General features: G+C 39.3%; 1 protein-coding gene and 2 long non-coding RNA genes across 3 annotated transcripts; all 3 read right to left on the reverse strand.

Annotated features, from left to right (window-relative positions):
- Positions 1–29,305: 29,305 nt before the first annotated feature.
- Positions 29,306–31,076, reverse strand: LOC142170569 (uncharacterized). The gene is made up of 3 exons (XR_012699825.1): positions 30,878–31,076; positions 30,275–30,331; positions 29,306–29,425 (listed from the first exon to the last, which is right to left on the reverse strand). It is a non-coding gene; the product is annotated as an uncharacterized LOC142170569 (long non-coding RNA).
- A 677-nt stretch (positions 31,077–31,753) lies between these two features.
- LOC142170357 (uncharacterized) lies at positions 31,754–35,949 on the reverse strand. The gene is made up of 5 exons (XM_075232250.1): positions 35,706–35,949; positions 35,061–35,639; positions 34,784–34,910; positions 32,824–33,799; positions 31,754–32,137 (listed from the first exon to the last, which is right to left on the reverse strand). The coding sequence occupies exons 1-5, from the start codon at positions 35,947–35,949 to the stop codon at positions 31,754–31,756; spliced, it is 2,310 nt and encodes a 769-aa protein (XP_075088351.1).
- Positions 35,950–37,010: 1,061 nt separating this feature from the next.
- On the reverse strand, positions 37,011–38,971 carry LOC142170570 (uncharacterized). The gene is made up of 3 exons (XR_012699826.1): positions 38,607–38,971; positions 38,022–38,078; positions 37,011–37,287 (listed from the first exon to the last, which is right to left on the reverse strand). It is a non-coding gene; the product is annotated as an uncharacterized LOC142170570 (long non-coding RNA).
- Between the last annotated feature and the right edge of the window lie 33,118 nt (positions 38,972–72,089).

The following is a 72,089-nucleotide window of genomic DNA, read 5'->3' on the forward strand; positions in this document are numbered from 1 at the left end:
GGTTAATCATGAATAACTAGCTAAATTTAGCTAAGACATGAATTTAAATTAAACATCGTAAATTAGGCATTAACGCATGACTTGAGCTTAAGCAAGATTAGAAGAACGTTTAAGTCTAATAAACTTTCTAATAAGCTTTAGTAATTATGGTTAAATTTAGTTTCAAATGATTGTGAATAATTAATCTCAATAATATTTTTTTTAAAAATAACAATGCTAAGTTTTAATCTAGCTATATTTGTTTATTTTGAATATTAGTTGTTGAATTTTTATTTAATTTATAATTTTCGAAATTAAGAATAAAATTCCTTTTTTATCAATATTTGTATGAATCAAGCAATTAGCGTGTCATGTTTTCTTAAATAATAATAATAAAAAAGCGTAATTAATTAGGATTTTCTTTATTCATTTTAGAGACTAATTTTAAATAGCAAAATGTAGTCGCTTTAAGATTTATCCATTTAGGAAAATAAATGAGATGAGCCTCATTTAATAAAATGTATAGATTGCGGGGCCCTCAATAAATGTACATTTAATTGCTTAGAATTAAGGAGGAGTCGTTTTAGCAAATTTCACGGCCCTACCCCAAAGTAATAAATCGCTAATTGCTTTAGGCGCGATATAATAATAATACATTCTTAAACACGGGTATGCATTTATGCGACCCAAATCCAAATCCCAAAACATTGAATAAAAATACGTTCCGGATCGTGGATGCATTTTATGTGACCCAATCCAAAGACATGTTTTTAAACGATGTTCACATTCTTTAAAAAATATAATAATGAAAGCGGTAAAAAGATAAAACTTGCACATGAGTCCATATTTGTATAAAATCAGATAATCAAGCCAAATATAACAGTTGAGCGACCGTGCTAGAACCACGGAACTCGGGAATGCCTAACACCTTCTCCCGGGTTAACAGAATTCCTTATCCGGATTTCTGGTTCGCGGACTGTAATACAGAGTCATGTTTTTCCTCGGTTCGGGATTAAAATTGGTGACTTGGGACACCCTAAATCTCCCAAGTGGTGACTCTGAAATAAATAAACAAATCCCGTTTCGATTGTCCTCTAATTGGAAAAACTCCCACGCACCCTCGCGGGCGCGGAAAAAGGAGGTGTGACAATCACCCTTATATTTAAACAGTGAACTGCACATCCCGGGTTATATGAAATTATTTTACATCCTCGAAGAAATCCCTTTTATTAAAATGTTCACTCGAAGTTGCGCGAACATAATCAGGTTACGCGAACGCATCCCTAATTACGCGAAATATTCTTAATGGTATTATGTGTTTTCCACGAATTCTTTATTATATCTACACATTTTATATGAAAATCATGAGAAATTCACATTTAAGGGATGCCTTTAAATTCTTTTAAAAGAATTCACAATTTATTAAATGTTGACCATCGATTATAATTTTCGCGTATAAATTATATTCATCCAGACTATTCAAATTCAAAGAAAAAAATACGATTAACGCTATTTTTAGCAAATACAACATATATATATACCAAAGAATGAATTGCATATGAAACTAAAAAAAATGATTTATGAAGGGAAGAAGTATTTTTGAACAATTTTTCATTATTTTTATTTAGTGCAAATTCTATTTCTACTTTCCATTGATATAAAATGTTGCAATTTGTTCTTATACATCCCATCTCATTCTCATATGCTTGTTTTTTAATCCAAAATTATAATTGCCTAGTTAATTTGTTTATAACGATAAATAATCAAATTGATGAGAAAGGGGTTATTATTCGAATTGATTCAATAAAATTGTATTACATGCAACATAGTTGTGAGCCTAAACATTCATGATATTCTAACATCGTAACGAGCTATACCAACTCACCTTACTCATATGATTATATATATACCTGTCATCATGCCATATATGAACATATAACTTATATCAATCTAAACAAAATCATATTTTTACAAGATATACTAATAATGTAACTTCTTGATACTTCCATTCTACTTTACATTTAGCTAAAGACATTACGGGATGTAATCAATGGCCCATTTTTATGCCATATTCCCTATTTTGATAATTCAAATATAACTATACTAATGAGATTTCGAAATGGATAACATTATTACAAACTTTATATGAATTTCAAAATAAGGTAATTAACTTATAGCCATCGTGTTGAATTCACCACTAATTAACCAACACGAAATAAAATCGAAATTTGAACTAAAGGACTTAGATGAGTAGAAAGCAGAATTATAACTCCAAACTTCATTTATTTGCCGTGTTGAAGCTTTTCACAACATGAGTTTAAAAGGTATGTACCTGGAAATGAAGGTAGAAGGAGTAAATTTCAGCAGTAGCAGCAGTAACAAAATCAGCAGAATAGCAGTCTTTCCACAGATTTGAGCAATAATAAGACCCGAGGAAACCAAATGCACAGTAACAATATTCTTTTGAGAAATTTCAGATTTGAACCCAAAAAAATGCCACTAAAAACAGACCCGGACAGATTCAGAAATATGTTTCTGATTTTTCTTTTCTTCTTCTACATATGTTTCAGATTGTGTGTGTATATGTGTGTTCTCTTTTTGTTTCTTTTTCTGTTTCCTTCTTCCTTTTCAGATTTTCATTTCTGATTTTTCTGCTTATGATTTTTCACTCTCAAATTTATCTTTTCCCTCTGTGTATTTCTCCTCAAATCTCCCTAAAAAATCTGATCTTTAAATCAGTCCCAATTCCTCATCTCTTATACAGGTCTGCCCCTCTTTTTAGCCTACTGTCTGGACCCCTTTCTTCTTTTAAAAAAATCAGAAAGTCCCATTAAAATCTGCTTTTAAATACTTTAAGTGATCTTATCCTGATTTTAAGCAGCCCCATTACCCTTTGTTTCCCATTATCCCATTAATTTAAAGCCATTAACATTCCACTTTCAGCCCACTATTATTATCAGATTACTTTCACTGTTTTATCCCAGAAATGCCCTTGAAACCTTGATGTTATTACTGCTTTTAAACTTAAATTCAGAATCTAACAATAGTGATTTTAAAATCTGTTCAAACCTGATTATTAATCTGATTTAAGACAGCTACAACTAATTCTCTTAAGTTCTGGACTGAATCTTAACTGAGAATATACTCTTTCTAATACAATGGTATCTAATCAATACTTGTGAAATTGAGTTTAAACCTAGCATCACAATAACATTACACTGAACTCAGTACAATAATTCAAACTGAACTTCAGCTTTTGAACTAAGATCAAACAAACAGGAGCATTGTCTATATACTGACAATGTCCTGAAACTTAATGTTCAGGACACAATATACATACAACAATTATTCTGGAAGACTTATTGATTTACAAACAAGGGTGATTTAACTGACGAGTATTAACTTAAGCTGATTATCTACAACAATTGTCAACAAACATTCTATAGAAACAGATTATTTCAATCAGTATTATCACAAACGGGAATTCATAATGTAACTAATCGACGAATTTAATCGAGTCGATTACACACATTGTGAACAAACATAACCAACAGAAACAATTCATTTATTTGATCAAACATACGGGTATGAGACAAAATGACAGAATTAATCAAACAAAAATATGAAAAATTAACAGGTTATTGCAACAAACAATTATTCATGTAGGAAACAAAAAGAAATAAGAAAAATACCTCTAAATCTTTAAATTCAACCGGACTCAAACTCAACTTGGATTAAGACTTTTTGAAATCAAACAGACCTTAGTCGAAGTATTTTCCACTGAAAATACTTCGACTAAGGTCGATTAAACCTCAATCCTTCGTTTGAATTGAAAAAGATTCCAAGATTGGAATATTTAGGGTTTCAGATCTTGGATTTAAATCCGAACATTTTCGGGTAGATTCGAAGGGAACCAAAGACGACACAAGGGTGAGGGAAGCCTAGGGGTGATTTGGTGTTAGTTTAGAACAGATCTGGGTGAGTTCATGTTTGGCTCGAATCTTCAAATGAAGATTCGTGAAGCTCTGAGGTGATTCGAGCCAAACAAACACCGGACCCATAACGAGGCAGGCTAGGGGGTGCTATGGTGTTAACCGTGGCTTGGTTGATTTGGATCTGAGTTTGCCTCGAATCTTCAAATGAAGATTCGAGAAACTCCAGGGAGATTCGAACTCAATGGTTATCATATTCGGATAGAGGGTGGTCAGGGGGTTCAGGGGTGTTAATGTGGTGACCGGCGGCGTTGTTGCCGCCGGGTTTCAGGCGGTGGGGAATGAGGGCGGCTAGGGTTAGGGTGTGATTTCGGAGGGGATGATGAACAGTAGAGAGGAGGGGGGTGTTTAGTTAGGGGCCGGGGTAGGGGTTTGGGCCCTTATATAGGGGTGGGGTGGATTGATCTCATCCGTTGGATCAATTAAGATGCACGGTTGAGATCAATTCACTTAACCAAACGACATCGTTTGGTTTAAGTTGGGGGAAAGGGGTCAGCCCGGGGGTGATATGGATCGGGTTTGGGTGAATTACTGAGGCCGTTGGATCAAGATAGAGGAACGGTTCGGATTTGATAACTTAAAACGCCGTCGTTTCATTTAAGCAATGGCTGAACTGGACTGTTTGATTGAAACGAATCAATGGCCTAGATTTGAAGTATCCATACGGCGTCGTTTAGGTTTGTTCGAATCGGACCGGACATGGGGATGTTGGACTGGGCTGTGGGATTCACTTTGTTTGGGCCTGGATTTAGGTCCAGGTCCGATTTTTCTTTTTTACAACTTATTTTTTATTTTCTAATTTTATAAAAATCTTAATTAAAATTATAAAAACAAAAATTACCCTTCCAAAGATATTAATTACCTTTTAACAATTATTTAACTCATAGGCAAAACATTAATCACACAGTGGAATATTTAAAATAGAACAAATGCATATTTTTGCGATTTTATTTTGAATCAATTATTAAATGCATAATTAAATCCTAGATATGCATGAAACATATATTTTTATTTTAATTTTCATTTTGTTATGACAAAGTAAACATTTACGGATATAACACAAATATTTAACAAACACCAAGCAAATTCAAAAATTGCACACTAAAAGAAATTTATTTTTGATTTATTTTGGAGTAGTTTTCGTGAGGCAAAAATCACGTGCTCACAGCTGCCCCTCTTTGTGCGGAAACTCGAAGAGTTTTCGTGCAAAGATAAAGTGAGCGGATACGAGCGATTTTTGCCCGTTCAAATACTCCGTGGGAAGCATTTTTTGAAAGATTTGACCGAACCCCTGCTTCAAAGGTTTCCTACATATCCTTGGCTATAAAGGAATCAGGTCAATGTAGTTCAGGAAGTTTTGGGTAGCTGGGTCTACCATGGGACTGTGAAGTTACTGCTATTTCGTGCTGCTTTTACTGCTTGCTGACCTCCTTATTACACCTCCTTTCAAAGGTAATACAAAAAGCTAAACTAGACTATGGTACATGAATTATAAAATCTTATCTAGATCATGCCTTTGCGTTTCTTGTTGTCTTGATATCTTGGTGACTCTTGGTCATTTGGCTTATTCCGTATTCCTTTTCATTGTGTCTCGTACTTTCTTTATCTGTTTGGGACTCTTGTTGTTTCCTGCTGGGGACTTTGTTGGACTCCTCTGCTTTATTGACTCTAAGTGTGCTCCTTTCTCATATGAGCGGGCTTTTGACTTCAACACTTGAATTGTATTCCCTTGTTCTCCAGGTGGGTGCCTGACTTCAACTTCTTTAATTGTATTCCCTTGTTCTCCAAGTGGGCGCCTGACTGCTTCTTTTCTTTCTTCATCCTCATTCTCTAGGTGGACGCCTGACTTTTTTAATTCTCATCCTCATTCTCCAGGTGGACGCCTGACTTCTTCAACTCTTTGTCCTCATTCTCCAGGTGGACGCCTGACTTCTTTTTAATCCTTCATCCTCATTCTCCAGGTGGACGCCTGATTTCTTCTTTAATTCTTCATCCTCATTCTCCAGGTGGACACCTGACTTCTTTAATTCTCATCCTCATTCTCCAGGTGGACGCCTGACTTCTTCAATTCTCATCCTCATTCTCCAGGTGGACGCCTGATTTCTTTAACTCTCATCCTCATTCTCCAGGTGGACGCCTGACTTCTTCAATTCTTATCCTCATTCTCCAGGTGGACGCCTGATTTCTTTAATTCTCATCCTCATTCTCCAGGTGGACGCCTGATTTCTTTAATTCTTCATCCTCATTCTCCAGGTGGACGCCTGACTTCTTTAATTCTCATCCTCATTCTCCAGGTGGACGCCTGACTTCTTTTTAACTTCTTCATCCTCATTCTCCAGGTGGACGCCTGACTTCTTCAATTCTTATCCTCATTCTCCAGGTGGACGCCTGATTTCTTTAATTCTCATCCTCATTCTCCAGGTGGACGCCTGATTTCTTCAATTCCTCATCCTCATTCTCCAGGTGGACGCCTGATTTCTTCTTTTCATTGTCCTCATTCTCCAGGTGGACACCTGACTTCCTCTTTTCATCATTTACCAGGTGTTTCCTGACACAAATGTTGTTTTTGCCCCTGTTTTAAATCAAAGAAAACTTCGTTAGTTTAAAGCAGGGTGGTTAACTGGGGTATTCTTGCCGATGGTGGGGCTTCTCTTCGTCTTGTTTTATTGCCTTGGAATGGTTGAAAAGACTGTTTTGTCCTTGTAATTGATCTTTGACTATAGGATCACCAACTGTTGTTTTTACTTCAAACCCTTTTATTCGTAATCATGTCTCTCCTGACATTGCTGATCCACTTTTGATTTCACTTTTCTTCCTCCCATATCTTATTATTTTTATCTCCCGCCTTTCATGGCCGTATTTTGCATCATGTAATCTTGAATCTTGGTAGTATACCTTGACATTCCTTCTTATTTGTTTGGAATAAAACTTATTTCAAAGCTTTAGAAAAGTAAGATTATTAGTGACGAAACACGCTGATTTCGAGAATTATAGAATGACAAGAAAAATCCAAATTTGGATGACTGTTGGAGAAGGAATAAAAACTTATCTGATTGGAGTTACTGGCGCCAATGATCAGGGTATGCATTTCGGATTAATCAACCCAGTCTTTTAATCAATCTCCTTTTAATTGTCTCATTTTTGTTTTCCCCAAAATTTCCATAACCCAACTTCATTTTTCATTTTACAGACCTGTTTGACTTGCAATATCTCAAAGAGTTTTCACCGACAAACTTTCCTCATTTGTTCATTTCTTACTTCCTTTTCGCCTTATGGTGCCTGCGAAGGTTTTCACCAATAAGACTCTTTCATTTTACTTTCTCTCAACTTCTGTCATCTTATGGTGCCCGTGTGGGTTTTCACCTATAAGACTCTCTCATTTTTACTTTCTTTTCTTGTTTGTACCAGAGTGTTATGAACCATCTTCACTTGCTTGACTCAGCATTTTTATAAGATTGATCGAAAGGTCTTTTTGGTATGTGGTTGGAAATGGAAAGGTATCAAAAACTAAACAGTTTTGGTATGGGTTTAAAATTACAACTCTTGGAATCTTTTTCTTATTTCCAATACAACTCCTGCCCCAGTTTTCTTGATTGGGGTCTCTTGATGTTTCTTTTGTGCACATTATGCATATTGTGCACCCTATGACCGAGCCGTGAGGCGCCTACGTATCCTTCTTTGAGGAATCAGGTCAAACGTAGTTCACTAAATAATAGTGATTTTTTTTATTTCATATTTGATTTTCATTGATTCTATTTATTTATTGTTATTTCATATTTGATTTTCATTGATTCCAAGAGAGGGTAGGAAAGAAACAAATATGGCTCAAAAGGGGAAGCAAAGGGTATAGTGTTTGGTTAACAGAATAAATTGCCTTTGTCATTCCAATCTTCGAAATAATGCTAAATACAAACATTCAAAAAGTTATGCATAATATCTCTTTACCGCGTCAGAATTGATCGCCATGTCTATGCATTTGCCTTCAATATCTGTTAAGCATAGTGCACCATTTGATAATACTTTGGTCACAATGAATGGTCCTTGCCAATTCGGGGCAAATTTGCCTTTTGCCTCAACCTGATATGGAAGAATACGTTTCAGCACATGTTGACCCACTTCAAACTTCCGTGGACGCACCTTTTTGTTGTATGCTCTTGCTATTCTTCTTTGATATAATTGACCATGACATACTGCGGCCAATCGTTTTTCATCAATCAAGTTTAACTGTTCCAGACGGGTTTTGACCCATTCATCATCATCAATATTTGCTTCGGCGATGATCCGAAGGGAAGGAATCTCAACTTCTGCAGGAATTACTGCTTCAGTGCCATATACCAACAAATAAGGAGTTGCTCCTACTGAAGTGCGAACAGTAGTGCGGTATCCCAATAATGCAAATGGTAGTTTTTCATGCCATTGTCTTGAACCTTCTACCATTTTCCGAAGTATCTTCTTTATGTTTTTGTTGGCTGCCTCGACTGCTCCATTCGCCTTGGGCCGATATGGGGTTGAGTTGCGATGTGTAATCTTAAACTGTTGACATACTTCCTTCATTAAGTTACTGTTAAGATTAGCACCGTTATTTGTGATGATCACATTTGGGATCCCGAATCGACATATGATATTTGAGTGGACAAAATCGATCACAACTTTCTTGGTCACTAATTTGAATGTTTTGGCCTCAACCCATTTGGTAAAATAATCAATGGCTACCAGAATGAACCTGTGCCCATTGGAAGCTGTCGGCTCAATTGGTCCAATCACATCCATGCCCCAGGCAACGAAGGGCCATGGTGCCGACATTGTGTGCAACTCGGATGGTGGAGAATGAATCAAATCTCCGTGTATCTGGCATTGATGACACTTGCGCACAAAATTGATACAATCTCGCTCCATGGTAAGCCAATAGTAACCAGCTCGGAGGATTTTCTTGGACAGTACATATCCGCTCATGTGGGGTCCGCAAACTCCCGAATGTACTTCAGACATGACAACCGTAGCTTGTCTGGCATCTATGCATCTTAATAATCCAAGGTCTGGTGTTCTTTTATACAAAACTCCTCCGCTTAAGAAGAATCCATTTGCCAATCGCCTAATGGTCCTCTTTTGATCTCCTGTAGCTTGTGCGGGATATATCCCCATCCTGATATACTCCTTGATGTCATGGAACCATGGTTCACCATCAAATTCTTCTTCAACCATATTGCAATAAGCGTGCTGATCGTGGACTCGAATATGTAGTGGATCTACATAAGCTTTGTCTGGATGGTGCAACATTGATGCCAAGGTAGCCAATGCATCAGCGACCTCATTATGGATCCTTGGAATATGCCGGAACTCCACTGATTGAAACCGCTGACAAAGATCATGTAGACATTGTCGGTATGGTATGAGCTTCAAATCTCGGGTTTCCCATTCTACTTGAATTTGATGTACCAGAAGATCCGAATCTCCCATGACTAAGATTTCTTGGATACCTTTGTCTGCGGCTAGCCTTAACCCCATAATACAAGCTTCATATTCAGCCATATTATTGGTGCAATAAAATCGCAGTTGAGCCGTAACAGGATAGTGATGCCCTGTTTCAGAGATGATTACAGCTCCTATCCCGACTCCTTTCATGTTAGCAGCCCCATCGAATAAAAGTTTCCAACCAGGTTTTTCAAATTGCTCGATCTCATCGATATGCATTATTTCTTCATCGGGAAAATAGGTTTTCAACGGCTCGTATTCCTCATCGACCGGGTTTTCGGCTAAATGATCGGCCAGTGCTTGGGCTTTCATTGCAGTCCGAGTCGCATAGATGATGTCAAATTCTGTGAGCAATATCTGCCACTTTGCAAGTCTTCCCGTTGGCATAGGCTTTTGAAAAATATATTTCAACGGATCCAAACACGAAATGAGGTAAGTAGTGTAGGACGACAAATAGTGTTTCAACTTCTGAGCTACCCACGTTAGGGTGCAACATGTCTTTTCCAGATGAGTATACTTAATCTCATAAGCTGTGAATTTCTTGCTAAGGTAGTAGATGGCCTGCTCTTTTCTGCCGGTGAGGTCATGTTGCCCCAATACACAACCAAATGAATTTTCCAAGACCGTCAAGTAAAGAATCAAAGGTCTTCCTGGCTCTGGCGGGACCAACACGGGTGGGTTCGACAAGTACCCTTTTATCTTATCGAACGCTTCTTGACACTCATCGGTCCATTTGACCGCAGCATCCTTTTTTAAAAATTTGAAAATTGGCTCACAGGTTGTTGTTAGCTGAGCAATAAACCTGCTGATGTAATTTAACCTTCCCAACAAACTCATTACTTCAGTTTTGTTCTTTGGAGGTGGCAATTCTTGGATGGCTTTGATTTTTGACGGGTCTAGCTCGATGCCTCGTCGACTGACTATGAATCCCAGCAACTTTCCAGATGGAACTCCAAATGCGCATTTGGCAGGGTTATGTTTGAGGTTGTACCGGCGAAGTCTTAAGAAGAATTTCCTCAAATCCCCAACGTGGTTGTCCTGATGCTTTGATTTTATGATCACATCATCCACGTATACCTCAATCTCCTTGTGTATCATATCATGAAACACTGTGGTCATCGCTCTCATGTAGGTTGCTCCGGCGTTCTTCAAACCGAATGGCATTACCCGGTAGCAATAAGTTCCCCATGGTGTGATGAATGTCGTCTTTTCTGCATCTTCTTCATCCATTAGAATTTGATGATACCCGGCATAACAATCCACGAAAGACCCTATATCATGCTTGGCACAATTATCGATCAAAATATGGATATTGGGTAATGGGAAATTATCCTTCGGACTTGCTTTGTTGAGATTGCGGTAGTCTACACATACTCTAATTTTGCCGTCTTTCTTTGGCACATGAACGATATTAGCTAACCAAATAGGATATCGAGTGACTCGAATGACCTTTGCTTCCAACTGTTTGGTGATTTCTTCCTTAATTCTCATACTCATATCAGGTTTGAATTTTCTCAGCCTCTGCTTGACAGGAGGCACCGTTGGATCGGTGGGCAATTTGTGAACCACTAAATCAGTGCTCAGGCCTGGCATGTCGTCATATGACCATGCAAAAACATCTTTGAATTCTATGAGTGCTTTAATTAACTCTTCTCGAATCTTTGGTTCGAGATGGACACTTATTTTAGTTTCCCGAATATTACTTGCGTCCCCTATATTGATGTCCTCAGTATCACTCAGGTTAGGTTTGATTCTTTCCTCAAAGTGAATTAACTCTTTACTAATCTCTTCAAAAACCTCATCTTCATCATATTCTGATTCATAATCACAATATATTTCTTGAACTATTACTTCGGAACCAGACTGATTTTTAAGACTGGGCTGAGGATTCCTCATGCATGCCATATCACTAGAGCCATCGTAAAAAGAACTGTACAGAAAAAGGAAGAAAGGGAAAAAGAAAACTATCAGGAATGATAATGAAAAAAAGAAACTGTATTTTATTGGATGATGAAAGATAACAAGGTTTGCACACTTCAAACAAACTGTAAGATAAGCATTGGGATTACAACTCTGAGGTAACCCAAACAAACTAAAAGAAAATCAAAATAAACTACCAAGACTCCTTTCGAATGGGGAGAGGAATGACTTTCCAATTATTAAGCTTTGTTTCTGGCCCAACGAATTGAACTGTTGCGTTGCTACAACCTTCCCCGCTTTCCACCATATTCACATCATTAAACAATTTCTCGAATCTTTCAATTAATTCCTCCTCAGGATTGACCCGGGATTTAGGAATTGTTGTTATCGGGCGATTTTTAGCACCGGTCTTGACAAAAAACTTTGATAGATGTGGGACTGGTTTTGGAAGATCCCATGCCTTTTGTTTCAGCTTTCTGGCGTTTTTCACGTCGGTGATAGTGGGTATGAATCCCAAACCAAAGGTTCCCCAGTTCTCGGGGAGAGATACTGGTTGTATAATTCCTTGCAAAGATGAGCCCAGACCTTTGTCGGGTATAAAACCATTTTTTAACATTTCATAGGCTACCATGACTGATGCAGAGGATATCTTTGGATTCGGAAGGTACTTCCCCTCTTGAATTTTCTCTACCGACACTGTGTCGGACACTTGGTATACCCATGGTCCCTGGTCATTTTCTGTTCCCTCGACTGGTACAATGGTACTGCTATGAGCATTTAAAATTTCTTCTCCATGCACAACTATTTCTTGATAATCCCATTCAAACTTGACCGCCTGGTGTAGTGTTGACGGGACTGCTTTAGCAGCATAGATCCATGGTCGACCTAACAACAAATTATAAGAAACAATTATGTCCAGTGCTTGAAACTCCATTGTGAATTCAACTGGCCCTATTGTCAGTTCCAACACTATGTCACCAAATGAATCTCTGCTTCCACCGTCAAATCCCTGTACGCAAATGCTATTCTTCTGGATCCTCTCCTCTTTGATTTTCAATTTGCTTAAAGTGGAGAGAGGGTAGATGTTTGCACTTGACCCGTTGTCAACCAATACCCAGGTTACTACGGAGTTTTCACATTTCACGATGAGGTAAAGAGCTCTGTTGTGCTCGGTACCTTCTACAGGCAATTCATCATCAGAAAATATAATTCTGTTTGCCTCAAAGATTCTGTTGGCTATTCTTCCCAAATGATTTACAGAGATTTTTTCAGGAACATGAGCCTCATTCAGGATTTTCATCAAAGCCAGACGGTGCTCCTCTGAATGGATCAGTAATGACAATAATGAAATTTGAGCGGGCGTCTTTTTTAGTTGATCCACAACAGAATAATCATGGAGCTTCATTTTTCTTAAAAACTCTTCCGCTTCTTCTTCCGTCACAGCTTTCTTTGTTGGTGTTGGATTATTTTTAGTTTTTCTTAACTCTTCAGGAGTAAAACATCTTCTCGAACGAGTCAAGCCTTGTACCTCACAGACTTCTTCCTTGACTTCTTTTCCCTTGTACATTACAGTCACCCATTCATAGTTCCATGGAATAGCTTTGTTGTTGATCACTGGTAGCTGGGTTACAGGTTTGATAATAACCCGATCTACACGGGCTCCCTCCACGACTATAATGGGTTTACTAGCAACCCCTGGTACTATCACTTTCAACCTTTCTTGCTTTGTGGCAACCTTGCTCGAAGACCCCTTCTCGTCTACCACAGATGGTTCATCACCATTTCTACTCTCTTTAGGTACCGACTTCTCCTCTGTTAACTGCTTATCTGGCTTGGCTTCATGAGACTTGATCATCATGACAGTTTGTGACGGCTTCTTTGTCTCCCCATCAGCTTGTATGATTTCTATCATATTGGCCTCTTGATGGGCTGGCATTGGATTTCTATTGATATTGGGAGCTTCGGGGGTTTGAACCTCGATTTTATTAGTATCAATCAGCTCTTGTATTGCATTTTTCAAATGCCAGCATTTCTCCGTATCATGGCCTGGTGTACCGGAGCAATACTCACAGCTAATGGTGTAATCCAGATTCTTTGGAGGAGGATTGGGTAGCTTGGATTGTATTGGTCTTAGCATGTCCAGCTGTCTCAGCCTGTGGAACAGACTAGTGTAAGACTCTCCCAATGGAGTGTAGGTTTTCTTTTTCTGTTCCCTTTCTCCCCTGAATGCTGGCCTAGGCCTGAAACCTGGTCCGGGATAGGCTCGTGGGTAAGTACTTAGTATTGCAGGAGCACGCCAATTGGCGTGAACAGGTGGCTGATTGTATGCTTGAGCATGGTTAATGGAAAAATGAGGCTCCGAAGGGTGATAGTAGTGTTGGGATGAATCGTGGTGGTAAGTTTATTGGCGAGGTCGTTGTTGATTATAGTAAGGCGGTGAACCTATGGGTCCTGACCAAATTCCTGAATCAACTACCGCTGCTTCCTCCCTCTTCTTTCTTCCGATTCCTCCTACCCCGCCTTGAATAGCTTGAGTAGTCGCCTTAATCGTTGAATAGCTCATGATTTTATTTGTCTTGAGGCCTTCTTCCACCATACCTCCCATTTTCACCACTTCGTTGAATGATTTCCCAACCGCTGAAACCAAATGGGCATAGTAAGTTGGATCCAAGGCTTGGAGGAAGTAGTCTACCATTTCACTCTCCTTCATAGGAGGATCCACTCTTGCTGCCTGTTCTCTCCACCGAAAGCCATACTCTCTGAAACTTTCATTATGTTTCTTCTCAAACTTTGTCAAAGATAATCGATCTGGGATGATTTCCAGATTGTATTGGAAATGGTATGCGAATGCCTGTGCCAGATCATCCCAGGTGTACCATCTCCCATGGTCCTGGCGTGTATACCACTCCAAAGCTGATCCGCTTAAACTTTGACTGAAGTAAGCCATCAATAATTCATCATTTCCCCCATCTCCTCGCATCTTGCTACAGAAACCCCTTAAGTGGGCTACTGGGTCGCCGTGCCCATTGTATAGGTCAAATTTGGGCATCTTGAAGCCAACTGGTAATTGTACATTTGGGAATAAGCATAGATCTTTGTAGGCCACACTGACCTGTCCTCCTAACCCTCGCATGTCTCGGAATGATTGTTCTAGGCTTTTGACCTTTCTGAACATCTCTTCTTGTTCAGCATTTTTGACTGGTTTGTCGATTTCGGTTGGGAGGTCAAAATGAGGAGCAGTTGAATGGATTTCGGAGGCTTTGAGGGTGGGCTCCGGGGGGTAATATTGGTTGTCCTGGGCCTGGAATGTAGGCTCACTAGGAGATTTGTGAAATGTAGCCGGGGGAGGTGCTACGAAAACAGGAGTCACAAGTGGAGGAAAGTATGGAACTGGTTTCGGAGGTGGAGACTGCGGTGTCTGAGAGGTGGTGCCTTGGTAGTGCTGGTAAACGGGGAAATTTGGGGATAATTCAGTGGTAATATTACCCTGAGTTTGGGTCATTGATGCAGCAGGGTTAGTTGGGTAAGATGGGGGTAACTGTCCTGTAGACCAGGCTTGGTACATCTCAGGCATTTGTTGCTTGAGTTTAAACATCTCTTCTTTCATTTTCCCGACATCTATCTCCTCTAGCTCAATACATGTGTTAACATCTGGGATAGACATACTTTCTGGTATTGGTCCTTTTGATCTCGTGTGATAATGATAATATGCCAGTATACTCTTTAGAGAAACTAACTGCTTGAATTCTGGACATGAAGAAACTTGTTAGTTTTGAGAGTTTAACACATATATAATTACACGTTGAGATGCAATGCTCCTAGACAAATATCCCCTTTCTATTATGCATTTGCTCGGCCGCTTGTGTCGTCCCAGCTTTCTTGAAATTTTTATTGTTACTCACTTTTATTTTATTTATTATATTCCTTATTGTGGTGGTCGAATCTTATAAAGATTGCCTACGTATCATGCCCCCGCATGAATCAGACCTTGCGTAGTTCGGACATAAGGCAAACACTTTTATTCATTATACAAAGATGGAATTACATTTGAAAACTTTAAGAAAATGGTTTGAAACACACACACTTAAATAAAAATAAAGATGCAATTCTTAACATCTCACAACATGCCCCACTTTCCACTTTTGTTGTCAATTATTGGATTATCTGCTCAATGTGGGGCTTGACCTGGATGACCTCCCAGCGTACGATACATTCTTTCCAACTCCATTGCTAGATGGCGGGCAAAAATGGGTGCATTCTCTATAAACCTTTCATAATCCATTCCTTGGCAGTTTACATAACTTTGAGAGGTATAGACCGCCAGGTCGTGAATTTGTGCCCTGAAATCCAGGAGACGTTGGTCTTGGTTCTGCAATTGCTGCTGGCGAGTGGTGGCTATATCTCTGACACGGTTTTCACGATCTAGAGCTGACTCTAATAGAGCTCGGAGTCTGGCCTGCTCTAATCTTGCCTGCGCTCTTTCCTTGTTGATGTCTGCTTGTTGATGTTCTCTGTTGCATCTTTTTGCCTCTTCTAGTTGTGCACGAAGTTGGTCTTCTGATCGTATCCAATGGTTTTTTTCCTTCTTGAATTGTGCCCTGTCTTCTTCGAATTGCCTTACTTGGCATTCCTTATTAGATCTGGCCTCTTCGTTTAATTGTTGGATTCTTTCTTTAGCTTTGCTCAACGCCCTTTCGTTTTCCGCAAGAATGGAATCATAATCTTGCATTCTTTCAAAAAGATTGGCGATGGTTTTTTTATCCTTCCAACTCCTCTGTGGTGTTTCAGAAACTCTTTTCATTTTTTGGAATCGAGCGTGAAGATTTTTATTCTCACAAGCTAGACTCTTCTTCTCGCCTTCAGCTTCTTGTGCTTGCAAATCTTTCTCCAGACTGAGGCTCCTCAGATTTTCCTTTAAGGCATGGATAGTTGCTTTGTACCCTTTTTCCTTTTCTCCCCAAATCAATCGCTCTTGGATTTTATCATTAAAGCTTTGAACATGGGGTCTTTTTGTTGGCCTACTTAGCTCGGTTTCTGGTACATCATCCACGCGAGACCGTTTCTCGAACCACCTTGCATACCCGGGATTTATTTCACCCCTTGTAGTGTCTGGGACTTGAGTATCACTTTTCAAGTATCGACATCCATTCCACATTTGCTGAATTAAAGCCTCGGGAATAGTGGCTTCAGGATGTAATTCGATTACTTGCATACTCAAATCTTCATCATCAGGAACTACTTGGTATCTCCCTAGTTGTCTTAGAACTCTTAGTGGCGCATATGGCTGGATGCTTCTCAATCCCAATAATAGCAAATAACTATTTGAGGTTGACATGTGTATCACTTCCCTCATCGGGAGCCATCCCAAAGTCCACTCAATTTGATTTGACGTTAAAGCCCTTAGATGAGATACCCAGGCTTCTATCCCTTCTGGGGACTTATAATCTTTCATTCTCTCCTCATAACTCTCGATGAAATTATCATTGCTTGGCCCATACTGTATGATCTTGGGTTGTTGTTGGAGATGTTCAATCACCCACATTTGCAACCAAATTTTGCATCCTTCGAAGACTTTTGCTCCTGATTTACATAAAGTCAATGCCCGATAAATGTCTGAGAGAATGATGGGGACAAGGGTGTGATTTTTCTTGGTGGTGAGGACCTGTACAACTTTTGCCGTGCGAATATCAATTGTTAGCTCTTTGTTTGGGAAGACCATGATTCCTAGAAAAGCCACCATGAAGGCGAAGCGACGGTGAATCTGCCAGGTGTCTTTGTTTTGCTTGTTAGTAAGGCCTTTCTCATGAATTTCAAATCCATCTGGCTTTCCAAACCTTGAATACAAGAAGTTGAAAGAACAACATCCATTGATGACATTGCTTTTCCTGATTTGACTGCTGATGTTCAGAAGACCGAAGAATCGATGTACCGAGGGAGCCTTTGTGAATATCAGGCTTTGATTTCTTAGACTTCCGTCAAAACCTGTATATCCAGATATCTCCTCTAATGTAGGAGTAAGCTCGAAGTCAGAGAAACGAAAGACATTGTGAACAGGGTCCCAAAAAGTTACTAACGCCGCAATCAGATCATCATGGGGTTTAACTTTCATAATATCCGTGAGATTTCCCAAATGCTTGACGACCCATTTTTGACCATCTTCGCCTAATTCATACCACCACATTTGAAGCTGAAATAGAAACTCTTCTGTATTCGTGGATGGGGGGTTTTGTGTGGTGCTCATTTTGTATCTGAAATTTAATTTTAATAAAGTCAAAACTCATTTTGAAAATATACACTAAAAAAATCATTTTCAATTTTTTATTCATTAAATACCTTTATTTCAAGATTTAAAACTATTTTTTGGGAATTTTTAAAACAACCCATTTTATTCCTCGGTTCTCACCATGATTTCATTTAAGCTGGTCAACAAGCATGTTCGAGGCAAATGAATGCACAGGTAGCAAGTAGGATGCATCAGGATGGTCTTTTTATTTCGGGTTCACCTGTCCTAGACAGACCCAACCCCTGTGTTGAGTCTCCAAGGCCAAATGTACATGATGCAAATAGACGTTCCTACTAGGGATCCGGTACATGGCTGAGTTATTCTAGGTGAAAAACCTGAGGCATATTGTTCTAAACCTGGCTTACCCAAACGGACAGTTTGAGCCGAAGTGGGGGCAACGTACCGGGAGCACGAAAGTCTACGCTGCCTAGTTACTTGTCCCAACTCCGTCTTATTTGGTATAACTTTAACAGAAAGGTGGGCCACGCGCACGTGTACACCATAAATTCAGAAGACTCAGAAAGAAGGGGGTTTCGTAGCAGTTGTATATATTCACAATTCAAATAATATTAAAGCGGTAAAAAAACATTTAGCATATTAGCATATAAACAGTTGAAAATCATATAGTAAATAAAGCCAATTAACACAGATATTTTAAGCTCGAATTCTTTAAACCCTGAACCAATGTTTCTGGGTCACAAAAACACTGTTGTAAAGTCCCCAGCAGAGTCGCCAGAGCTGTCGCACCTCCTTTTTACCGCACCCGCGAGCGCGTAGGGAGTTTTCTCCAATTGAAGGACAGTCGAAACGGGATTTGTTTATTTGTTTCAGAGTCGCCACCTGGGAATTTTAAGGCATCCCAAGTCACCGGTTTTAATCCCTGAATCGAGGAGAATATGACTCTGTTTGTTATTCTGCGAACCAGAAATCCTGAGTAAGGAATTCTGTTAATCCGGAAGAAGGTATTAGGCATTTCCGAATTTCGTGGTTCTAGCACGGTCGCTCAACTGTTTTTATTATTGGCTTAATTATCTTGATTTTACTAAATACGTTTTTATTGCATGATTTTACTACCGCTTTTACTTATTGTTTACAATTATATAAACGAATTATGCGTACGTATATTCGTATTATATACCTTTCATAATTACGGGGGATCATGCCACACATACGTGTACACAATATAATTGACCATATTATATCCTTTATTACAAATTCATATGTTCGTGATTTAAAATAAAATTAAGAACGTCATCACCCTTATATTTAAACAGTGAACTGCACATCCCGGGTTATATGAAATTATTTTACATCCTCGAAGAAATCCCTTTTATTAAAATGTTCACTCGAAGTTGCGTGAACATAATCAGGTTACGCGAACGCATCCCTAATTACGCGAAATATTCTTAATGGTATTATGGGTTTTCCACGAATTGTTTATTATATCTACACATTTTATATGAAAATCCTGAGAAATTCACATTTAAGGGATGCCTTTAAATTCTTTTAAAAGAATTCACAATTTATTAAATGTTGACTGTCGATTATAATTTCCGCGTATAAATTATATTCATCCAGACTATTCAAATTCAAAGAAAAAAATACGATTAACGCTATTTTTAGCAAATACAACATATATATATACCAAAGAATGAATTGCATATGAAACTAAAAAAAATAATTTATGAAGGGAAGAAGTATTTTTGAACAATTTTTCATTATTTTTATTTAGTGCAAATTCTATTTCTACTTTCCATTGATATAAAATGTTGCAATTTGTGCTTATACATCCCATCTCATTCTCATATGCTTGTTTTTTAATCCAAAATTATAATTGCTTAGTTAATTTGTTTATAACGATAAATAATCAAATTGATGAGAAAGGGGTTATTATTCGAATTGATTCAATAAAATTGTATTACATGCAACATAGTTATGAGCCTAAACATTCATGATATTCTAACATCGTAACAAGCTATACCAACTCACCTTACTCATATGATTATATATATACCTGTCATCATGCCATATATGAACATATAACTTATATCAATCTAAACAAAATAATATTTTTACAAGATATACTAATAATGTAACTTCTTGATACTTCCATTCTACTTTACATTTAGCTAAAGACATTACGGGATGTAATCAATGGCCCATTTTTATGACATATTCCCTATTTTGATAATTCAAATATAACTATACTAATGAGATTTCGAAATGGATAACATTATTACAAACTTTATATGAATTTCAAAATAAGGTAATTAACTTATAGCCATCGTGTTGAATTCACCACTAATTAACCAACACGAAATAAAACCGAAATTTGAACTAAAGGACTTAGATGAGTAGAAAGCAGAATTATAACTCCAAACTTCATTTATTTGCCGTGTTGAAGCTTTTCACAACATGAGTATAAAAGGTATGTACCTGGAAATGAAGGTAGAAGGAGTAAATTTCAGCAGTAGCAGCAGTAACAAAATCAGCAGAATAGCAGTCTTTCCACAGATTTGAGCAATAATAAGACCCGAGGAAACCAAATGCACAGTAACAGTATTCTTTTGAGAAATTTCAGATTTGAACCCAAAAAAATGCCACTAAAAACAGACCCGGACAAATTCAGAAATATGTTTCTGATTTTTCTTTTCTTCTTCTACATATGTTTCAGATTGTGTGTGCATATGTGTGTTCTCTTTTTGTTTCTTTTTCTGTTTCCTTCTTCCTCTTCAGATTTTCATTTCTGATTTTTCTGCTTATGATTTTCCACTCTCAAATTTATCTTTTCCCTCTGTGTATTTCTCCTCAAATCTCCCTCAAAAATCTGATCTTTAAATCAGTCCCAATTCCTCCTCTCTTATACAGGTCTGCCCCTCTTTTTAGCCTACTGTCCGGACCCCTTTCTTCTTTTAAAAAAAATCAGAAAGTCCCATTAAAATCTGCTTTTAAATACTTTTAGTGATCTTATCCTGATTTTAAGCAGCCCCATTACCCTTTGTTTCCCATTATCCTATTAATTTAAAGCCATTAACATTCCACTTTCAGCCCACTATTATTATCAGATTACCTTCACTGTTTTATCCCAGAAATGCCCCTGAAACCTTGATGTTATTACTGCTTTTAAACTTAAATTCAGAATCTAACAATACAGATTTTAAAATCTGTTCAAACCTGATTATTAATCTGATTTAAAACAGCTACAACTAATTCTCTTAAGTTCTAGACTGAATCTTAACTGAGAATATACTCTTTCTAATACAATGGTATCTAATCAATACTTGTGAAATTGAGTTTAAACCTAGCATCACAATAACATTACACTGAACTCAGTACAATAATTCAAACTGAACTTCAGCTTTTGAACTAAGATCAAACAAACAGGAGCATTGTCAATATACTGACAATGCCCTGAAACTTAATGTTCAGGAAACAATATACATACAACAATTATTCTGGCAGACTTATTGATTTACAAACAAGGGTGATTTAACTGACGAGTATTAACTTAAGCTGATTATCTACAACAATTGTCAACAAACAGTCTATAGAAACAGATTATTTCAATCAGTATTATCACAAACAGGAATTCATAATGTAACTAATCGACGAATTTAATCGAGTCGATTACACACATTGTGAACAAACATAACCAATAGAAACAATTCATTTATTTGATCAAACATACGGGTATGAGACAAAATGACAGAATTAATCAAACAAAAATATGAAAAATTAACAGGTTATTGCAACAAACAATTATTCATGTAGGAAACAAAAAGAAATAAGAAAAATACCTCTAAATCTTTAAATTCAACCGGACTCAAACTCAACTTGGATTCGGACTTTTTGAAATCAAACAGACCTTAGTCGAAGTATTTTCCACTGAAAATACTTCGACTAAGGTCGATTAAACCTCAATCCTTCGTTTGAATTGAAAAAGATTCCAAGATTGGAAAATTTAGGGTTTCAGATCTTGGATTTTAAATCCGAACATTTCCGGGTAGATTCGAAGGGAACCAAAGACGACACAAGGGTGAGGGAATCCTAGGGGTGATTTGGTGTTAGTTTAGAACAGATCTGGGTGAGTTCATGTTTGGCTCGAATCTTCAAATGAAGATTCGAGAAGCTCTAAGGTGATTCGAGCCAAACAAACACCGGACCCATAACGAGGCAGGCTAGGGGGTGCTATGGTGTTAACCGTGGCTTGGTTGATTTGGATCTGAGTTTGCCTCGAATCTTCAAATGAAGATTCGAGAAACTCCAGGGAGATTCGAACTCAAAGGTTATCATATTCGGATAGAGGGTGGTCAGGGGGTTTAGGGGTGTTAAGGTGGTGACCGACGACGTTGTTGCCGCCGGGTTTCAGGCGGTGGGGAATGAGGGCGGCTAGGGTTAGGGTGTGATTTCGGAGGGGATGATGAACAGTAGAGAGGAGAGGGGGGTGTTTAGTTAGGGGCCGGGGTAGGGGTTTGGGCCTTATATAGGGGTGGGGTGGATTGATCTCATCCGTTGGATCAATTAAGATGCACGGTTGAGATCAATTCACTTAACCAAACGACATCGTTTGGTTTAAGTTGGGGGAAAGGGGTCAGCCCGGGGGTGATATGGATCGGGTTTGGGTGAATTACTGAGGTCGTTGGATCAAGATAGAGGAACGATTCAGATTTGATAACTTAAAATGCCGTCGTTTCATTTAAGCAATGGCTGAACTGGACCGTTTGATTGAAACGAATCAATGGCCCAGATTTGAAGTATCCATACGGCGTCGTTTAGGTTTGTTCGAATCGGACCGGACATGGGGATGTTGGACTGGGCTGTGGGATTCACTTTGTTTGGGCCTGGATTTAGGTCCAGGTCCGATTTTTCTTTTTTACAACTTATTTTTTATTTTCTAATTTTATAAAAATCTTAATTAAAATTATAAAAACAAAAATTACCCTTCAAAAGATATTAATTACCTTTTAACAATTATTTAACTCATAGGCAAAACATTAATCACACAGTGGAATATTTAAAATAGAACAAATGCATATTTTTGCGATTTTATATTGAATCAATTATTAAATGCATAATTAAATCCTAGATATGCATGAAACATATATTTTTATTTTTATTTTCATTTTGTTATGACAAAGTACACATTTACGGATATAACACAAATATTTAACAAACACCACGCAAATTAAAAAATTGCACACTAAAAGAAATTTATTTTTGATTTATTTTGGAGTAGTTTTCGTGAGGCAAAAATCACGTGCTCACAGTCACTGCTTGAATTGATGTGCAATTCGTAGTTTTGATATTGTTTGGTGTGATTTGAGGTATCGAGTAGGTTCATGTTATGCTTTAGGATTGGTTGGTGTGCTTGGACGGGATCCTGGGGGCTTCGGGTGTGTTTTAGATGGTTACAGGCCATTTCCTCATATTTTGAACTACTGGTTCTGATATCTGATTTTCTTCATCGCGATCATGACTAAAGAGTCGTGTTCGCGTAGCGTAATGTGGTGGTAGGCAATTTTGTACATCACGTTCATGAAGCTTGGGAGTTGTAGCCTTCGTGATCGCGCTCTAGATGCCGCGATCGCGTAGAAGGGGGAGTTGGTAGGGGCATCAGGTTGTTGTTATCCGCGTTCGTGAAGTATGATGGGGATTGGTCATTGCATTCGCGACTGACTTAGCATGTTCGTATAGTAGGTTTTTGGCAGCTCGACATTTTGTTCTACGCGATTGGTGTGATCCCGCGATCGCAATTTGTGTATACGCAAACCTATATAGTACTCTATTTCGAGGGATTTTGCTATTTTATCACATTTTGAGTTAGAGAGCTCGGTTTTGGGCAATTGTTTAGAGGGATTTTCATAATTTGGATTGGGGTAAGTATTTTTTACTCAGATTTGTTTATATTTCATGATTTCAACCTCGATTTTCGTGTTTGACTGATGATTCGAAATTGAGAATTTTAGTAAAACTTTTCTCAAACATAAATTGATGATTTGAAGGCCGACTTGAGGTTGGAATTAGATGATTTTGGTATGGTTGGACTCGTATCAGAATGGGTATTTTTATCAGTTTTGTCGAGTTCCGAGGTGCGGGCTCGGGGTTGACTTTATTTGGTTGACTTTTTCTATATTAGTTATTTTATTATCTAGAATTATTTCCTATGGCTTTTATTTATAATATTAAGTTATTTTAGATAGATTCAAACCTTTCGAAGGTTGTTTCACTCGGGAAGGGCTTAGTAGAGTATTGATTTAACTTCTTTGAGGTAAGTATCTTGCCTGACTTTGTGTGGGGGAACTACCCCGTAGGATTTGGTTTAATTGTATTATTTTAATTATGTTAAAGAAGTATACATTAGGTGATGAGTGTTTACCCAGGCTTATATGTGGAAATTGACTAATTTTCACTCTTAGGTTATTAATATGCTTTTAATTGAAGTTATTGATATGTGAAATATCTTTCATTGTCAGAGTATTTCCCCTTCCATTTCGTTGTTGAAATTATTGCATACATTGTTGTTGAGCCGTGAGCTATACTTTATCGGGATATTGGTAGTTTTGTTTTGGCAATATGGTTTCATATGTGGATATTGTGGGGATTGATTGTTATTGTGCGAAATATAAGGGTGACATTTCATTATTGTTGATTGTGCAGAGCATAAGGGTGGCATTTCACTATTGTTTATTGTGCGGAGCGGTACGGACGGTTATTGTATTGTATGAGCAAAGTGATACGGGTAGCTATTGTGTTATTGTTTGGATGAAGTGATATCGATGCCTATTGTGTTGTTGATGGGGCTAAGCGATCGGGGTGGCTAGTATGATATTGTCAATACGATGAGATATAGGTGGTTTGTTATGTTGTCTCCAATGATGGCTTGAGGGTGTGTTATTGATGAAAAGGGGTATTCTTACTTGTTCTAATGACTTCCTCGTGTGAATCATGCATATTACGTAGTTTGTTATGTTTTCTCCAATGTGCTACTCGATGTTTATGCTATTATGTGATGGTTTGATTTGTGCCAGTACACTTGCACATGCATACACCATAACATATCATTTATACCAGTCCAGGAGGATGAAACTTCATATTCATTGATCATGTGCATATATTCTTGCATATTTATTTTCTCCGCGATATGGTTTGGACTAGTAGCCCATGACCATGCTGGACGGATTGTGATATTGAATCTGTGACCACACCGGACGGTTGAAGTTATTGGCACGTGAGTTTTCCGTGCGATTGATATTATTGGTACATGAGTTTTCTGTGTGTTATATTATGGCACAGGGACTTAGTCGTGCGAGGGTGGTTGATAATGTAGGTGCGAGATGACATGTGTATGATATCCGTGATTCATGACTTGAGATTTGTAGTTATGAGGTGTGGTGCCTCGGGGTGACTCTTGTTTTAAATCCCGTGTTGGAACATTTTTCTGATTAGAACTGTCATTGTTTTTTTAATTGCTTTCACTTGTATTTTATCTTTGCTTTGATTATTTCGTTGTTTTATCACATGATATCTCTTTGTGCCATTTATTTATTTATTTTATTTTTTGTTGTTAGCGTTATATTAATATTCTGCATAGGTTATTTGATTAGTAAGTGTCTTGACTTGAGCTTCGTCACTACTCCATCGAGGTTAGTCTTGATACTTATTAGGTACCGACTATGGTGTACCCAATACTGCACTTCTGCACATTTTTGGGCAAATCTAGGTGTTGGAGGCTATAGACCCAGGAAGTGTTAGCTTCTTGATCGCGAAGATTCAAGGAAAAGCTTCCAATCGTCGAAGTCCCTTGGAGTCTTTTCCTTTTTATTATATTGTTAATTCTCTATCCGAACAGTATTATATTGTATTGTATTTTGAGATATTTCTATGTATTCAAGTAGAGTTCGTGACCCTGTACTACCTAGTCATGGGAGGATTATTGTAATTATTGCCGCGTAGGCTTGTATCACCTTTATTTTGATATTTATATTAAACTCTGTTTAAAAATAATCATGTTAATTAGTTTAACTATTGTAAGTGGCCGGCTTACCTAATTTAGAGCCTAGGTGTCATCACGATCTTTAAGGTGGAATTTTGGATCGTGACGGTAAGAAATGCATGCCACTCACTCTAAGTAAAAGCCGTCGATGCCAAACTGAGAACAAGTTCCCAACATCGTGTAGAAAAAACAAGAAGAATGTAGAATGCTACTTTCAGTAGTATAGCACAAAAAATGAATGAAAGAAAGGAACACTTAACTAAATGCCTATATAGCCTTTCGCTTATACATATTGAGCTCTATGTATCGGTAAACAAAACTATACTAGGATATTGCTCATGATTTATAGACCTGTGAAACCTAGGATCTAGTACCATTTTGTTACGATTCAATATCCGTTAAATTGTAATGGTACCTAATCCAATTTGTAAGGAAACCTACCAATACAAATACAATGTAGCGGAAGATAAACATATAAACTAAGAGACTAAATGCTCGAAAATCCAATACAGCTATTTAAAGAACTAGTGTCACAAATCATGAGTTACTAAGATTACGAATACAATGCTGATATGAAAAATACATCATCTGTTTGACATATAGAAATAAAAGTACAAGACCATAAGCTATCATGAACAAATCATCAGCTCACAATTGAAACGCTCATATATCTTCATTACTCACCCTCAAACTCTGCAACAACACAACTCTGTTATATGCATAGATGGTGCAGATATGTAGTATGACCAACACGTCCTCAAGTATCATTGATTGTCCCCGTTAAAGTGGTGACGAGGATTTATCGAAAATACTTATTTTATAAACATGTGTAGTTATTATATCAGTAATAATAATAATAATAATAATAATAATAATAATAATAATAATAATAATAATAATAATAATAATAAGATGCAAAATGCTATAATAAGATATACACAGCATATAATAATATGCACAATAGAGCATATGATATGATGCACTCTATCTCAGTTAAACAAGTCCAATGCATCAAAATGACATATAAAATGATATGCACCACTCAACATTTATATGAAATGCATTAACATGAGCCTAATATTACTAATGCATGATAAATACCCCAATTTTACATCAATCGATACTCTCCAAGTGCCAAACAACCAGAGACTCATCCGTTTCTCACAAACCTGCGGACACACTATCCGAGGTAAAACATGCGATATAGTGGTTCTAGAGGGACAGATTTATATTTGCACGCTACGCATGGCCAATTGTTACTGCATAATCCGCACGAATAGATCAGCATGCGAAATTGCATGGCCAATTCAAATTCATATTATAATCCGTATGGAAAACTCGACGTGCTAAATGAATGGCCAATTCACATGTATACCATAAACCGCATGAACTATTCAGCATGTGAAAACTATATCAACGTGTGAAACTCATATGCAAATGATAATGCATATGTTTAATGCATGACTAAAAGTTTAAATATGTAATCTGACACATGTATCAACCATAATGTTAAACTAGTATATGAAGAATGCTTATAATGTTATATTAGCATTAGAAAAATTCTTAAACAACCATGAAACAACTATTCATGAAATACAATATCTTGTCATGTTAAGCTAGCATGTGAGATATGTCTATAACGTGATATTGGCATTCGAAGATGCACCAATACTCATGTCACAGAGAATAGCGCAAGCTAAGCATGAATAGCTATATCAATATACCCACTCGAAATCGCATATATACTCGTCGCGTCGTATATACAAAATTCCCCGTATACATAATGTATATTAAAAATAGGTCAATTTGAAAAATATCCCTACTTGAGGTCAAAGTTATAACTTACCTCTGTTCAAGTTATTCTCGGCGTCCGACAATTAACTTTCTCTTTACAAAACTACCCATTGATAGAGGTTAAACAAGTCCATATATAAGAATCAATTCCCTAATTTAAAACTAAAATCAAATCACATTGACCATAACCTCACGAGTCAAACTTAGATTTCTATTCTACAGAAAAAAAAAAATGGGGAATTGATTGCTTGATATTCCCTTAAGCCGTTCGGTTTAAATAACCTTTCCAAGAAATTCAAATAAGAAAAGAATATATTTGCAAGCCTACAGAATCTCCTAATTGCCTAATTACATGGATTTGTGCATCTTTTTATATGTACATAGTATCAATTCTTACTATATTTGGTACTCCCCTCAAGCTGGAGTGTCTATGTCATATGCTCCTACAAATATCGCCAATTCTAGACCCTCGGAGTGAATGTGTAAGAACATATGCAAGGGGGTCTTTTGGGTTGACAAAACTCATAACAATCCACCCGGACTCAATCTTATGTCGAATGAAATGACAATCTACTTCAATAAGCTTCGTTCTATCATAAAAATCTAGATTTTAAAGTGATATGTAACATGACTTTGTTATCACATATAAATTGCATCCGCTCATCCTCTCAATATTTAACTATTGAAGAAGTTGCCTTAGCCATATAAGGTCGCAAGTAGCAAATGCTGCATCCAAATATTCTACCCTCTACACTTGACCTAGCCACTACATCATGCTTTTTACTGTTCCAGGATATTAGATAACCTCAAATGTCATAGCACTGTTGTAATACTCGGGGACGATACTAAATATTCCCTATTTCCTTTTGCATCTCATGAAGAAAGTTCTATTCGTTATGTCTATAACTTTCCAAGTATAGTACTTAGACACCTACTACTTATCACATAGTTGTCTCACTAACTATAACAATTCAACTTGGAATTGCTACCCTCTATTTTCCTATAAGAATGTGGAGGCACCCGCTCAATCCCAACTACCTAACTACGAACAATTAGCTATCATATAACTCATTGTACCATTAATTGCAATTCTAGGGATATATCGGACCAAAAGTCCTAAATTACAATCTCATTCATCAAAGTCTTTCGACCCTAATTTGCATATCTGGATACTTGTCCTCTAGACTAGTCTCTTCCCTCATAACAAAGGAAAACATCTCATAATGCATCTGCAACATCATCACAAGCCGCAGGTCCCAACTGAGGACATGTTCCTAACATCGAGTAGGAAAGATAAGAAGAATGTCATTATACTACATTCAGTCGTATATTATTAAAAGGAATAAAAGAAGGGAATACTTTTCTAAATGTCTATGTAGCCTCTCGCATATGGATATGGAGCTCTGTATATTCATAAACAAGACTCTACTAAAATAATGCCCATGACTCGTATGACTTTTGCATTTTAGATGCATATCAGGTATAAAACAGAATACAAATCCCATTATTCATAGAAATAAATATTTTACTGTCACACCCCAACCTTGGGAGGTGTGGCTGGCACCCGATGCCCGAAGGCCCGAGCGAACCAACCATGAGATATGATCCGAAATATAATAACCTGCAGGCAGAAGAGCCCAACACGACATATATATATAAACTAGGCTAACAAGATATATATATATATATATATATATATATATATAAACTAGGCCAACAAGGCTGTAACAACAGTATAACAGCTATCCAGAAGGCCGATAGGGCGATACGAAAAATATATATATACAATGATCGCTAGTCTGCAAGCCTCTAAGAGTGTAAGACAATCTCAACAGGGCGGGACAAAGCCCCCGACATGCCCAGAACCACACATATACATCTGTAATAGTACCTATGGACTCAAAGTCAGCAACTCCGAAGAAGTGGAGTGCGAAACCCAACGCTGATCCTGGGGGTCCTACTGAGGAGGCACGCCACTCTGTCTATTCGAACCTGTGGGCATGAACACAACACATAAAAATGCGTCAGTACGAAATATGTACTGAATACGTAGGGCGACAAGTGTAACATGAAAAATGTAATTAACAAGAGAAGAGACATAGAGATAATTTGAATTCTGAAACTAGCCTCGGTAGGAAACTAAAATTCAACATGGATATAAATGTATGCTCATGACACCGTCGTTCACTATCGCTACTTATAATATATCACATTATATAATAATAAATCCCTCTGTGGGGCTATAATATCCATAACATACCCGGCCATAATAAAGGCTCGGTAGAATCGTACCCGGCCACGTGAAGCTCGGTAATCCCAACTGATCAGTGGTTACACAATATGTGTCATACCCGGCCGTCTATAATACGGCTCGGTAATGAAAGTAAATACATACATATACTAAATCATAAATTATATAAGTGCAATGCGAAACCAACCTTAAAAGACGTATTCTAAGAAGAGTCGAAGTGGCCTATCATCATTATTCCCCGACTATCATGGTTGTGGCTAAAAATATTTAATTTTCAACTATGAGCCAACAAGTACTAAGAACATGAGAGTTGCGTATTATGAGTACCTTTGAAGTAAATGTTACTTATTCATGATTTATATGAACATCGAAAGGAGAACGAGTAAAAAAGCTCTAGTTCTTTTTAAGCAAGGAACAAGGAAATCCGAGAATTCATAGATATCCTCTAGAGTAAGCAATCTATGAGAAAAGATCAGGTCTAAGCATCTTTATGAGTTGAAGGTGAAATAACTCGAATCCGACGAGACAATTCGATAAACATTTATTCGAATTCTAGTCATGCCGAAAAGTATAGCGAAAGCCCTACATACCTTGTCGATGGAGTTATATACTGTTTCCAAGACCTCAAAAGCCTTAGGAATGATTTCCTACATAATACAAACCATTCAAAATCAAATTCAAGCTCATAGCTTAAATAATTCTTCATTTAGACATTTACGCGAACAACTTGTGGCCATGAATTTGTAGACTCTTTTGTAGATTAATTTTCCCCCAACACACCACCAAATTTTACTTTACTATATCTCCTCATTGACATGATTCCATACATGTCTTCACATATCCAAACAACACAATAAATCCATATAGAACAGCCCCAACAAAACAGTAGTAAGTAGTACATTCCAAGTATGAACATTTTAATAAGTAGTTCTTAGATGGGGAAAGTTTTATAATTTTATGAGCAAAAAGAAACATGTGGTTTACTAATTTATTAATCTGCACAAGTAAACAAACATAGTTAATGAACGTTTCATGTCTTCAAAGGATGAGTTGTAATAAGACTAATCCTATTATTGGGACTAGAAAACGGATAGATTCAGTTGATAATCTGACGCAGATTAGGTCCCATGTTGCAAGAAACTTTGTTCTTATGGTAGAAGTTTACAAAGATCAAAGAGGAAGTTAAATCATACCTTATGTGACCAGAATTACTCAAAATTCGAAATTACTTCAAGGCGGAGTCTTGCTATGAAAAGTGAAACACCGAAGAATTCACGATTCCGAAGCTACCATGGTGTTCTCCATCTTGAGGATGACTAAATTGTTGTTATGCTTGGCTAGATGGATGGGAGAAGTTTGAGAGGAAATCCCTAGGTTTTTGGTTCTGTTTTGGAGAGGATAAAATGCAGGGGTTCTGTTTTAAAAATTGACTTAAATAAAGAAATTTTGACTAAACCCGACTAGGCACACTGTTCCCGTAATAGTGTGCACCCCTGTACGAAAATGTTAATATCTCTCTACTCCGAAGTCGTATTAACAAACGGTTTATTGCGTTGAAAACTAGACTCATAGACCTTCGATTCGGTAGGTAGAACACACCATAACTCCCAGTATATTGAGAGAAAAGGTCATCAACATTATATCCAAATTTCAGTGAAATTTAAACCCGTAACTTGCGCGCGATCTTTGTCGAATTTTTAATCACAACTCAAACGACTTCCAATCTTAACGTATAACTATTGCATCATTTAAATATCTCATAGAAATTATCTTCCTATCGAATTATCCCATTTATGGCATGATAACGCCGAATACACAAGGTGTAACATTCTCCCCTCCTTAAGAACATTCGTCCTCGAATGTTAACGGTTATTCTAACTTCTGAATTTTTAAAATTTCGCCAGAGTTTCCCCTATAAATATGAATATCCAAAACCTGTCATCAGCCCAAACATACATATCTAAGGCCACACAGGGCTACACATCATAATAATAACATCAACTTGGCCTCACCCGACCATTTACTTATACAATAATGATAATAAGAAGGTTAGCCATAACTTAATTACCTTAACTGTCACTGGTTGATATATGTGCAACACCTGCCATGTTTGTCTCAGGCATATCACCTGAAGACTCAAATAAATGAGGGTATCTGGACTTCATGTCCTCCTCGGCCTCCCATGTCATTTCCTCTACATTATTGCTCCTCCAAAGTACTTTTACTGAGGCTACCTCTTTAGTCCGTAGCTTACGGATTTGACGGTCAAGAATGGCAATAGGTATTTCTTCATATGACAAGTTCTCGGAAACTTCAATATCCTCGATAGGGCTGATGCAAGAAGGATCACCTAAGAATTTCCGAAGCATGGAAATGTGAAATACCGGATGGATTGCTTCTAATTCTGGTGGCAGGTCAAGTTTGTAGGCTACTCGCCCAATTCTCTGAACAATCTGATATGGCCCAACATATCTAGGGCTGAGTTTTCCTTTCTTACCAAATCTCATTACACCCTTCATAGGCGACACTTTCAAGAATTCCCAGTCTCCTACAGCAAATTCTAAGTCTCGACGTCGGTTATCTAAATATGATTTCTGTCGACTTTGAGCTGTACGCAACCTTTCCTGGATCAACTTTATCTTTTCTACAGCTTGTTGTACCAATTCAGGTCCTAGCAACTTTGTCTCGCCAACATCAAACCAGCCAATAGGAGATCTGTATTTCCTCCCATATAGTGCCTCATAAGGTGCCATCTGAATACCGTCGTGATAACTGTTATTGTAGGCAAACTCAATAAGCGGTAAATGATCTTCCCAACTTCCCTTGAAGTCTAAGACACAAGCTCACAACATATCTTCGAGTGTCTGAATAGTGCGTTCGGCTTGTCCGTCGGTTTGCGGATGAAATGTTGTACTAAGGTTAACAAGAGTACCCAAACCTTCTTGAAAAGACCTCCAGAAATTAGCTGTAAATTGGGCACCTCTGTCAGATATAATAGAAAACGGAACTCCATGTAGCCGAACTATTTCCTTGATATACAGGCTCGCATAGTCTTCAGCTGAATAGGTGGTCCTAACTGGGAGAAAGTGAGCTGATTTCGTCAGCCTATCCACAATGACCCAAATAGAATTGAACTTACGGCGAGAATTGGGCAATCCTGTAATGAAATCCATATTAATCGATTCCATTTCCAAGCTGGAATCTCAATATTTTGAAGTAGCCCTCCAAGTTTCTGGTGTTCAGCTTTAACCTGCTGGCAGTTGGGACACTGAGCCACAAATGTGGCTATATCTTTCTTCATGCCATTCCACCAGTATAGCTGACGAAGATCATGATACATTTTGGTTGAACTAGGATGAACTGAGTACCGAGACTGGTGCATCTCTGTCATAATTTGCTTACGAAGCTCCCCAACATTAGGTACACACCATCGGCCTTTATATTTTAGAATTCCATCATCAGATTGCTCGAATAACTGCTTCTTCTGAAAAGAGATACTCTCTTTAATTTTGACCAACTCCGGATCCTCAAATTGACGCGTTTCTACCTCAGCTACCAGTGATGACCCCGCAATATTTTGGACTACTACACCCTGGTCACCTGTATCATGTAGCCGTACACTCAGGTTAGCCAATTGATATATCTCTTTAGTCATTTCTAATTTCCCAGCTTCTACATGCTTCAAGCTGCCCATGGATTTGCGACTCAATGCATCAGCTACCACATTCGCTTTGCCCGGATGGTACAAAATATCCACATCATAGTCCTTAAACAATTCAAACCATCTTCTTTGTTTCAAGTTCAAGTCTTTCTGCTTAAATATATATTGTAAACTTTTGTGATCTGTATAGATATCCACATGAACACCATAAAGATAATGACGCCATATTTTCAAGGCAAATATAACGGCTGCTAACTCAATATCGTGAGTCGGATAATTGTATTCGTTCTTCCGCAACTGCCTCGAAACATATGCAATAACTTTTCCATGCTGCATTAGAACACATCCCAATCCAACCCTGGATGCATCACAATATACCACATAACCTTCAGATCCTTCCGGAAGTGCTAGAACAGGTGCTGATGTTAAGCGTTTCTTCAACTCATGAAAGCTCCTTTCACATGCATCAGACCATTGGAACTTAACGGCTTTGTGTGTCAATTTTGTCATGGGAGCAGCAATAGAAGAGAAGTCCTCAACAAATCTCCGATAATAACCAGCTAAGCCCAAGAAACTACGAACTTCCGTAGGAGTTGTAGGTCTAGGCCAGTTTTGTACTGCTTCAATTTTCTGACCATCTACCTTAATACCTTTATCGGAAATGATATGCCCAAGGAAAGCCACTGAATTCAACCAAAATTCACATTTGGAGGATTTAGCATATAATTTCTGATTTTTCAAAGTCTGCAACACCACACGCAAATGATCCTCATGTTCTGCTTCTGATTGAGAATATACCAGAATATCATCAATGAAAACAATTACAAATATATCTAGAAATGGCTTGAAAACCCGATTCATTAAATCCATAAAAGCTGCTGGCGCATTAGTAAGACCGAAAGACATCACAAGAAATTCATAATGGCCATATCTAGTCCGGAAAGCCATTTTCGGAATATCTCTCTCCTTAACTCGCAATTGGTGATAGCCGGATCGAAGGTCAATCTTTGAGAAATATTTGGCACCTTGAAACTGATCAAACAAATCATCAATTATGGGTAAAGGGTACTTGTTCTTGATAGTCACTTTGTTGAGCTGGCGATAGTCAATACACATTCTTAACGAACCATCCTTCTTACGAACAAACAACACTGGTGCACCCCAGGGAGATGCGCTGGGCCTGATAAAGCCCTTATTCAAAAGATCTTTCAACTGGGCTTTCAATTCTTTTAACTCAGCAGGAGCCATTCTGTATGGAGGAATATATATTGGTTGAGTATCTGGAAGCATATCAATAGCAAAGTCGATTTCTCTTTCTGGAGGAAGACCAGGAAGGTCATCAGGAAATACATCAGAAAATTCATTCACGACGGGAACCGATTGAAGGGTTAAAGATTTCACCTCCATATCATGCACTCGTACCAAATGATAGATGTACCCTTTCAAAATCATCCTTCGAGCTTTAAGGTAAGAAATAAACTTTCCCTTAGGCGCTACAGCATCACCTTTCCATTCAATAATAGGCTCACTTGGAAAATTAAAATGAACAATCTTTGTCCAGCAATCTACATTGGCATAACAAGAAGCCAACCAATCCATACCCATAATGATATCAAAATCAACCATTTCTAGCTCATGCAAATCAGCTAACGTATGGCGGTCATGAATCTTCACGTCACAACTTCGATATACCCGTCTAACTACAACAGACTCACCCATTGGCGTAGATACCTCAAAGGACTTTTGCAACAATTCAGGCTCTCTATCCCATTTACTAGCAACGAAGGGGGAGATATACGACAATGTAGAACCAGGATCTATCAAGTCATACATATCGATAGAAAAGATGGATAGTATACCTGTAACCACATCCGGAGATGACTCTAAATCATGACGACTCGATAAAACATATATGCGATTCTGCTGACCTCCTGAACCAGAAGCTCCAAATCTTCCCCTACCCCTGCCAGCTGATGTCTGCATACTCTGTCTAGGAGGACGTACCGAAGAAGAAGAAGCCCCTGCAGATGCCGTCGGCTGAGCCATACCCCCTCCACCTGTCATCGGACAATGTCTCATAATATGACCTGGTTGTCCACATGTATAACATGCATCAGAACCCTGGCGACATGGTCCAAAATGATTTCGGCCACATCGATCACATCTAGGAAACTGAGGCCTCATCTGACTGAACTCACCTCTAAACTGTGGACCTGGGGTCCGTGAACTCTGACCTGGACCAGAATAAGTGGTCCGATCCTGGCGCTGTCCCTGAAACTGTGGCGGTGCACTGGCTGCCGGATAAGACTGACGCCGGGGAAACTATGGCCTAAATCCACCTCGAAACTCTCCTATGTTACCTGCGAACCGCGCCTTCTTCTGCTGCCCTCTATCATGCTCTCGATTGGATCGTTGTTGCCTCTTGCGATCCTCTAGACCCTGTGCATATGCTTGAATACAGGCAATATCCATTCCTTGGTTTAGAGAAGCTGTAGTGCACTCACTTATCAAGTGTGCCCCCAAACCACTAACAAACTGGTGTACCCGATCACTTATATCAGCAACAATCGTAGGAGCATACCTAGCCAAAGAGTTGAACTGCATGCTATATTCCCGAACGCTCATATTACCCTGTTCTAAGTGTAAGAACCTATCTCGCCGGACTCTTCGAAGCTCGATTGGCAAATATTGCTATAAAAATGCCTAAGAGAACTCCTTCCATGTCACTGGTGGCACATTAGGCCCCCGAGTTTGCTTCCAAGGCTCATACCATGTCACAGCAACATCACGTAGTCTATAAGAAGTAAACTCCACTGACTCAACATTCGTGGCATGTATAATTTGTAAGGTCCGTTGCATAAGATCCAGAAAATCCTGTGGGTCAGCATTAGGATCAACCCCTGTAAATATTGGAAGATCCAAGTTGATAAAGTCTCGAACTCTCGCACTCACGGACCTATCAGCAATACCGAAGGTCTGGTGTTGGGCTTGGGAGGCCACTATTCGAGTCAGCAATTGTACAACACTCCGCATGTCTAGGTCCTGATCAGGAACAACTGGGAGAGGGACTGGAGGTATGTTAGCTCCTCTACGCCCTTCCGGGGATGGTGGGGGTACTGCCCTGGAAGCCTAAGAATCAGCCTCATTCTGTGGCTCATGTTGATCGACATTAGCAGGTGGCACCTGACTTGTGCCCTCTCCCGCCTCCTCATCCAACCTCTGAATAAATTTCATAGCCACTTGTCGTCTCCTAGTGTTAGGCATCACTGAGAAGGTAAACAAAAAGAGAATTAGGAATGAACACTTATGATTAGGCTCTATTGCACGATCTAGATCAAGAAGAAAGTAATAATCCTAAATGCCCAATAGCCTCATGTTTATAAGTGTGGTGCACAACACACCATAAACAAGACTCTACTAGACACGGCTTGTAGACTCCCTAGGACTGACCTGCTCTGATACCAAGTTTGTCACACCCCAACCTTGTGAGGTGTGGCTGGCACCCGATGCCCGAAGGCCCGAGCGAACCAACCATGAGATATGATCCGAAATATAATAACCTGCAGGTAGAAGAGCCCAACACGATATATATATATAAACTAGGCCAACAAGGCTGTAACAACAGTATAACATATATATATATATATATATATATAAACTAGGCCAACAAGGCTGTAACAACAGTATAACAGCTATCCAGAAGGCCGATAGGGCGATACGAAAAATATATATATACAATGACCGCTAGTCTGCAAGCCTCTAAGAGTGTAAGACAATCTCAACAGGGCGGGACAAAGCCCCCGACATGCCCAAAACCACACATATACATCTGTAATAGTACCTATGGACTCAAAGTCAGCAACTCCGAAGAAGTGGAGTGCGAAACCCAACGCTGATCCTGGGGGTCCTACTGAGGAGGCACGCCACTCTGTCTATTCGAACCTGTGGGCATGAACACAGCGCATAAAAATGCGTCAGTACGAAATATGTACTGAATATGTAGGGCGACAAGTGTAACATGAAAAATGTAATTAACAAGAGAAGAGAGATAGAGATAATTTGAATTCTGAAACTAGCCTCGGTAGGAAACTAAAATTCAACATGGATATAAATGTATGCCCATGACACCATCGTTCACTATCGCTACTTATAATATATCACATTATATAATAATAAATCCCTCTGTAGGGCTATAATATCCATAACATACCCGGCCATAATAAAGGCTCGGTAGAATCGTACCCGGCCACGTGAAGCTCGGTAATCCCAACTGATCAGTGGTTACACAATATGTGTCATACCCGGCCGTCTATAATGCGGTTCGGTAATGAAAGTAAATACATACATATACTAAATCATAAATTATATAGGTGCAATGCGAAACCAACCTTAAAAGTTGTGTATTATGAGTACCTTTGAAGTAAATGTTACTTATTCATGATTTATATGAACGTCAAAAGGAGAACGAGTAAAAAGGCTCTAGTTCTTTTTAAGCAAGGAACAAGGAAATATGAGAATTCATAGATATCCTCTAGAGTAAGCAATCTATGAGAAAAGATCAGGTCTAAGCATCGTTATAAGTTGAAGGTGAAATAACTCGAATCCAACGAGACAATTCGATAAACGTTTATTCAAATTCTAGTCATGCCGAAAAGTATAGAGAAAGCCCTACATACCTTGTCGATGGAGTTATATACTGTTTCCAAGACCTCAAAAGCCTTAGGAATGATTTCCTACATAATACAAACCATTCAAAATCAGACTCAAGCTCATAGCTTAAATAATTCTTCATTTAGACATTTACGCGAACAACTTGTGGCCATGAATTTGTAGACTCTTTCGTAGATTAATTTTCCCCCAACACACCACCAAATTTTACTTTACTACATCTCCTCATTGACATGATTCCATACATGTCTTCACATATCCAAACAACACAATAAATCCATATAGAACAGCCCCAACAAAACAGTAGTAAGTAGTACATTCCAAGTATGAACATTTTAATAAGTAGTTCTTAGATGGGGAAAGTTTTATAATTTTATGAGCAAAAAGAAACATGTGGTTTACTAATTTATTAATCTACACAAGTAAACAAACATAGTTAATGAGGATGAGTTGTAATAAGACTAATCCTATTATTGGGACTAGAAAACGGATAGATTCAGTTGATAATCTGGCGCAGATTAGGTCCCATGTTGCAAGAAACTTTGTTCTTATGGTAGAAGTTTACAAAGATCAAAGAGGAAGTTAAATCATACCTTATGTGACCAGAATTACTCAAAATTCGAAATTACTTCAAGGCGGAGTCTTGCTATGAAAAGTGAAACACCGAAGAATTCACGATTCCGAAGTTACCATGGTGTTCTCCATCTTGAGGATGACTAAATTGTTGTTATGCTTGGCTAGATGGATGGGAGAAGTTTGAGAGGAAATCCCTAGGTTTTTGGTTCTGTTTTGGAGAGGATAAAACGCAGGGGTTCTGTTTTAAAAATTGACTTAAATAAAGAAATTTTGACTAAACCCGACTAGGCACACTGTTCCCGTAACAGTGTGCACCCCTGTACGAAAATGTTAATATCTCTCTACTCCGAAGTCGTATTAACGAACGGTTTGTTGCGTTGGAAACTAGACTCATAGACCTTCTATTCGGTAGGTAGAACACACCATAACTCCCAGTATATTGAGAGAAAAGGTCATCAACATTTTATCCAAATTCTAGTGAAATTTAAACCCGTAACTTGCGCGCGATCTTTGTCGAATTTTTAATCACAACTCAAATGACTTCCAATCTTAACGTATAACTATCGCATCATTTAAATATCTCATAGAAATTATCTTCCTATCGAATTATCCCATTTACAGCATGATAACGCCGAATACACAAGGTGTAACAGTCACGACCCTAAAACTGATCCAGTCGTGATGGTACCTATCTTGAAACTAGGCCAGCCGACACAAATCCCAAATCATACATTATTCCTTTAACGTCATTTTTAAGCTATTAATTAATAAAAATCTCATAATATAAGTCTAAATAACCGGTGTAGAAGAAAATAACACAAGCCCGACATCGGGGTGTCACAAGTCACGAGCAACTACAACTCCGTCTAAGTACAATAAAGTCTAACAAAGTCTGGAAGACAATACTAAAAAAATCTAGGGAAGATATGAGGGAGAAGAACAGGGATATGAACGTCATGCAACTACCTTGTCGACTCCAAGACTTGCTGAATGAACGATCAATGCTCACTATCAAGACCCGCAACTCCTAGATCTGTACACAAGGTGCATGGGGTAATGTGAGTACGCCAACTCAGTAAGTAATAAAAGTAAATGAAAGCTGAGTAGTAAGAAAACAGATAATTCCACGTCATAGCACCACAACAAATATAATATATTTCCAAATCAGTACCGAAATCAATTATCTGGTAAAAATAACTTAGTTTCAGTAAAATCTTTTCTTTTAAAAACATCTTTCAATAGTTTCAATTAACAGATGAAACAGTGAGTAAAAATGATAGAAACGTAAACAGCCCCTTGGGCATAACATGTACAATAAACTGCCCCTCGGGCAAAATATCAACAGAACCAGCCTCTCAGGCTACCTCACAATAGCCCGTAATCAGCCCCTCGGGCAACAACATGAATCAACAATAGCCCCTCGGGCAACATCACATCACTCACGTTGGGTATCCGCGCTCACTGGGGGTGTTCAAACTCCGGAGGGACTCCTATATCCCAAGCGCTATAACAAGCCATCTCATGGCATAATAAATCAGGCCTCGGCCTCTTATATATCACAATAAGTACAACATGATGTGGCACACAGCCCGATTCCATGATATCCTGACAATACAGGCCCTCGTCCTCACTCAGTCAGAAATATTTCAAGCCACTCGGGCTAATAGTAAAAATAGGGTACTCAGCTCAAAATATTATTTATGGCGTAAAAACGGAGTAGATAAAACTGAGTTATGAAATCAGTAAAACACAGCATGACTTAGTACAAATATTAAGTCAAAATAGTGAGGAATAGTAGTAAGAAGCACCTAAGGGTCCAAACGGTTAGGACGATGCCCAAATATGACACTCCGCCCAAAACATAGTAATACTTTCCAAAACACAATAGTATCAAATAGGTTTCAATCAAATATGTGACTTAATAGTTGTACGGGACGGACAAAGTCACAATCCATAACGGTTCACGCCCCCATGCTCGTCATCTAGTGTGTGCATCACCTCAAAGTAGTGGAATGATGTGAAATCCGGGGTTTCATACCCTCAGGACGACATTTACAATCATTACTTACCTCAACCGGACAAAACTCTAGCCCGCGATGCCCTTGCCTCTCGAATCAGCCTCCAAATGCTCCGAATCTAACCAAAATCAATATCACATCATTAATACACGATAAAGGAACAAAGCCCAAGCGAAAATAATCAAATTAATTCAACAATTCCAAAATTTGTCAAACCCGACCTCTGGGCCCATATCTCAGAATTCGATAAAAATCAAATCACACGAAGAATCCTTATCCTCCCACGAGTCCATACATACCAAAAACATCGAAATCGGACCTCAAATGGCCCCTCAATTCCCCACTCAAAGCTCTCCAAAACTCAAGCCATAGCCTTCAATTTTAACCCTTAAATTTCACTAATTTCATGTCTAATTAGTTAAAAATCTCTATAGAATCAAGTATTGAGTTAAAAAACCTTACCTCCAAGTTTTACCGCTTGAATCCCTCTTGAATTCCATTCAAAAAGCTTCAAGTCCGAACACAAATGGTGGAAAAATGACCAAATTTTGCGAAGGCTTCTATTTATACTTTCTGCCCAGCAAAACCGCACCTGTGGTACCAATGTCGCATTTGCGGACATATCTCCGCTTCTGCGGATTTTTATTAACCAACTAAACTCCGCTTCTACGGTCGCCTAACCGCACCTACGATCACGCAGATGAGGGCACTAAGCCACACCTGTGGTTCCTCTATGTACCTGCACCTCAAGACCGCTCATGAAAAGCTCGCACCTGTGGTCCCCAATCCGCAGGTGCGGATATGACAGAAGCAGCATACAAGCTGCATTTCCTCAAGTCTAAACTTTTCCGAAAACCATTTGAAATCATCCCAAGGCCCTCGGGACCTCAACCAAACATTCCAACACGTCCCATAGCATCATTCAAACTTGTTCCAACCTACGGAACACTCAAAACAACATCAAAACATCAAATCACCATCGGATTCGAGCCTAAGGATTTCCAAACTTCCAAATTCCGCAAATAATGTGAAAACCTATCAAACCTCATCCGAATTACCTAAATTTTCACACACATCACAAATGACACAACGGACCTACTCCAATTTCCGAAATTCCAATCCGACCCCAAATCAAAATTTTCACTGCCGACCGGAAAATGCAAAATTTCCAATGTCGCCAATTCGAGCCTAAATCTACTACGGACCTCCAAACTACATTCTGATCACGCTTCTATGTCCCAAATCACCTAACAAAGCTATCCGAACCATCAAAATCCACATTCGAGACCTTTTACACGTAATTCAACATCCGATTGATTTTTTTAACTTAAGCTTACTCAAAAGAGACTAAGTGTCTCATTCCTCTACAAACCACTCTGAACCTAAACCCACCAACACGATGCGATGAAATATAGTTGAACAACATATAAAGAAGCATAAATAGGGGAAACGAAGCGATAACTCTTGAAACAACCGGTCGGGTCGTTACATCCTACCCCTCTTAAACAAATGTTCGTCCTCGAACGAGTCAAGAAACATATGTGAAGCCTCAAACAGGTGTGTATATCCGCTCTGCATCTCCCGCTCGGTCTCCCAGGTAGCCTCCTCCACAGGCTGACTTCTCCACTACACTTTCACTGAAGCTATATCCTTTGATCATAACTTTCGGACCTGCCACTCTAAAATAGCCACTAGCTCCACATCATAAGTCAAATCACTGTCTAACTGAACCGTGTTGAAATCTAAAACATGAGACGGATTGCCAATATACTTTAGAGCATAGAAATATGAAATACCGGATGCACACTCGACAAGCTAGGTGGCAAGGCCAGCTCATACACCACCACCCCAATCCTCCGATGCACCTCAAAAGGCCCAATGAACCGAGGACTCAATTTACCCTTCTTCCCAAATCTCATAACACCCTTCATGGGTGAAACCTTCAATAGAACCTTCTCCCCAACCATGTAGGACACTTCACGAGCCTTCCTGTCAGCATAACTCTTCTGTCTTGAATGCGCTGCACGAAACAGCTCCTGGATCACTTTCACCTTGCCCAAAGCATCATGTACTATGTATGTACCCAAAAGCCTAGCCTCGCCCGGCTCAAACCAACCTACTAGAGATCTACATCTCCTCCCATACAAATCCTCATATGGAGCCATCTGAATACTTGACTAACAACTGTTGTTATATGCAAACTCCATGAGCGGCAGAAACTGATCCCATGAACCCCCAAAATCAATGACACAACATGTCCTCCAATATTTGAATAGTGCGCTCAGACTGCCCGTCCGTCTAAGCGTGAAAAGATGTGCTCAACTCAACCTGAGTACCCAACTCTCGTTGCACGGCCCTCCAAAACTGCAAAGAAAATTGAGTACCTCTATCTGAAATGATGGAAACTGGGACACCATGCAAGAGAACAATCTCTTGGATATAAATCTATGCTAACCACTCTAAATAATAGTTAGTACACACAGGAATGAAGTGCACGGACTTGGTCAGTCGATCCACAATCACCCTAATAGTATCGAACTTCTTCAAAGTTTGTAGGAGTCCAACTATAAAATCCATGGTGATCCACTCCCACTTCCAGTCTAGAATATCTAACCGCTGAAGCAAGCCACCTAGTCTTTGATGCTCATATTTCACCTGCTAACAATTGAGACACCGAGCTATAAATCCCACAATATCCTTCTTCATTCTCCTCCACCAATAATGCTGCCTCAAATCCTAATACATCTTTGCGGCACCCGGATGGATGGAATACCGTTAGCTATGGGCCTCTTCCAGAATTAACTCCCCAAGCCCATCTAGATTGGGCACACATATCCGGCCCTGCATCTTCAATACCCCATCATCACCAATAGTCACATCTCTGGCATCGTCACACTGAACTCTGTCGTTAAGGACAAGCAAATGAGGATCATCATACTGGCGCTCTCTAATGTGATCAAACAAGGAAGACCGAGAAACCACAGATGCTAAGACCCGACTAGGCTCCGAAATATCCAACCTCACAAACTGATTGGCCAAGGCCTGAACATTAACTGCAAGAGGTCTCTCCCCAATAGGAATATATGCCAAACTGCCCATAATCACTGCCTTCCTACTCAAGGCATCATCCACTACATTAGCCTTCCCCAGATGGTACAAGATAGTGATATCATAGTCCTATAGAAGCTCCAACCATATTCGCTGCCTCAAGTTGAGATCCTTCTGCTTGAACAAGTGTTGGAGGCTACGATGATCAGTAAACACCTCACAAGACACTCCATACAGATAATGCCTCCAAATCTTCAACGTGTGAACAATGGCAGCCAACTATAGATCATGAACGAGGTAGTTCTTCTTATAGGGCTTCAATTGATGAGAAGCATAAGCAATCGTTCTATGTTCTTGCATCAACACACACCCAATACCAACTCTCAAAGCATCACAATACACTGTATATTAACCTGAAGCTGATGGCAAAACTAACACTGGAGTTGTGGTCAAGGCAGTCTTGAACTTCTGAAAGCTCGCCTCACACTCATCCGACCACCTGAATGGAGCACCCTTTTGAGTTAATTTGATCAAGGGTGATGCTATAGACGAAAATCCTTGAACGAACCGATGGTAATAACCCGCCAAACCAAGAAAGCTATGAATCTCTATGGATGAGGACAGCCTGGGCCAACTCTGAACCACCTCTATCTTGTTCGGATCAACCTGAATACCCTCACTGGACACCACGTTCCCCAAGAAAGCCACTGAATTGAGCTAAAACTCACACTTGGAGAACTTTGCATAGAACTTCTCCTCCCTCAACCGCTGCAATACCACTCTTAAATAATCCGCATGCTCCTCCTAACTATGCAAGTACACTAGAATTTCATCAATGAATACAATGACAAACGAATCGAGATAAAACCAAAACACATTGTTCATCAAATGCATGAACGCTGCTAGGGCATTGGTTAGCCCAAAAGACATCACAAGGAACTCATAATGACCATATCGGGTCCTGAAAGCTGTCTTAAGGATATCCGAGTCCCTGATTTTTAACTGGTGATACCCTGAACAGAGATAAATCTTGGAGAACACTCTCGCTCCTTGAAGTTGGTCAAATAAATCATCAATATAACGCAAAGGATACTTGTTCTTGATTGTTACCTTGTTCAACTGCCTGTAATCAATGCATATCTCATAGCGCCATCTTTCTTCTTCACGAATAGAATAGGTGCACCCTACGGCGACACACTAGGCCGAATAAACCCCTTATCAAGGAGTTCCTAAAGCTTCTCCTTCAACTCCGCTAGTGCCATACGATACGATAGAATAGAAATGGGCTGATTGCCCAGGACCAAATCAATACCAAAGTCAATATCCCTATCTGGTGGCATGCCCGACAGGTCTGTAGGAAACACATTCGAAAAGTCCCTCACTATCGGGACTAAGTCAATACCAGGAGTCTCTGTAGTGATATCCGTCACCAAAGATAAGTAAGAAAGACAACCTTTCCCATCCATCTGTCGGGCCTTCAAAAATGAGATCACCCTACTGGGGACAAAATTAGTCGAACCTCGCCACACAATCTGTGGCACACCCGGCATAGCCAACGTCATTGCCTTAGCATGATAATCAAAAATAGCACGACACGAAGATAACCAATCCATGCCTAATATCACATCAAAATCAACCATACAAAGCAACAGAAGGTCCATTCGGGTCTCCAAGCCCCCAATAGTCACCATATGCGACCAATATATGCGGTCCACAATAATAGTATTGCCCACCAGAGTATATACATAAACAGATGAAATAAGAGACTCACAGGGCGTACACAAATAACGAGCAAAATATGATGACACATATGAAAAAGTGGAACCATGATCAAATAACACAGAGGTATCTCTGTGGCAGACTGAGACAATATCTGTAATCACCACATCTAAAGAAATAGCATCGGGTCTGGCTGGGAGTGCATAGAAACGGGCCTGACCACCACTTGATTGACCTCCCCCTTTGGGGAGACTCCTAGCTGACTGACCCCCACCCCTAGCTGCCTGGGCGGGTGGTGAAGTAACTGGTGCTAAAGTCGATGGCTGACTCCTCTATTATGACAAACCCCTAAGACGACGAGGACACTGTCTCCATATATGCCCCAACTCTCCACACTCATAACAACCCCTTGGTGCTGGAGACGGGGACTGAAGGGAACTCTTAGCACCGGGATGACTAGCAGAAGAACCTGGCATGGAAAAGCCCTGAACTGATGAAGAACATGACGAACTTTGGGCTGGAAGAGCACTAAGTGATCAATGGCCCCTGATGGGAACTGTGAGAACCATGGTCCGATGATGGCCCATGATAAACTGGGTGAGATGACTGAGCATGCCTGAATGGACGGCCTCTGTCGTGCTGAAATTGACCTTCATGAGGAATACCACTGAATCCACCCTGACCACGAGGCCTCTTAGCCTCCCTCTCAACCCTTTCTTGACCACGAACCATCTTAATCTATTGAGATATGTCCACAACCTTATCAAAGGTAGCACCAAATACTCTCTCTCAGGTCATAGGCAATCGAAGTTGGAAATCGAGGCCATCTATAAACTTCCTGATCCTCTATCGGTCTCTAGGAACCCACCAGATAGCATGACGAGCCAACTCGAAGAATCACATCTTATATTGTGTAACATATCTATCACCCTAACAAAGCTGCTCGAACTGCCTGCGCAGCTCCTCTCGGCGAGACTCAGGTACAAACTTCTCCAGGAAGAGAACGGAGAACTGCTGCCAAGAAAGGGGTGCTGCGCCAATCGGCCTACACCTTTTGTAAGCCTACCACCAACTGAGTGTAGCCACGGAGAACTGGAAAGTTATGAAGGATACCCTACTGGTCTCCAAAATACATGCGGTCTGAAGCATCCTCTAACACTTATCCAAGAAACCATGTGCATCCTCACCCTCAGCACCACTAAATGATGGAGGTTGAAGTCTGGCAAACCTCTCCAATCTGTGGTGCTCGTCCTCTGGTATAACAGGAGCTACATAGTCCTGAGCAGCTACAATTGGATGGGCCGGAGGTGCCCCCGATGTCTAAAGTCCCTGCACGACCTGCTCAGGTGTGCGAGCGGCGGGATTGTGCCTCTCCCAGCCTGAGAAGTCGTTGCGACCATAGTAACTGAGACTGCCTGAGCCAGGCTAGTGCACACTAATAGAATCTGGGCCAGGGCCTCCTAAAGTCCTGGGATAACAATAGGCATAGCGGGTGCCTGAGCCGGTACTATTGGAGCATCCACAACTAGTACCTGATCATGAACTGGGGCGGCTGGTAGATCTGCAGGTGCTGCACTAGCTGTTGTGTGGGCTACACCCCTGCCCCTAACATGGCCTCGACCGTGCTCTCGGCCTCTAGTGGCCCCAACTGGTGGTACTGGTAGTCGTCCATCCTGACCGGTAGCACATGCCCTCACCATCTGTGAGAGAATAGAATAACCAAAGTTTAGTTACCAGAATCAATATATTCACACGATAGAAATTCAAGAATGTGAAGTTTTCCGAAAGGTTCTGCAACCTCCCGAGGATAAGTACAGATGTCTCTGTACTGATCTGTGAGACTCAACTAAACCTGCTCATGACTCGTGAGACCTATGTAATCTAGGCTTTGATACCAACTTGTCACGACCCTAAAACTGACCTAGTCGTGATGGCGCCTATCGTGAAACTAGGTCAGCCGACACAAATCCCAAATCATGCCATTATTCCTTAAAATTCATTTTTAAGCCATTATTAACAAAAATCTCATAATATAAGTCCAAATAACCGGTGCGGAAGAAAATAATGCAAGCACGACATCGGGGTATCACAAGTCACGAGAAACTACAACTTCGTTTAAGCATAATAAAGTCTAACAATGTTTGGAAGATAATGCTAAAAAAATCTAGGGAAGATATGAGGGAGAAGAGCAGGGCTGCGAACGCCATGCAGCTACCTTGTCGACTCCAAGACTTGTTGAATGAACGATCAATGCTCGCTATCAAGACCCGCAACTCCTAGATCTACACACAAGGTGCAGGGAGTAATGTGAGTATGCCAACTCAGTAAGTAATAAAAGTAAATTAAAGCTGAGCAGTAAGAAAATAGATAATTCCACGTCATAACACCACAACAAATATAATATATTTCCAAAACAGTACTGAAATCAATTATCTCGTAAAAACAACTCAATTTCAGTAAAACCTTTTCTTTTAAAAACATCTTTCAATAGTTTCAAACAAGGGATGAAATAGTGAGTAAAAATGATAGAAACGTAAACAGCCCATTGGGCATAACATGTACCATAAATCGCCCATCGGGTAAAATATCAACAGAACCAGCCCCTCGGGCTACCTCACAATCACTCGTAATCAGCCCCTCGGGAAACAACATGAATCAACAACAGCTCATCGGGCAATATCATTTACTTACACTGGGTACCCGCGCTCACTGGGGGTGTTCAGACTCCGGAGGGTCTCCTATAGCCTAAGCACTACAACAAGCCATCTCGTGACATAATAAATCAGGCCATCGGCCTCTCATATATCACAATCAGTACAACATGTTGTGGCACGCAGCCCAATCCCATGATATCCTCACAACACAGGCCCTCAGCCTCACTTAGTTAGAAATCTCTCAAGCCACTCGGGATAACAGTAAAAATATAGTACTCAACCCAAAATATTATTTATAGTGTAAAAACAAAGTAGATAAGACATAGTTATGAAATTAGTAAAACACAGCATGACTGAGTACAGATATTAAGTCAAATAGGGAGGAATAGTACTAAAAAGTCCCTAAGGGTCCAAACGGTTGGCACGAGGCCAAAGTATGGCACTCCGCCCAAAACATAGTAATACTTTCCAAAACATAATAGTATCAAATAGGCTTCAATCAAATACGCGACTTAATAGTCGTACGGGACGGACCAAGTCACAATCCTCAATGGTGCATGCCCTCACGCTCGTCATCTAGCGTATGTGTCACCTCAAATTAGTGGAACAATGTGAAATCTGGGGTTTCATACCCTCAAGACAACATTTACAATCATTACTTACCTCAACCGGGCAAAACTCTAGCCCGTGATGCCCTTGCCACTGGAATCGGCCTCCAAATGGTCTAAATCTAACCAAAATCAGTATCATAACATTAATACACACTAAAGGAACAAAACCCAAGCGAAAATAATCAATTTAACTTATAAATCCTGAAATTGGCCAAACCCGACCCCAGGGCCCACATCTCAGAATTCGATAAAAATCACATCACTAGAATCTTTATCCTCCCACAAGTCCATACACAACAAAAACATCGAAATCAGACCTCAAATGGTCCCTCAAATCCCCACTCAAAGCTCTCCAAAACTCAAGCCCTACCCTTCAATTTTAACCCTTAAATCCCACTATTTTCATGTCTAATTAGTTAGAAATCACCATAGAAACGAGTATTGAGTACAAAAACCTTACCTCCAAACCCCTTGAATCCCTCTTCAATTCCTCTCAAAAAGCTTCAAGTCCGAACACAAATGGTAAAAGAATGACCAAATTTCATGAAGGCCTCTATTTATACTTTCTGCCCAGCAAAACTGCACATGCGGTACCAATGTCGCATCTGCGGTCCGCACTTGCAGACATATCTCCGCTTCTGCGGATTTTCATTAACCAGCCAAACTCCGCTCCTGCAGTCGCCTAACTGCACCTACGGTCATGCAGATGCAGGGACCTAGCCGCACATGCGGTCCCCAATCCGCAGGTGCGGATATGATAGAAGCAACATATCAACTGCATTTCCTCAAGTCTAAACTTTTCTGAAAACCATCCGAAATCATCCGGAGGCCCTCGAGACCTCAACCAAACATGCAAACATGTCCCATAACATCATTCAAACTTTTTCCAACCTTCAAAACACTTAAAATGTCCCATAACATCATTCAAACTTGTTTCAACCTTCAAAACACTTAAAACAACATCAAAACATCAAATCACCAACAGATTCAGGCCTACGGATTTCCAAACTTCCAAATTCCGCAAATGATGTGAAAACCTATCAGACCTCATCGAATTACCTGAAATTTTGCACACACATCACATTTGACACAAAGGACCTACTCCAATTTCTGAAATTCCAATCCGACCCCGATATCAAAATTTTCACTACCGACCGAAAAACGCCAAATTTCCAATTTCGTCAATTCAAGACTAAATCTACCACGGACCTCCAAAATACATTCCGATTATGCACCTAAGTCGCAAATCAACTAACGAAGTTATTCGAATCATCAGAATCCACATCTAAGACCTTCTATAGATAAGTCAACATCTAGTTGACTTTTTTAACTTAAGCTTACTCAAAAGAGACTAAGTGTCTCATTCCTCTACAAAGCCACCCCGAACCCAAACCAACCAACACGATACGATGAAATACAGCTGAACAACACATAAAGAAGCAGAAATGGTGGAAACGATGCAGTAACTCATGAAACGACCAGCCGGGTCGTTACATCTTTAGACGAACCAACCAAAACCAATACAACCAACATTAAAGATATACATATATAAGAGACTGAATACGCAAAAACCTAATGTAACTACCTCAAGAATCCATCTCATTAGTCAGGATCTATTAAAAATAGGAATACCTTTTTACTACAGTAAATCATTTGCTTGAAATATACAAAACAAAAACACATGACCCTAAGCTACCAATAAGAAGTTGGTAACTTAAAACTGGAACGGTGATATATCTCTAATGCTCGCTCTTGAACTCTACAACAACTCAACTCTATTATATGCGCACAGGTTGCAAAAGTATTATATGAGTGCATCAGCACATACTCAAGTATCATTAATCGTCCCAACAAATTAATGGAGAGAATTTATCGAAATACTCACTTTATAACCTTGAAATTATTAAATTTAACACTAATAATAATAAGGCACAAAATTGGCATATTAATATGTTAACAACACAATAGGGGTCCAAGAATTACTAAAAACAATCAAGAAATATGCGGAAGCTAAAAGAAAGTAGAGAAACGAAAAAAGAAGATAGAAATTAAATGTTTCTTGAATTCAAGAAGTCAATTCATAAAGTTGAATCCTACAACAACAGTTATCTAACAAAGAACTAATCGCCTTTGATAGAGAATTAAAGACAAGTGATAAATTGTGAAACCCGACCCTTTAGAATAAGGTGATTTGAGATTTTAAAAAGGGTTTAATCTTACCACCTTGTTGAGTCTTGAAGATTGAAGAATAAATTCAAGATTAGCCACACACAAGTGTGCAAGAAAAATCTGACAATATTTATTGATAATAATCTGCCATAATCTATATCTAAAAATAAAGAAGAAACCCCTTTATTTAGGTAAGAGGTTACGAAATTGAGCCTAAAAATAAGGAAATAAAGTCCTAAACTATTTTGGACAACAAGTCCAACTACCTTAGGGGAAGAAAAAATACTAGGAAACAAAAACCAAGTCAATCTTGGAAAGTAAGCTCCAACAATCATAAAAAAAGGAAAACATAACCTTAACTACCTATAAAAGCAATAAATCCAGTACTAAAATATATGGAAATAAGTTTAACCAATCTAGTATAGGATCTTGAAAGTCCCAAATTAATCTTGAATAGGATCTTGGAAATCTTGAAGGAAATTTGCAAGCAACTTGGCGCCAACTTGTTATCAACTTCTAAAACTCTTATTGTACACTTATTGGACATCAAGTAAGTCTTTTTTATGTTATAAAAATGTGGCTTTATGTAGAACTTCTTGGTCTGAAAGTTTGGACACATTTTAGGTTCCAAATAGGTCCAACATCGACCTGATTTGGACCTTCTTCAGAGGATGTCTCTTGGGATCTAATCCACCCCTTCTTGGATATGAATTTTATCCATATAATAATTATAACACCTAGACAACTCATATTATTTATCCTTGAGCTTTTCCTCCCAACTAACAACTTCTTTATTCGCTCCTGAAGTCCAATGACTTTGTTTTGCAACCTTTTAGCTTGAGATCTTATTAAAGGCCCTCTTTGAGATTCCAAAACTTCATACTTGTCCTTGAATAGAGTTGATCTTCCTAGGAAGCTATCATTCCTCGAATTTTGACCTTGTAAGAAAAAAATACGCTCTAGTAAATGGCATCCAATAATCTAAAAAAATGATAGGAATAAAACAAAATAATGACCATGTGTCAACTTAACCCAATGGATTATTAACAATTGCTCAAATTGTCACAGAAAGAGTCATAGATAGTTTCATGAAAGAGTATTTTGTCACGCCCCAACATGGGGAGGCATGACTGGCACCAGATGTCGTACTGGCCCGAGTGAACCACTCTGTAACTCATGATTGTTCAAAGATAATGAGAACATACATAGGTCGAGTTCGATAAACTCATTATTTTTGTAACCATTATGGGCCAACATGTCCACAACTCGTGTATAACTGTAAGTGAGCAAACATTGTATTAGCAATCTACCGTAATTAAAATATCATGACCCGAATCCACTAAGGATCGTAACGGCGCCGGACACTGCTGTCAGGCAAGCCAACCATAAATACTCAATTAAATTCTTATTTAAATAATTGTGAAAACTATGATTTTCCTTCAATTTGGCTAGTAAAAGATAATCTTTACAAAATAAATAAAAGAATGTTTAGAAGTTAATAAAGAATACCCCATAATCATCCTAGAACCCGGTGTCACAAGTGCATGAATACAATTGGACAGAAAAGAAAATACGGTACAATTCTCTAAAAGAGACTCTGCTGGCTGCGGATCATCTCGAGAGGTGCAGCTCGCCTAAGTCCCCGTATCAACCATGCCGCTGCGCCCAACTAGGCCACTAGACTTACATGCGCCTGTACAACCAAAATGCACAGCAAGTGTAGTATGACTATGAAAACAACGTGTACCCAGTAAGTATCCCGTCTAACCTCGAAGAAGTAGAGACGAGAGGTCGAATTCGACACTTACTAGTGGTCCAATAATAATATATTAATAAGGTGAAAAATCATGAATTTATTAAAAACTGCAGTAAACTCAAGTAAATCAAGAAACAAGCAAACAATCCTTTTTATATTTAGAAGTTTCCAAATTCATAATCCATGGTCTATCAATTTATCTCAGACCAGGGAGGCAATTTCATTAATTACAAATTTTCCAGGCAAGCAAAACAAGCATGCGCAAATCATGCCGAGGTCGTACGGCCCGATCCAACAATATTTAAATTGTGTACTGCCAGAGGGTCGAATGGCGCGAACAATAGATGCATCTATTACCCCGCTCGCGAATCATACATGCGACGCGGTCAAATATAAATAAACACTACAAACATTCAATCAAGAATTCATCAGGGAGCAATTATTCAAGGAAAAGAAATTTCTCTTTTAAAAATCAAGAATCGATGCCCAATCTTTTGGAAATTCATTTTACACGTTCGATATGTTTTAAGCATTTTAAATTAACAACAAGATTTCAAATATTGCAATTAAAGCATGCTTTTGGGTCCTAGACTACCCGGACTTAAGCATAATAGTAGCTACGCACAGACTCTCATCACCTCGTACGTACATAGCCCCCACAAATAGAAGCATAAATCCGATTAGTTAACCTATGGGGACAATTCCCTCTTACAAGGTTAGAAAGGAGACTCACCTCGCTTTGAAGTTCCATCACCGGCATTCCACGCCCCTCTGAAGACTCAAATTGATGCCCAACGCTCTAAAACTAGCCAATAATTATGTAAACCCATTAATATATGTTCAATTATTCATTGTAATCCAATTTATAATAATTCTTAACCCCGATCGAAAAGTTTACAAAATCACCCTCGGCCCCCGTGCCCGGATTCCGAAATTTTTCGAAGATAAACTTTACCCAAAACCTTATGAACTCAAATATATAATTTGTTCTTAATTTCATACCCAAAATCGTGGTCAAAATCCAAAACACCAATTTTCTAGGTTTTCCTTAAACTCACAAATTTCTACCAATTTTCATGCTAAAATCCATACATAATCAATATATTTAACTCAAGATAGGTGGGGTTAGCTTACCTTGTCGTTGATGATGAAAAACCCCCCACTTGAAGCTCTCCAAAAATCATCCAAACAAGAGAAAGATGAAAGAATATGGCCAAATCCCGACTTTAAAACAACTCACTGCATCCAGCCTTTCCGAACCTACGGGCATTTGACCGCTTCTGCGGTTCTGTAGGTGTGGCCCCACTACAGCATTTCCGGTCCTTCACCGGGCCCCCTCCTACTGCTTCTGCGCTTCTCCTTCCGCAGGTGCAGTCCCGCTTCTGCGGCAACATGACCGCATCTGCGGTCCAAGCCTTCTCCCCTTTCAACCGCATCTGCGCCCCTTTTCGCAGCTTCTGCGGCTCCGCACCTACGGCCAAGACCTTGCAGGTGCGGTTACACTAGATGACAGCAGGCTTCAGCTCTTCCTCCCAACTCCAATTCAATCCGCTAACCACCTGGAATCCACCCGAGGCCTCTGGGACCCTGTCCATTCACACCAGCCAGTCCTATAACATAACCCAGAACTGCTCGAGGCCTCACATCATATCAAATAACGCTTAAACCATGGATCGCCCTCAAATCCAAGCTTAACAAACTTTAGAATTTCAAACTTCAACATTCGATGCTGAAACCCATCAAATCACGTCCGATTGACCTCGAACTTTGCACACAAGTCATATTCGACATCACAAACCTATTCCAACTTCCAAAATTGGAATCCGACCTCGATATCAAAAGGTCCACTTCCGGTCAAATTCCTCAAAAACCTTCAAATTTCTATCTTTAGCCAAATGACTCCAAAATGACCCACGGACCTCCGAATTCACTTTCGATCGCGGCCCCAATACCAGAATTACCATACAGAGCTATTCCCAGACTCAGAATCCCAAACAGACATCGATAACACTGAAATGCACTTCAACCCAAACTTATGAAATTCTTCCAAAAATGCTAACTTCCACTATAGGCGCTGAAACGCTCTCAGGTCATCCAAAACCCTATCCGAACATACGCCCAAGTCCGAAATCATCATACAAACCTGTTGGAACCTTCAAATCCCGATTCCGAGATCGTTTACTAAAAATCCAATCTTAGTCAGTTCTTCCAACTTAGAGCTCTTGAAAGGGAAATTCTCTTTCCAAATCAACTCCGAACTTTCCAGAATTCAATTCTGACCATGCATACAAGTCATCATACCTGAAGTGAAGTTGCATATGTCCTTAAACTGCTGAACGACTTGCTAGAGCTCAAAATGACTGGTCGGATCGTCATATTCTCTCCCACTTAAACATACTTTCGTCCTCGAACGTGATTAGAACTGCGCTGGAGTTATCCAAAATCACTGTTTAACATCGCAAGCACCTACCCGTGCTACCATAACTCAGTTGAGCACTTTAGCTCGATCAAATCTGAAGATATCCTCTTTCACTTAAGCAAATATGCCTTAGAGCCCAGTTCCAATATCTGAAATTCTCTGCCGAGCCTGCTTCCAACATACAAACACGGTATCAATCACCACAGGATATACCAGAGCATGACTGCATACCTTTGCTGAATTCACACCTTGCACCACATTATTCACAGGATCACAATAACATTCTCTGATCATAATAGTCGAAATTCCACGAATCTGATGCTCCCATTGCACTTCATGATATACATAGGTCTTGCTCTAACTCTTACAATTCCATCATGACGGAAGATGCGCGTAGAAATTCACAACCAACTGCCGAATCAACAAATCATTGGGTCTATACTCCTAACAAGAACCATCACCTCATTCTGAACCAGATAACGGTATTTGCTATTTAATATTGTCCATATAATCCGATTGCACTGATCCTAGATCCAATAATCTCACCTCACCAAGTACGAACCGTTTAGGCAACAAGCCACCTAGACACGACTAAAAGTCTCATATGACGCCACAATGTGCCAATAGGCTACCAACTCAAACGTGATACATAAGGAAAACGAACTTTGAAAGGTACTACTCAACTCACGCACTAATAGGAACTTTCCTTAGAAAATGGGAAACAAGACACACAAAAATAGAATGTAGAAAGTTTTACTCAATGTCACATTGTTGAGGCGTGCAACCCGATCCAAATAACATACCCGTGGCGGCGTGCCACCCAATATACACATAAAATTCACATAAGGAGACACACATCGAGCTAAATTTCTCATTACAACAAACTACCGAATATCGGTCACAAGCACGCTAAGTGCATAATACCAACCCTGGGGAGATAGATAGCTCCATAAGCTACAAAACTCAAGCACGATGGAGGTGCGATATATGATCTGAATAACAAGAGCCATCCTGCTCACATAACGCCATCGCTATGCGGAACCTCAACACATAAGAATTTTACCAAGCTGTTCCACATCTCATATGGCACAATATAGCATTACATGAAATAGCCGATGACGAACTAGCATCCAACGTCCGAATACTCCTCAATGAGGAGTGCTATGCTCAAATGAACACATCCGGCCTGATATAAACCCATATTCATATTTAAATCCATTCACAAACCTCAAGCCGATTATGATCGTACCGAACTAGGCCAATAATCTTTCCTGGGTCCATAATAACTCCCTTTTTCCCATAACACTCAAGAACAACCATCATAACCAGAGGAATCCTCCACAGTCCACAACCCAATAAACCGAGTGCCCTTCAGGCATGAATTCTCAAATTAACGATATCACCACAATCTTCATATTTGGTTTAATTCTTCTATCAATCCAGTGATTACATGCCACACTTATACAATCTTCCCGTGGGGCACGCTTCCATGACCTTTCGTAATAGATAGCAAGTCTGCACATCCATACTACCGGCCACTCTAACGCTGAAAAGCGATCAAGAATCCATAACCTGGATGCAAAGCCTTTTCACAAAACACCGATCTCAGGTGACGCCGAAGACAATGCTAGCTTACTCTAAACATTCAAATCCCTTTCTTGCTCATCCGAGCTCGTGACATCCTTGTCAACACCGAATCGCAACCTTGATCCTCACTTTCAAATTCCATACCACTCACTACACCTAACATGCCAATATACGATAGTATAAGATTTTCATCATAACTTCGGAACCACTAATAGATTAATACTTCATCATATAGAAACTTTTCACTTAACGCATTTCAGGAAAACCATAGAAACACACAAGTGAGTCCTCATAACCGTAGATTATGCAATCTTCAAGTAGTGGTCTAAGCCACCATAGCCCTTCCAGGATCTGCCTACACATATTAGGCCATAATGCTAGAATTTCGAATAAAATCAATTATGGTGGCCGACAAGCCTCACACGTACCATCAAAAATCACTTGCATAACTTAATTACACTGAAGGAACTGATCACTGCCACAGTATGCCAATTCAACCATGGCTAACCAATCCCAACCTCTTCCAATTTATCCTTAACTACCTTAGAATAATAATAACTTCATTTGACACGTAACATACTCAACCCGCTCTCATCCCGAGTGGCCCTGTACACAAGACCATGCTGTCTCAAGCCCCACGAACCACCTCATACCTTCTTTGTGTGCATATTCGCATCTCAACTGGTACATCCATTCTGATAATTTCTCTACGAATCCGAAGTCATTTTCTCTCATTCCCCTAAATGTTACACTACAAGCCGAGAATATCATAGAACATTCCAAGCCTCTTTTCATAGTCTGCTGCAAAAGCTCGATTCTTAACCATACTTATGAGCTCGAAACCATTAGACACAAAACTTTAACTTTTGAATCCACTAGGACCGTTGTTGAGAGCCACTCACTCTGACTTGGTCTCGAATATAATCAACTTTGAGAATCTTCTTGCGCATGAACACCCTCTCGATGAAGCACCCAGCCGAATCACTTTCCTTGAAACCCTATCTATACAAAGCATAAATCCTGAACGTTCCCCAAGGCTGGACATGGGTCACTAAGGACAACTATAGCACACCTTTAACAATTCATTTGCTCAAATTACCACTTATGTTCTCTTCCCTTAGCTGAAATAGCCCATCAATATGCTAATAACCAAAAATCTCACAAATAGGCGACCATGCAATCCAACCGCAGGCGGTGGGACTCTACCACTTAGCTTGAAGCCACTATTACACAACTCTGGAACCCACCAAGAGTCCTTTTTCTCTTATTGACATGACCTTGCGCAATCAAACACCAGATCCTTCAAAATCATTCCATTAGAATATCATGAACACTCTGAATCTCTAGCAACATTCACATATTCGAGCACTTACCGGATAGCCAGTAAAATCCTTCGTAGAAGTTTCGCCAACCATGTGATCGTTGACCTACTTACAGGAGATAACTCACTTGAGCCCGTGCTCATTCACCAGTGACACAAGTCCACTCACTCTTCGTGGACATCAACTAACTGTGCAACAATATCTCCCTACCCAAAGCCATGTTGTATCCTTCTTCATATCAAACAACTCCCTTCCGTCATATCCAATCTCCCACTGTATACTAGCCAATATTTCACATTAAGCTCGTAGACCCGATCACCGTCCACTAAAATTCCCAAATCACTCCCAACTTTCCTCAAGGGGTACAGTTATCCTGCCACTGAATCCACGTGTTGCTCTGCCACTCTCCCACTTTGGCCAAACTCATTCCTTTAAGCAACTACTCGACTCTCGCTTCTTATACTTGGCCTTCTAGGAAATTTTGATCAACGCATGACAACTCACACATGTCTTTCCTCATCCTTTGCTGCCTAGTTATTGCCTTAAATCAATATCTATCTCGGTAGCACTTGAACCAATAGATCGTTACCACTTTAAGCCTTTCTAGAGATCATCTTTCTCAAGCCGTCAATACTAGAAACACCGGCTCAATCCTGGACCACCACACACCATGATCTCTGACAGTCGCTTCTCCAATATCATTTCACAATACCCTACCCAAAAGGTGAACTGAAAGGAGCCATAACATCAGAGATCTTAACATATCCAATTGAGGACGACGATACTACGTCGCAAATGAAAATTCAACCATACTTGAAAACACTAAGTCTCGTTACTCCATCAATCCAAATCTGGACATTCATAGGCCAATTGCTTTTCCTCTACCCGAAATGAAATTCCGAATCTCTGAATCATGCTCTAAGTAGACCTCCTTCCAAGTCATTCCCTGCCACGACACATGGGCATGCATCCCACCATCACGTCAATATTGTGCAGTAACCAATCATGAGCATCATAGCAACCTGTGCATAGTTTCAAAGCTCTCAAAAGTGCAGCTACCGAGCTGAAATGATAGAATATCCGTCTGCAAGGCGATGACAATAGCCCAACCAACTATGCTGGGAGAAACATCCCACACCACATCTGTAATACCATTACAATTCCTCAATTCTCGATTTATGAAAAGTGCTTCACGTCGTATAAGATTGAGTAGGAAGGAAATAAGGTCATAAGCCTCAAGTAATCAAATCGCACCAAGAGGAATCAAGAAGGGAAGTGCTCTTAACAGCCCTATAGCCTCTCGAAGATAAGTACAGACGTCTCCGTATTGATCCACAAGACTCTACTAGACCCGCTCATGACTCGTGAGACCTAAGGGAACCTAGTTCTCTGATACCATGTTGTCACGACCCAAAATCCACTAAGGGTCGTGATGGCGCCGGACACCGCTGTCAGGAAAGCCAACCATAAATACTTAATTAAATTCTCGTTTAAATAATTGTGAAAACTATGATTTTCCTTCAATTTGGCTAGTAAAAGATAATCTTTACAAAATAAATAAAAGAATGTTTAGAAGTTAATACAGAATACCCCATAATCATCCCAGAACCCGGTGTCACAAGTGCATGAGTAGTTTTTAGGAAATAATGTAATACAACAACTGTCCAGAATACAAATTGGATAGAAAAGAAAATACAGTACAATACTCTGAAGGAGACTCTACTGGATGCGGGTCGTCTCGAGAGGTGAAGCTCACCTAATTCTCCATATCAACCATTCCGTTGCGCCCAACTAGGCCACTAGACTTACATGCGCCTGTGCAACAAAAATACACAACAAGTGTAGTATGAGTACGAAAATAACGTGTATCAATAAGTATCCTGTCTAACCTCGAAGAAGTAGAGAAGATAGGTCGACATCGATACTTACAAGTAGTCCAATAATAATATATTAATAAGGTGAATAATCATGATTTTATTAGAAACTGCAGTAAACTCAAGTAAATCAAGAAACAAATAAACAGTCTTTTTTATAGTTAGAAGTTTCCAAATTCATAATCCATGGTCTATCAATTTATCTCAGATCAGGGAGGCAATTTGATTAATTACAAATTTTCCAGGCAAGCAATACAAGTATGCGCAAATCATGTCGAGGTCGTATGGCCCGATCCAATAATATTTAAACTGTGCACTGCCAAAGGGTCGAATAGTGCGAACCATAGATGCATATATTACCCCGCTCGTGAATCATACATGAGACGCGGTCAAATATAAATAAACACAAAAAATAGTCAATCAAAAATTCATGAGGAAGCAATTATTCAAGGAAAAGAAATTTCTCTTTTAAAAATTACGAATCGATGCCAAATCTTTTAGAAATTCATTTTACATGTTCGATATGTTTTAAGCATTTTAAATTGACAACAAGATTTCAAATATTGCAAGTAAAGCATTCTTTTGGGTCCTAGACTACCCGGACTTAAGCATAATAGTAGCTACGCATGGACTCTCTTCACCTCGTACATGCGTATCCCCCACAAATAGAAGCATAAATCCAATTAATTCACCTCTGGGGACAATTCCCTCTTACAAGGTTAGAAAGGAGACTAATCTCGCTCCGAAGTTCCATCACCGGCATTTCACGCCCTTCCGAAGACTCAAATTGATGCACAATGCTCCAAAACTAGCCAGTAATTATGTAAACCCATTAATATATGTTCAATTACTCATTATAATCCAATTTATAACAATTCCTAACCCCGATCAAAAAGTTGACAAAATCGCCCTAGGGCCCACATGCTCGAATTCCGAAATTGTTTGAAGATAAACTTTACCCATAACCTCACGAACTCAAATATATAATTCTTTCTCTATTTGATACCTAAAATCGTGGTCAAAATCCAAGAACACCAATTTTTTAGGTTTTCCTCAAACCCCCAAATTTCTACCAAGTTGATGCTAAAATCCATACATAATAAATATATTTAACTCAAGATAGGTGGGGGTTATATTACCTTGTCATTGATGATGAAAAATCCCCACTTGAAGCTCTCCAAAAATCGTCCAAACAAGAGAAAGATGAAAGAATATGGTCAAATCCTGACTTTAAAAGAACCATTGCCTCCAGCCTTTCCGCACTTACGGTAACTTGATCGCTTTTGCGGTTCCGCAGGTGCGGCCCCACTACCATATTTGCAGTCCTTCACTAGGCCCCCTCTTTCCGCTTTTGCGCTTCTCCTTCCGCAGGTGCAATCCCGCTTCTACGGCAACATGACCGCATCTGCGGTCCCAGCCTTCTCCCTTATCAACAGCATCTGCGCCCTTTTTTTGCCGCTTCTATGGCTCTGCACCTGCAGCCAAGACCTCGTAGGTGCGGTTACACAAGATGACAACATGCTTCAGCTCTTCCTCCCAACTCCAATTCAATCCACTAACCACCCAGAATCTACCCGAGGCCCCCGGGACCCCGTCCATTCACACCAACCAGTCATATAACATAGCGCGGACCTGCTCGAGGCCTCAAATCACATCAAATAATGCTTAAACTATGGATCTCCCTCCAATCCAAGCTTAACAAACTTTAGAATTTCAAACTTCAACATTCGATGTCGAAACCCATCAAATCACGTCCGAGTGACCTCAAACTTTCCACACAAATCATATTCGATGTCATGGACCTATTCTAAATTTTGGAATCGAAATCCGACCCCGATATCAAAAAGTCCACTTCTGGTCAAATTCCTCAAAACCTTCAAATTTCTATCTTTAGCCAAATGACTCCAAAATGACCCACGAACCTCCGAATTCACTTCTGATCGCGCTCCCAAAACTAGAATCACCATACGAAGCTATTCCCAGACTCGGAATCCCAAACGGACATCGATAACACTGAAATGCACTTCAACCCAAACTTATGAAATTCTTCCAAAAATGCTAACTTCCACTATAGGCGCTGAAATGCTCCCAAGTCATCCAAAACCTGATCCGAACATACGCCCAAGTATAAAATTATCATACGAACCTATTGGAACCTTCAAATCCCGATTCCGAGGTCGTTTCCTCAAAATCCAATCTTAGTTAGTTCTTCCAACTTAGAGCTCTAAAAATGGGAATTCTCTTTCCAAATCAACTTCGAACTTCCCGGTGTTCAATTTCAACCATTCGTACAAGTCATCATACCTTAAGTGAAGCTGCTCATGGCCTCAAACTGTTGAACGACGTGTTAGAGCTCAAAACAACCAGTCGGGTCGTTACATAAAACATGAATACACACGGGCCGTCAAGGACTCTATCATACTGTACCTAATGAACATGTACTACAAATCTTCGAAGAGTATTCGACATCAAATGGGACAAGGCCCCGGCCTACCCATAAGTCTGTAGCAAAACACTAATATGATGACTTATAGACTCGGCTGCACTCCGAATAAAGTGCAGTCTTACCAATCCTTAACTGAATGGTAACCTCGTCTACTATGATGGCTCGTCAAACTGATTACCTATACCTGCAGGCATGAACACAACATCCATAACAAATAAGAAGTTAGTACGAATAATGTACAGTATGTAAGGTAGAACTGAAACATAACAATAAATCAATATTAGTGAGAGAGGTATAAGAATTAACCTGAACTTCTGAAGTGCCACCTATATGCATACTTATTATACTTATATATATATATATATATATATATATATATATATATATATATATATATATATATATATATATATATATATATATATATATATATATATATATATATAATGCCTCTCTTTGGGACTATTATCCATATCATAACATGACTGCCAACTGGTCATAGCTCGGTGGTTAATGAAGATGCATGACTGCCCAACCGACCGTAGCTCGGTGGTAAATGAAGATGCATGACTTTCCAACCGGTCGTAGCTCGGTGATAAATAAAGATGCATGACTTCCCAACCGGCCACAACTCAGTGGTAAATAAAGATACATGACTGCCCGACCGGCCGTAGCTTGGTGATAAACGCATAACTGCCCAACCGACTGTAGCATGGTGGTAAATGCATGACTAGCGACCGGCCATAACTCTGTGGTAAATGAAGATACATATAACATTACATTATGAAAATTTAAAATATATATATATATATCATATGCCTCAATTGACACTTAAGAACATACTTAGACATGCTTTAAATTACATTTCATAAGAATGAATAATGTAGACTTCTTTAACTACTAAGAGTAGAACCATTGTGAAATAACATTATATTTACGTTTCATTGCTTGAATCATGCCAAAAAAAGAAAGTATTAGCCTTAACATTCCTCGATTCGTCAACACAATCCAAAAACAAACTAATATGCCAATTATATAACAAAGAAACGTATATGTGAACTTAGATGATGCTTGTATAACACTTATATCAAATGATAATTCAGTTCGGAAATGAAACAGACAACATTTCCCTTATTCTTTAACAACCATTGCTACAACCTATTTTAATCCCTTTAAATTCAAATAATCAACACCTAAGAATGTGCACCAAGAAAGCCCAATATATGCTTCGTATACAGTATCTTATACACTTCCTTTTTCCAACTTCAAGAAGCATATCAACAATAATACAACAACTACATCATCTACTATTCGTATACAATAAAACTACCTTTATATAACAACAATAATAAGTTGCATAAAGACCAAACAACCTCAAGAATATGTAGGAGAGAGGAAATCTTACCTTAACAAACTAGGACCTGTCAATTATGCTCCAAACAGTCATGCCACAAGCAACTATGACAACCTAATCTATAAGAGATGGAGGGATAAATTCTCTATTATGATTTTGATGCCCATGTTTTGCCCCATCAAAAGATAGAAACATTTTGAAAATAAAATCCTAAAGTTGCCTCTCAATCTCTCACATTTTTTTGCTTCTAGGCTAGGTGGTTATGCTTGTTAATATTATACATATACCGAAATGAAACTTGAAGTTTGCTAATACTTAGTGGGTTATGGAGCCTACATAATATTCATTCAATAAGAAAAAGAAGCTTGGCCATGGAGCTTCCACCAAGACATACTTATACAATGAATATAAGGTAGAGATTTGATTAGTCCCCCGTGGACTTCATAATTGTCCTCTATTTTGAACACTTGTCTTCTAATAATCCTCTAATTACATTCTTGCATTTAACTAATTATCTTCATAATTAATTTCTTGATAATAATTCAATTAAATAATAATCATTTTATACACACATCATAAACTCATTATCATTATAGTGTGGTATAATTCTAGTACATTTCTTATACACACCAAATATCATTCACAACCACCATCTTCACACTCTTAAGTCCTACATTAATTTGGGACTTCATCTTATTATTCACCATTTTCTTTATTTGCATACTTGAATAAGAACAAAATTCTTCGTGGCCCAGGTCTAGTTGCATATGTCGAGCGGTTCAAACCATAGCCTAAAAGCACGGGGTATTACATTGACAAAACTTATTCTCTTCAATTTCTTGACCTCTAAACCTTACGACATTTCCTCAACACTTTCTAAACTTAGTATAACCACTTATAACCTCAAAAATAACCTTGTCCTTCAACTTATGTCAATTATCTTACGATAAATTCAACTTACAAAAGTATGGGATATAACATATTTACACTAGCGTCACAATAATCATACATATCCTCTTTACTAGTAGCAAATACTTTTACAAGTTCACAATCAACATGACTTAAAGAATGGCTCCCTATCACACAATAAAAATCATGCTCTAGCAATTTATCACATGAAAGCTCACTAGACACTTGAATAAGAGAAGAAGAAACATTTAACTCATTCGCAAGTCTCTTCTTATAAATTTCAGACCTTTTCCTACCAAGTTGGAAATCAAAATCAACTATGTCTTACTCAATTTAAAAGGAAAAAATTACTTTTGCACTTGAACTTAGATATAAACAGTTAATTACTTGATATATATCAAAATATCATCATCCACAAAAATAATAAAGTCACTAACACAAGAAATAAGAGTATACATCATTACCTCCAGAAAAACCTTACGTATTCTAAAAAGCCTAAGAATTCGAATAAACCAATTATGCATACCATACCTGGACTTATTTACCAATAGAACATCATCAACTTGTATTCTTTTATGCAATGGTTCCAATTTAATAATGGCTTTAGGGCACTCCATGTCATAAACCTGTAAATAAGGATCAAAATAGTCAAAATGTTCAACAACAATGAAATTAACCAAGCTTTTATCTTCCACCATCCAACAAGAATAGATTTTGCCAAATTCATGCTGGAATCCAATTGGACCCTTTGCCACCATCTCTTGCGCCTCACCTCCCCTTTCAAAAGATCTTTCAACATGTGGCTGCACAAAATCACAAGAACTAAAACAAGAAAGGGTTAATGGGTTAGGAAGTAAATAAACAAATTTCTTGCTTACACTCTCTTTGGCTTTTATCACAAGACTAACTTTTTTCTCACCCTTATCCTCTTTTCTCTCACCAAGGTTTTCTTCTTTTTCTTCACTCAAACGTTCTTTTCTCTCTCTCTCTCTCTCTCTCTCTTTCTCTACCTCACAACCTTTTTCTATCTCATGGCCTTTTCTCTTCTTTTTTTTCTCTCAAACTCACTCTTTTCCTTACTTGACCTCCCACTCTCTTCACTCAACACAACCTCTCCTTTTTCCTCTCTTGGGACATCAACATGCACTCTCTTACTCCTCTCATTCTTTTCTCTCTCATATTTTTCAATATTCTCTTTAACAGTCTTTTTATCTTCACAAATTAGTGAGGGAGTCAAAGGCCCAAGAATGAGTTTCTTCCCGTTAACCTCAAAAGAGTATCTATTTTTTCCATGTTGTATGAAGCACTTCTATAGATATACCATGGCTTTCCAACAAGATATGATAACTATTCATGGGAATGACATCACAGCAGATCACATCCTCATACCTACCAATAGAGAATGATAATAACACTCTTTTATCTATCTTTACTCCTTTCAACATATAGGGTTCAATATGCTCAACACAAGGTAAGTTCAATTTCTCAACCATATAAGTGCTAATTGAGTTATAGCCAAACTCTTTGTCAATTCTAAGGGCATCAATCTTAAATAACACTTTATCTCTAGTTTGAAAAATAACTTTACTATCATCTTCCTTCCACTCGGCATATTGTAAGTTCAACTTTTCAAATTGTTGAGTCATAGCTCGCCCCCTTTCTTCCTAACTACCTGTTAAAAACATCTTGAACAAAGATTAGAAGAAATATATGTCTCTAAAATTTTGCTTTTTCCTTCTCATGCTCTCACCTCTGTTTCCTTTTTCTAATCAAAGCAACTCTTGGTTGTTAATCTTTTGTCACAACCCCCAACACCCCGGTCGTGATGACGCCTATCATAGTACTAGGCCAGCCAAAACAACACGAACAATATGAAGATATTTTGAAAAATTCATTTTTTCTAAATAAATTAAGTCTAAAATCTTTCATTTTTTAAGATATAAAAAAGAAATACGCGGAAACAAGTACGTAAATACATCAATACAGCCCGAATCTGATGTCACTAGTCATGAGCCACTAAGTACAACTCAACACTATCTGCTTAATACAAAATAAGTCTGAAATATAAAGTATTAGGATAGGAAGGAGAAAGGCAGGGCTACGAACGCCGTGCAGCTACCTTGCTAACACCGGGAATACACAGAAGCTGCTGAAAGCTCCACTCTGATGCTCGGGCACCTGGATCTACACACAAGGTGCAGGGAGTAACGTGAGTATGTCAACTCAGTATGTAACCAAAGTAAATAAAGTCTGAGTGCAGTGACAAGCATTTAAAAATCATATGCATACTTTATCAAGAATCTCAATAGAAATATCAAAGTCAAAATCTGCAGTTCAATAACCAATTATCTTGTAAAAACTCTATTTTCAATGAAAATCATTTAAAATATATATTCAACATTTTTCAGTAGAGGCTCAATATAAAAGAAGAGTGAAAACAAAAAATCTCATAAACAAGCCCATCGGGCAAAGTATCACTCATAAGTATAGCCCCTCGGGCAAGCCTCTCAGTCACTCGTGACTCAACTCTCGTCAATCAGTACTCTCAACACTCCCGCTGAATAGATATATCATAATAAATACCACTGCGGCGTGCAGCCCGATCCATAATATATATAGTCGACTACGCTCACTAGGGGTGTACAGACTCCGGAGGGGCTCCTACAGCCGAAGCACGATATCACTGCAGCGCGCAACCCGATCAAATATATACCTTGCAGTGTGCAACCCAATATCATTGCAGCATCCAGCTCGATCCATATATATATATATAATCCTCACCATCAGGTCCTCGACCTCTCTCTCAGTCATTAACCTCATAACCACTCGGGCATTTCAGTGAAAATCAGGGAACTCAGCCCAAACAATTTTCATATATTTGAAAGTAGAGTAATAAAAATTAATCAACAATAGCCAGGTAATATCATAACTGAGGAAATGCTTTCAAATCAAAACAGTATGAGGAAAGTAGTAAAATACCCCTAAGGGTCCAAACGATTCGGAACAAGGCCCCAAACATGGCAACCCAAATTAAAAGATTTATTTCTTAAACACATGGATATCATATAAAGTTTATCAAAATATGCAACTCTACAGTCGCCATGGGATGGACTATGTCACAATCCCTATGGGTGCATGCCCGTCAGCTAGCATGTGCATCACCTCATTTATAAAAACAGTACAAAATTCCGGGGTTTCATACCATTAGGTCTAGATTTACAATCGTTACTTACCTCAAACCGGATGAAATCCTACTCCGCGACGCCCTCGTCTCTCGACTTGGCCTCAACTCGCCTCGAATCTATCCAAAATCAGAATCATAACATCAATATACGTTAAGGGAATAAAGCCCATGCGAAAATAATCTAATTACATCAAAAATCCCAAAATTGGTCAAACCTGACCCCCAGGTCCACGTATCGAAATGTGATAAAAATTACATCAATAGAATCCTTATCCTCTCACGAGTCCATACCTACTAAGAACATCAAAATCGGACCTCGAATGATCCCTCAAATCCCCAATTTACACTCTCTAATTTCAAGCCTTAATTCTCCAATTTTAGGCTTTAAATCCCACTAATTTCATGTCTAATTAGTTAGAAATCACCATATAATCGAGTATTGAGTTCAAAAACCTTATCTCCAAATGTTTCCCTTCAAATCCCTCTTCAATCCCTCTCAAAAAGATTCAAAACCGTACAAAAATGGTGAGAAATGGGCTAAAAATCGCGAAGATGGGTTTTTATACATTCTGCCCAGGTTCTCCCTTCTTCGTGAACGCGGTCAAAGCCTCGCGTTCGCGAAGCACAAAAATTCCACTGCTCAATTTTCCTCTTTTGCAAATGCGAGCTCCTTCTCGCAAATGCGAAGCTTCAGCTGCCAAGGCCTTCGCGAACACAACCCCTCCCACGTGAACGCGATAAACAAACTCCTGGGCTCCTAGCTGCTCCAACTTTCCTCTTCGCGAATGCGACTCCACTCACGCGTTCGCGATGCACACTCTGCCTCACCCTTCTCGAACACGGGACCTACATCGCGAACGCGAAGAGAAACTCACCTGCCTCACTCAACATCCCTTCGCAAACGTGAGACCCTCTCGCGAACGCGAAGAAGGATTTCTCTGCAACAAAATACCAGAAAATCTGCTATCTCTTCAAGTCCAAAAATGATCTGTTAACCACACGAAACTCACCTGAGGCCCTCGAGACCTCGACCAAATATGCCAACACATCACATAACATCATTCAAACTTGTGCCAACCTTCGGAACGCTCCAAACAACATCAAAACATCAAAATTACCATCGGATTCAAGCCTAAAGATTCCAAATCTTCCGAATTCCGCAAACGATCAAAAAGTCTATCAAACCTCACTCAAATGACCTGAAATTTTGCACACACATCACAAATGACACAACATACCTACTCCAATCTCCGAAATTTCATTCCGACCCCGATATCAAAATTTTCACTGCCGACCGTAAAATGCCAAATTTCTAATTTTGCCAATTCAAGCCTAAATCTACCACGGACCTCCAAAATATATTCCTATCACGCTCCTAAGTCCCAAATCACCAAACGAAGCTATCCGAACCATCGAAATTCACATCCAAGACCTTTTTCACATAAGTCAACATCTGATTGACTTTTTCAACTTAAGCCTACGCAAAAGAGACTAAGTGTCTCATACCTCTCCAAAACCATTCCGAACCCGAACCAACCAACCTGATACCATAAAATATAGTTGAACAAGACATAAAGAAGAAGAAATGGGGGAAATAGAGTGGTAACTCATGAAACGACCGGCCGGATCATTACATTCTTCCCCTCTTAAACAAATGTTCATCCTCGAACGAGTCAAGAAATATACCTGAAGCCTCAAATAGGTGGGGATATCTGCTCCGTATCTCCCGCTCGGTCTCCCAAGTAGCCTCCTCCACGGGCCGACCTCTCCACTGCACTTTCACTGAAGCTATATCCTTTAATCTCAACTTTCGGACATGCCGCTCCAAAATAGCCACTAGCTCCACATCATAAGTCAAATCACCATGTAACTAAACCTTGCTAAAATCCAAGACATGAGACGGACCGCCAATATACTTCAGGAGCATAGAAACATGAAATACCAGATGCACACTCGACAAACTAGGTGGCAAAGCAAGCTCATAAGCTATCTCCCCAATCCTCCAAAGTACCTCGAAAGGCCCAATGAACCGAGGACTCAATTTACCCTTCTTCCCAAATCTCATAACACCCTTCATGGGTGAAACATTCACTAGAACCTTCTCCCCAACCATGTAAGACATATTACTGACCTTCCTGTCAGCATAACTCTTTTGTTTTGACTGCGTTGTACGAAGCCGCTCCTGAATCACCTTCACCTTGTCCAAAGCATCCTGCACTAAGTCTGTACCCAAAAGCCAAGCCTTACCAGGCTCAAACCAACCAACTGGAGATCTATATTGTCTCCCATATAACGTCTCATGTTGAGCCATCTGAATACTCGATTGATAAATATTATTATAAGCAAACACCGTGAGCGGTAGAAACTGATCCCATGACCCTCCAATATCAATGACACAAGTGCGCAACATGACCTCCAATATCTGAATAGTGCGCTCGGACTGCCCGTCCGTCTGAGGGTGAAAAGTTGTGCTCAACTCAACCTGAGTACCCAACTCTCTCTTCACGGCCCTCTAGAACTACGAAGTGAACTGAGTACCTCTATCTGAAATGATGGAAACTGGGACACCATGCAAGCGAACAATCTCTCGAATATAAATCTCTACTAACCACTCCAAAGAATAGGTAGTACACACAGGAATGAAGTGCGTGAACTTGGTCAGCCGATCCACAATCCTCTAAATGGTATCGAACTTCTTCAAAGTCTATGGGAGCCCAACTATGAAATCCATGGTGATCTGCCCCCACTTCCACTCTGGAATATCTAACCGCTGAAGCAAGCCACCCGGTCTTTGATGCTCATATTTCACCTGCTGACAATTGATACACCGAGCTACAAATTCCACAATATCCTTCTTCATTCTCCTCCACCAATAGTGCTACCTTAAATCCTGATACATCTTTCCGGCACCCAGATGTATGGAATATCGCAAGCTATGGGCCTCATCCAAAATCAACTCCCGAAGACTATCTACATTGGGCACACATATTCGGCCCTGCATCCTCAATACCCCATCATCAATAATCATCACATCTCTGACATCATCGTGCTGAACTCTATCCTTGAGTACAAGCAAATGAGGATCATCATACTGGCACTCTTTGATGCGATCAAACAAGGAAGACCGAGAAATCACACAAGCTAATACCCGACTGGGCTCTGAAATATCCAACCTCCCAAACCGATTGGCCAAGGCCTAAACATCAATTGCAAGAGGTCTCTCCCTAACAAGAATATATGCCAAACTGCCCATACTCACCGCCTTCCTACTCAAGGCATCGGCCACTACATTGGCCTTCCCCGGATGGTACAAGATAGTGATATCATAATCCTTTAGCAGCTCCAACCATCTTTGCTGCCTCAAATTGAGATATTTCTGCTTGAAAAAGTGCTGGAGGCTACGATGATCAGTAAACAACTCACAAGATACACCATATAGATAATGCCTCTAAATCTTCAATGCGTGAACAATGGCAGCCAACTCTAGATCATGAATAGGGTAGTTCTTCTCATGGGGCTTCAACTGACGAGAAGCATAAGCAATCACTCTACCCTCATGCATCAATATACACCCAATACCAACTCTCGATGCATCACGATACACTATATATGAACTTGAAGTTGATGGAAAACTAACACTAGAGCGGTGGTCAAGGCAGTCTTGAGCTTCTGAAAGCTCCCCTCACACTCATCTGACCACCTGAATGGAGCACCCTTTTACGTCAATTTGGTCAAGGGTGATGCTATTGATGAAAATCCTTGAATGAACCGACGGTAATAGCCCGCCAAACCAAGAAAGCTGCGAATCTCTATGGCTGAGGACGGTCTGGGCCAACTCTGAAGTGCCTCTACCTTCTTCGAATCAACCTGAATACCCTCACCAGACACCACGTGCCCCAACAAAGCCATTGAACTGAGCCAAAACTCACACTTGGAGAACTTTGCATAAAGTTTCTCCTCCCTCAATCTCTGCAACATAACTCTCAAATGCTCCGCGTGCTCCTCCTGACTACACGAGTATAAAAGAATATCATCAATGAATACAATAACGAACGAGTTGAGATAAGGCCAAACACGTTGTTTATCAAATGCATGAACGATGTTGGGGCATTGGTGAGCCCAAACGACATCACAAGGAACTCATAATGACCATATCGGGTCCTGAAGGTTGTCTTATGAATATCTGAGTCCCTGATCTTCAACTGGTGATACCCTGACTAGAGATCAATCTTGGAGAACACTCTCGCTCCCTGAAGCTGGTCAAATAAATCATCAATAGGAGGCAAAGGATACTTGTTCTTGATTGTATCTTTGTTCAACTACTTGTAATCAATGCACATCCTCATCGTGCCATCCTTCTTCTTCACAAATAGAACAGGCGCACCCCAATGCGACACACTAGGCCAAATAAAACACTTTTCAAGGAGTTC

This window comes from Nicotiana tabacum, chromosome 16, assembly GCF_000715075.1.
Source record: "Nicotiana tabacum cultivar K326 chromosome 16, ASM71507v2, whole genome shotgun sequence".
Lineage (NCBI taxonomy): Eukaryota > Viridiplantae > Streptophyta > Magnoliopsida > Solanales > Solanaceae > Nicotiana > Nicotiana tabacum.

What these genes read in the sequence shown, in the direction of transcription:
- LOC142170357 (XM_075232250.1), bottom strand. Translation starts at nt 35,949, where the DNA reads ATGCAGTTCAACTCTTTGGCTAGGTATGCTCCTACGATTGTTGCTGAT. An exon ending in TGAGGTATCTACGCCAATGG is followed by an intron (nt 34,911 to 35,060) that starts GTGAGTCTGTTG and finishes ATGCCAATGTAG; the next exon opens with ATTGCTGGACAAAGATTGTT. An exon ending in AGGATTGCCCAATTCTCGCC is followed by an intron (nt 32,138 to 32,823) that starts GTAAGTTCAATT and finishes GGGCCATATCAG; the next exon opens with ATTGTTCAGAGAATTGGGCG.